The sequence below is a fragment of the Ambystoma mexicanum genome, chromosome 5q, assembly GCF_040938575.1.
Source record: "Ambystoma mexicanum isolate Mex_15411 chromosome 5q, UKY_AmexF1_1, whole genome shotgun sequence".
Taxonomy (NCBI): Eukaryota; Metazoa; Chordata; class Amphibia; order Caudata; family Ambystomatidae; genus Ambystoma; species Ambystoma mexicanum.
Genome location: NC_090933.1, coordinates 851,492,965 through 851,565,053, shown reverse-complemented (window position 1 = coordinate 851,565,053; position 72,089 = coordinate 851,492,965).

The window sequence follows — 72,089 nt, the reverse complement described above, 5'->3', positions numbered from 1 at the left end:
GGAAAAAAACAAGTAGGAATGGAAGTGAAACCGTGGGCTGAGATACAGTTGACTATTGTGCATCATTGCCGATTGTTACAAGAGAAGAATAGAAAGAAAGAGGAAAACAGGAAGGTTGAGGAAGCCAGGTTAGTTCAGAAGAAATTGTCAAGTATTGACATGTGGAGAATGAGGAGGAATGCAAGAAACAACGTGTGCATCGCAGGTGGATCCAAATGGGTATGGGTTTTGGCCACAAGGTAGTGGTGGAGGATTTAGAGGAAGAAGAGGTGGATTTCAGAACACCCAAGGTGGATTTCAAAATGCCCAGGGTGGAAGTCAGAACACTCAGGTAGGATATAATGGTGGCATTGCTAGCGGGCCACCCCCAATATGTTGGAATTTTGGGATGGCAGGGCATTATGCACATGTATGTAGAAGCTGAAGAAGCATGCAACAAAAAGGACAAAATTCAAGAGGGGGAACATGTTATCCACCGCCATACAGCATACAATCACAAGAGGGCTTTGCCCAGGATCACACATCCTGTCAGACACAAGCGCCACAAGTACAACAGACACAACAGCAGGGGCCAGTGCACATGCACCCACCTCAAGGGCAGTCGCAACAAGCACCTATGCAGACACAACGGAATGCAAACACAGGACAAACACTAGCACCTAGGATAAGGGGTATCACTGTGATACGAGGGAACCCTTTTATTGGACAGGGATGCATTTGTACCCTCAATAGGACAGCTCACAGGGTAACTTGATGTGTTCAGTACTTTCAGTAACACCAGACCTCCAAGAGGAACCAAGGGCCGATGTAACAATAAAAGGCACATCTACTTCTTTTCTTGTAGACACTGGGGCGACTCACTCTTGTATAAGGCGGGAAAATACCCATATTGCAATGAATGCTCAAGGGTTCTCTGGAGCTACGAATTTAGTTCCTTTTACTAATAAATTGCCTGTTTCTATAGGGGAATGTGACATGTCCGTCCCCTTGTTATATTTGAGACAAATGCCAGTTAACATTCTGGGTAGAGACCTGATGACGAAACTTAACATGAGGATTTCATTCACGGATCAAGGAATAGTGTGCTGCACTCCAGGAATACACTATTTTACTGTAGGAGAGTTTATTCTGCCATTTACAGGACAAGTGGCTCTACAAGGAGTTCCGGTAGATCCGGAGGTCTTCATGTATGGGGTGGGCATTTTATTAACATGGCTACCTGGATTAGTAAGGAAAATTGTGAGGATGCCCGATGAATTTTTATTTAGAGCATGGAAAAGGAAGAAGGGCAGGTTATTCCTATAGAATTGAAAACAGCTATGGTACGAGGGGAAATAGCAATGCTTGAAGGAGTAGGTGACGAAGGCAGAGCATGGAGAACAGTGATAGCTCTTGAGGAGGGATCAAGATTGACTGATATAACAGATGAAGATGTGTTCAGAGATGAACGTATAGATGATGAGGTAGTGTTTTTTATAAGCATTACATATTGGATAAAGATTGAGAAAAGGCAAGTCCCACAGCGAATGGCACTGATGCGGCAAAGACCAGCGTTCTTTCAGGAAGACATAGAAAAGCTGTCAAGTGTCCTTTGGACTACGGGCTCATATGACGTTGGCCTATTGAAAGGAATAGGGGAGGTTAAAATAATACTCAAGCCAGGAGAAATGTTACCCCGAGTAAAACAGTACACCAGGTCTCGAGAGGCTGATGAAGGCATATTTGAGACTATTTCAGCGTTGATGAAACAAGGAATCCTAGTACCATCGGACACCTCGTGCAATACTGCGGTGTATCCAATGAAAACATCAAAACGGGGGTCATGGAGATTTATCCAGAACTTGCACCCTCTTAATCAGATTGTAGATGCAGAATGTACATTAGTTCCAAATCCTACAACAATATTGTGTAGCAACCCAGTTGAAGCTAAATATTTCATGGTGATCGATTTGAAAAATGGGTTTTTCTCAATCCCGTTGCACAAAGACTCACAAGATCTTACTTCCTTTACATTCAGAGAAAAAGACTAAAACATACTTGTTTACCTCCAGAATACTGTGAACCCCCGTCTATTTTTAACAGGGTCCTACAGATGGATTTAGGTAACATTGAACTCAAGAGTGCAGTGATTCAGTACGTAGATGACATATTCATTTGCAGTAAAACAGAGCATGAATGTTGGCAGGACTCTATTCATTTAATGACTGTATTGGCAGACAAGGGATACATAGTAGATAAAGTAGATGTATTGCCAGGAAGAGGTGTTGTACATAGGCCAGTTAATTTCACATGAAGGAAAGAAAGTGACACCTGAGAGAGCTGAGGCTATCATGAAAACACCAAAGCCAAATACAGTGAGGCAAATGCAACAATGTCTGGGCTTATGCTTTTATTGCAGGGCCTGGGTGTTCAACTACAGTATATATACAAAACCACTTTTGCAAGCACTTAAGAAAGCACAAGTTGGTAAGGAAAAGATAGAATGGACTGAAGAAATTGAGGAAGGATTTGAAGAATTAAAAAGAGCAATTTGTACAGCTTCAGTTTTGGGAATCCCCAATAATAGTGAAGAATCTTATTTGTTCACACACCAATGGATCAGTAATGATAGCAGAACTCACACAAAGAACAACACTACGGTATAAACTGGTGGCGTATTACAGTGGGATTGTAGATCAAGTTATGAGAGGAAATTTTCCATGCAAACAATCTTCGGCTGCTGCTGCATTTGCGATTGAGAAGTCCACAAGTATTACCATAGGCTGTGCAATGGCGCTATATGTGGAGTACAACATATTTGCCATTTTAGAGAAACCCAAAGATACATTGACATCACAAAGAGCTTCTGCATATGAACTAATTATTTCTAATCCAGCAGTTAAAATTGTGAGGTGTAAAACAGTGACTCCAGCCACGTTTGTAGCTATAGAAGAAGGTGAACATGTACACAATTGCAGTAATTATGTTGAATTTTATGATGATATACCCCATGTGAAAGAAAATGCTTTAGCAGGAGGGGAAATTCTCTTTATTGATGGTTCTTCAAAAATTGATCAAACTAGTGGGGAGAGGCATTCAGGATCTGCAGTTGTAAGATACAGATTAAACAGCGAATTTGAGGTTGTGGTGACTGCAAGACTACCATCCCATTTTTCATCGTAGGCAGCAGAATTGGTAGTGCTTATTGTTGCACTCGAGAAACACAAAGATCAGGAAGTGACGGTGTACAGTGACTGCGCCTTTATGACATCAACCTTACACGCAGGGCTTTCACGTTGGAAAAGGAGGAGTAGTGGTCGTAAAATGCGCAGCACATACTAAACAAACAGACTTTATTTTTTGTGGAAATGAAGCTGGAGATTTGGAAGCTAAAATGGGTTGCGTATTCTTCAGACATTTCGAGTTTCGAAACTGAAAATGTCCAAGAAGTATTAACTAGAAGCATGTTAGTACAAGAGGGGTTTAATATGGTGTCAATTACGCAACTAATAGAGATACAGGGTAGAGCCCGACAAGAAGAGCAAGAGCTATGGAGATGTGGGGGGGTGCTCTTTATCCCCAGGGAAGCACTAAGGAGAAAGGAAAGCACTGGAAAGCCAGTGATGCCAGTGGCGTTACTAAAAGTCGCACTTGAGCAGCTACATTACCCTGTGCATATAACCCGAGAAAGTCTTGCTGCCTCTATTGCAGAAGACTGGTGTGTTCCCAATCTATTGGAACGCGTTGCACAGCTTATTGTGAATTGTATTGTGTGCCAGACGTTCACAGGTCGGCATACTCTAAGAACAATCAGAGGAGTAATACCCGTCCAAATGGCCTGTGTCAGCATTTGCATACCGACTATGTCGATATGCTGCAGACATGTAATGGATTTAGGTATCTATTAGTGGTGGTGTGTCCCTTTTCTCGATGGATCGAAGCCAGTCCTTTTACACATCCTGATGCTACCTGCGCAGCGAAGTTCTTAATGCACAAGGTATTTCCGAGATGGGATGTGTGCGAAGTATTAAGGTCCGATAACAGCCCACATTTTGTCAATGAGCTATTTGATCAAATAGGCCTCTTATTGAGCATAAAGCCTACGTTTTCTTCTGCTTATCACCTACAAGAAAACGATATATGTGAGAGGCTCAACAGCCTCCTAAAGGAAAGGATAGCAAAGGTCAGATTAACCTTGAAAAGGGGATGGCTATATTGCCTACCGCTAGCCTTGTATGCCCTTCAAAATCAGCCAGGTTCAGATCATCATTTTACGCCCCATGAATTAGTAACATGGCGCTGTATGGGGATGCCCCTTACGCCCTCATCTAGAGTTAGAAGTGATGGCCAGAGTGTAGCACAGACTCTAGGTGATGAGATGCACGATTATTTGACATTTACGACTGCCAGTGTTTTTTTTAATGTCAGATCAAGTCAATCATCGGTTGGAGGGGTTGAGGAACATGGAAGAGGATGGCCCAGTAACTGACCCAAGCTAATTATTGCCACCACCAAAGTTGTATGTTGGAGATCAAGTGCCTATTAAAAATGTTACTCGTAGATGGCATGAGCCAAGATTTAATGGACCATTTAAAATAGAGGAAGTTTCCCCTACTGCAGTTAAAGTATCTGGAAGAAGAGCTTGGTTACATTTGGGTGACATAAAGATCTACAAAGGCGAGACCCTCCCTCTAGCACCTGCTGACTGGGAAGCAAGATAAGAAGAATTGCTGCGTGTGCAGACTCGATCGATGACCAAGAAAAAGGACGATAAAGCAGCATGTGATTAAAAAAAGTCGTTTGGACTGGAGTTCATTGGACACTCCTTAAAATATTAGGAGGAAGTGCATGGACTTGCAGAGAATTACAGAGATTAAATATACTATTTAGAGATTCTTTGAAAAAAAAAAGTAAAAGCATATCAGCACTGTGCCCAAACACCAATTCCTTATTAAAAACTGGAAGAGAGTTCAATACATTATACACACAATACACTGTTTGATTTGGGGATACAGGGCATATTCCCCCTGCGAAGATGGTTGCCACTGTGGCAACAGCAACATGCAAGAAGCCTCCTAGACCCAACACCAGCTCCCATTGGTCGGATGCAGCTCTAATGGAGAGCATACACCGGAGCCAGAAGGCTGAGCCGACTCACGAAGGCTGCAAACCAAGGCCAATTGAGCTCTCTGCAGCTCTGCTGCATCCCCAGTTTGTTTTGGGGACACATGGCATGCAGGAGCATGAGCCCTCATCTCGCTGTGTAGGCGATATTCCCCTTGCAAAGAAGACCTCCACTGTGGCAACAGCAACAGGCAAGAAGTCTCCTGGACCCAACACCAGCTCCCATTGGCCGGATGCAGCTCTAATGGAGAGCATACACCGGAGTCTAAAGACAGAGCCGACTCACGAAGGCCACAAACCAAGGCCAATTGAGCCCTCTGCAGCTCTGCTGCATCCCCAGTTTGTTTTGGGGACACAGGGCATGCAGGAGCATTAGCCCTCATCTTGCTGTGTAGACGATAGACGATATTCCCCCTGCGAAGAAGGCAGCCACTGTGGCAACAGCAACATGCAAGAAGCCTCTGGGACCCAACACCAGCTCCCATTGGTTGGATTCAGCTCTAATGGAGAGCATACACTGGAGCCGGAAGGCGGAGCCGACTCACGAAGGCCGCAAACCAAGGCCAATTGGACTCTCTGCAGCTCTCTGCTGCTCGTCATTGAAGCCACTGTTCCTGACCAAGCCAGCCAACTTCGAGCACTCCAATCACAAAGGTAAGACCGGTGTGCAACAATGCACAGCAGGCGCTTATGTGGCAGTTTGCAATGGCCTGGTGCTTCTATGCTGCCCTAGCCACTCCCCCTCCCCTGTCCGACCCCCTTTCTCCCACCCAGAGTAACATTTGTCTTGCTTGTGTTGAATCTGCACACTGTTATCGATGCCACAGCCAGAGCAATAAATAACCTGCCAACCGAGCCCTTGCCCCCTTCCAAACCTACGGCACACCCCCCCCCCAGCACAAAGATTAAAGGCCTGTTAAGTTACTCTGCTCGGCCACCGTCACCAGAGCACAGGGACTGTCCCTCCATTAAGCCCAGCACAAACGGCCCTCCCCACAACACCACCTCGTTTGGTAAGGCCCCTGCAAATGCTACAATACCATTTCGCTGTGACGCACCTTGTTTGGGAGGCACTAGAGACCTGTCATGATGCCTACCCCCAGGGACCCAGACCAAGTCCAGCAACCCCGGAAGCAGGCATCAAGTTATCCTAAGCAAGCCCAACAACCCCTGCTAGGGGCTATTTGGGTCCAGTCCTGGCGCCTATGGCACCAGGCTCATATGGAGAGTCAGTCCTGGTGCCATAGGCACCAGGCTCATAGATTAAAACTTACCTGATGCAGACCATGCTGCAAACTTACCTGATGCAGACCATGCTGCAAGAGCTCCAAGCCAAAAGAGGCTTGGAAGGGACTACTTTACTTAGGGACTATTTTTTACTCGGGCGGGGCTGGGGAGGAATACTTACCTGGGACTACTTTGGTGGCTATTTAAACCACGCCCGAAGAGCAGCACACGCTTCGCGTTATTCTGCATCCAGCAGTGTAACACTAACTGTGCCTGCAAGTCTGCATCCAGCCTTCTGCCACGCCCGCCTCGAGTTTGGAGCTCCTAGAAAAAGGGAGAAAGAAGGAGAAAAGGTTAGAACAAGAGCAATACCTTTGATCCTTACCTGAATTCCCGATCCAACGCGCCTTCGAGCTGGAAGAAAGAAGCTATTTATGCGCATCGCCTCGCCTGCTGCAGCGCCGCGCTGAACTCACCGGCCTTCGCAGCATCTTCACATTCCACCGCAACCTCCTGCATGTTCCCGCCGCACTCCGGCACCTAAGGAGAAGACAAGAACAGCAAGGTGAGCCAAGGGAATACACAGAGGAATATTAGTTACCCCCATAGACTTACATGATTTTACCACCGGGGGTACTATTCCTCTACACGGGTCGGCGCAGCTTCCACTGCATCTTCGCCGAACCCCGGCCCCTAAGGGGAAACAAAAGGACAGCAAGGTGAAACAAAGGGACTAACAAGGGGAACCCTCCTCACCACAATAGACTTACCTGATTTTACCGCCGGAGGTATTATTTCCCGAGACTTCATACTTTCTCTCAGCGCCTGAATAAGGGAGAAAGCAACAGGTTACATATTGACATTATTTTATCGAACTGTGTTGGAAAATACAAATCCTTACCAGAATACTAACGGTTGCCACAAGGAACTCTTCATTAGGGTCAAGCTTCAACCTGCAAGGAATCGGACAAGAGTGAAAGTCAGGCATTTGAACTCTTACGAACTTTATACTTACGGCGTCTTGCCGGGAATCTCAGAGTCAATATTGTCCTGGAACTCACCAATTTCTTCGAGCCAGTGAAGCAACTGGTTATCAATGCGCCCCTGCGCTCAATGCAGGATGGAGAGGTCATCTTTTCAAACCATCAGGTGAGACTATAAGAGGGGACATCAAAGGTGATCTGTTGGGAGAACAGCGGGGGTGGGGGGATTTACACTCAACTCCACGGGTGGTTAATTCCCTTTCTCCATTTACAGAAGAATATTCCTACGGGCCAAGCAAACGAAGCTAGGTGGGCCAGTCCAGTCCGTCATTTCGGCCCTACGCGTCACATTGGTGGAGACCGCAGCTGTCCAGTTCCGATCGACGCCTCTGTGGGAGCCAGGTGAGCGTAACACGACCTTACTGACGCCACTGGCACCCTGCCCATCCTACCACCCCCCTCAAGAAACAATTGACCTTTAAGCTTCAAAAAGGTGCCTTCCTCCCCCACGACAGAGTATCCCCACCCGACCACCTCGACTAAGCCCTATCGCGCCTACCACCAAGTCTACCCCCTGCCATATACTGGGAACCATCACAGTTCCTTCCTTGCCCTCGCCACCTACCACTCTCAAGCCGTCACGAACTGAGGACTCCACCCCTGTTGCCGTCATAGCCAGTAATGCCAGATTAGGCATGAGGCCCTTCAGAGTAAACCCTTCACACCTCCCATCATCCACACAAAGAAGGTATAGCCACTTAAGCACTCAAACCTACAACAGGCACCTCCCTTCAGCCACAAATACATGGAATACAAATGGTGACTTGGATATTTCACCTATCCTCCAGCAGAGCAATCTTCAAGCACGCAAGGAACCTGCCACTAATGCCAGCTAGCATATCAAACCACAGCAGAGCCTGATCCCCACCCATCTCTATCTCTCCACCGTTAAGTCCATCTGCCCACAGGATAAATACATTGCAGACCTTAGCTCTGAAGGGACTGCACCCTCAAGCTTTAATCTTATTGAACCCATGATACCCAGCATACCCACACCCTCCAGTACCCCACAAGGATTCCCACAATGCCATATGCTACATGGAGCCCTCATCAATGCATGATCACTGCTAGCATACACCCTAGACATTACCTAATCTCCACCCTAAAACTAGACCTATTAGCTATCACAGAAACGTGGCTCCACCAAGCCTCAGGCCCAGTGTTTTCATCGGCTCTCCCTATACCATATTAAGGTGGGATAGACTGGACTCCAGAGGAGGGGTGGCTCTTATTTATAAAGAATTGCTCCTAATAAGACCTTTCAATCACTCCACAGAAGGGAATTGTGAACGCCTCTCGATTAAACTGCAACCACCCCCTCAGACCCTATCACTATGCACATCATCTACTGTCAGCCAGGCCCCATAGCCGCCTTTGAAGAAGACCTCATCCACATTATAAGGGACAACATAAAGCCAACCCCTAGAGTTATACTTCTGGGGGATCTCAATCTAGGCCTCTATGACCCTGTAGACACAGGAGCCACAGCGGTAGCCAATGCTCTATCTGACATCGGATTTTATCACTGCGTGTCGACCCCCACCCACAACAAAGGCAGAACTTTGGACTGGGTAGCTGACATGAATAGTCATATCTCAATCACGTCTAATACCCCATGGCCATGGTTGGACCATCCCATCCTGGTTTCAGCTTTTCATCACAGAAACGCGTAGTACCCCCACTACCCACGCTACCACCAACCCTGGCCCGCAGCTCATGTAAAATCTCCAGAGAATTCACCCCCCCTTCTTCTTGCCCCTTGGCTTGGCACACCCAGACTCCTCAGACCCACAAATTCTAGTAGGCTCTTCTCCTTCCAAGAAAGGCTAAGCGGACAGGGCACACAACTCCTGGTTCGCCCCTGATCTCCATTCCCTGCGGGCGAATAAGAGACAGGTAGAAGCCATCTGGAAGAAAGACCCCTCTGAACGCCTTAAAAAGGCCTTCAACAGGATTTCAAAAGAATACAAATCAGGCTATCTAGGCAGCAAAAGCGGAAGTCTACAACTCGAGAATTTCCAAAGCAAACTCCAAATCACAAGAAATATTCAAAATGTTAAGAGAATTAGAAACCCTGGAAGCTTCCCCCACCACCATCATCAAAGATGAGACCTGGTGCTCCAGTATGCAGACTGTCATGCGAGCACAAATATTCTCACTACAACTAAAAATAGAAAAGAAACAAGGAGCTGCCTGCCCGCTTGAACTCCCTTCCGTCACTAAAATTCACACCACACCCCCCTTCCAATTTAGAGAAGTCTCAGAAATAGATATGGCTAACATTCTCAATAAGCTCAAACCTTCAAGATGTAAAGGGGATATCTGCCCAGCAACTATCATTAAAGACTGCTCTGCTAGCCTAAAAGGATCTTGGATCCTCCCACTATTGATAAAACCCCTACTAGCCCCATCTGCTCAAAATAATTACTGCCCCATCACTACAGTACCTTTCTTGCTGAAGATCCTGGATAGAGCAGCCTACAACCAGATCCAACAGTACATTAAAACAAATCACATTCTAGGGATAAACCAATCAGGCTTCCGGCCAGGCCATGGCACTGAGTCGGCTCTATTAGACCTAAAGATCCAACTCGATGCCCTCAGAGATGAAGGCAAACCAGCACTTCGCCTCTTGCCTGACCTATCGGCCTCCTTCGACCTTGTAGATCACAAAACCCTGTGCCACCACCTTACCATATCAGCAAACTTCTCCCAGGGAGCGTCCGCTTGGATAGCCTCCTTCCTGGAAGGTAGATCCATGAGAGTTTTCTCAGATACAGCAAGTGCCCACCCCACCTCCATCCTGTGCAGTGTCCTGCAAGGTTCATTTGTTTCCCTCTACCTATACAACATGTTGACCAAATCTTTATTTGACCTTCTGAATAACACCATTGTCAGGAAACAGAGAGTAGGGGGGCACACAAGTGAATCAGAGTGAGAGTGCTGCATGCAAGGCAAAACAGGACACGTGCTAGAAAGCCACCAGCAGGAAAGCACAAACTGTGTCCCACTCATAGTAGGTGCCATATATGTCCCTCATGTAGGTGTTCAGTGCTGGAGCAGGGCAGACAAAAGCACAGTCACCCTCAAAGGAAATGGGAAGTCTCAGCTGTCTTAGCTGCCAGGCGAGAGCACGTTCCTTCAGGAACTACACTTCCCAAGAGCATACGCGAGCTCCATGAACATCGGGAGACTCCCGGGCCATGCCCTCGCCAACGCGCATGCGCACACATCAAAAGCTGTCCGTGCCCAAGCTTCCAGACGGAACATAGATGTTCTGAGAGCTCTTTCCCAGGTGAAATTCCAGCGGGGCAGCACCCTGCCTAATTCCCACCGTTCAGGCCCCGCTCATTAAGAAATAAGTACATCGCTTCATCCACTTGATGCATTAAGAGGGATCTAACCGCATAGGGACATTAACCCACTGAGCGCATGGGGAATACCACAAACTAACCTGAATGCTTATTGACTCTGAATGCTCTTGTGTATAAGAGTGAAGCTAACCCCTGACATAACACATGTGAGAGCTATATAGACTACAGCTCAGAAGAGTGTTTGCACCGCCTAATCCTATTCTTTTCTGCAGTCCTTTAGACACCAGTTTGGAACACGCAGTCCGTACCAGTCTACACTTCGCACGGGACACACACGCAGCATAAAGACAGCCAGCCAAAGCTAAGTGCATCTTCTAAGTCATTTGTTGAAGCATGTTTGTTTCATGCAATTTTGATGCGCGTTAGCATCTAATGGTTAGGTTTTGGTATACGCACACAAACCCAGTTAGGCAACTAGGAGCAAAAGAGTTTGGTGAGGGAACTGGGCTCATGTAATGCCTTGTAAACAACTGGGCCACGCACAGGGCTGCTAATACAGTGTGAGGAGTGTGTGCAGTTGTGCAGGACACTACTGGGGCACAGAATGTATGAATGCATGGCAAGGTATGTATGAGGAGCCTCAGGCCACCGCACACAGCCATAACAAACGGAACCGGAGGAAGAAAAGAGCAGCTTTTCCTTAACACCCCCTTCCTATCCATAACCTCTACCTTACCCTCTATCTGGTTACCCTACAACCCCCTACCCATCCAACCCACAGACCCTAACCCTCTTTCACCACAGGGGTTGCGGCAGCCCTGTATAGCCATTAATGCAGGTGGCAAGAGACCCCCGGGAGGAGGTAGGAGTACATTCTACCTCTGTGTGTGACTGGGACCTGACAGAAGCATGGACCCACATATTTTTTCACGCCCATGTAGCACGGCTCCACTATGGAAGATATATTGAGAGCGCTACAGGAGCTGAAAAGGGAACTGTCCGCCACTCGGCAGAATTATGCCGATCTGGCTGCACATGTACAGGGTCTGGCTGCCCAGGGGATGCCATTACCAGCAAAGCCATCTACACCGACTCCGGTGAACGTGCAAGTGACCACAGAACCCCTGTTATTCCTGGCCCCACCGGAACGCTATACAGGGGATCCACAGAAGTTCTCCACGTTTGTTCTGCAATGTCAACTGCATTACCTAACGAAGCCAGCCGTGTTCTGGACTGCGCAAGCTAGGACCATGTTTGTGATTTCATACCTGGGTGGGGATGCAGCGGAATCGGTGACCCCCTTAGTCCAGAACCAGAAGGACGATGCAATCCTGTATGAGGGGAATGGGTTCCTAGAGAAATTCGGGAAGATCTTCAACCGCAAAGCGGCCTCAGTGATAAAGGATCAGGAGCTACTAACCTTACGACACGGTACCAAGGACTTGGTCATGTACATCACCTTGTACAACCGACTAGTAGTGGAAACAGATTGGCCCCACAAAGGTCTTCACGAGGACCTTAAAGACCTCATAGCACAAGTGGATCTACAACCAAATGCTTGCCCAGCAATGATGGATTTAGCTGAACATTTGGATCATCGCCAGAGCAAACAGACACAAGACAAGAGACGCTAGGAGCCCAGGCCTGCTCCAGCATGGTTACACTATCAGCGGTCAACTAAAGGAACCATGAAGGCAGCAGGAGAAGGCAAGTCAATGCAAATCGGGACAGTTCAGGCCAGTTATCCAAAGAAGAGAAGGAAAAGAGACAGTAAGAAAAGCTGTGTCTATACTGTGGCACGGCCGTACACTTTGTGAGGGACTGCACAGTCTAAGGGAACAGAAAATTCCAACGCTCATCTGTAGCCATGGTGGAACTGCTGAGCCGACAGACTAAGAACACCCTGAAGCATCATTCGGCTAGTACAACACAATCCGTAACCTCACATGTCACTCTCTCCGTGTGGTTTTGTCACCATAACAGAAAGATCCCAATAACACGTATGGTGGATTCAGGGGCCACTGGTAACTTCATTGACTAACAGTATGCTTTAGAGCTGGAACTGCAGCTATGCTGTAAAGAGCACAACGAAGCGGTACAATCCAAAGAGGGGTCACCCCTTGTATCTGGACTTGTCACACAACAGATAGAAGAGGTTGTCTTGGATGCCGAAGGACATAGCAAAACCATTTGTTTTGACGTTATAGCTGCTGCTCAGTTGCGTTTGGTGCTAGGATTGCCCTGGCTACATATACATAATCCTGCAATCGATTGGGCTCGAGGCATCATACATCTATCCACCACGCCTGGCATCAGACCGGAGGGAGAGTCCATTGGGGCCTTACCGAAATGATACGAGTCATTGGTAGTTGCATGACAGGGCTACCGCCTGAATACAAGGAGTTCTAGGATGTCTTTAGTGAGGCGGCTGCTGAGTCCCTGCCACCTCACTGATCTTTCCATTACTGTATCAATTTGGAAACCAGAGCGAATTTGCAGTGCAGTCGGATCTATGCCCTAACGGAGGCAGAGAACAAGTACCTAAATGACTATATAGACACCCATTTGCAGAACGGTTTCATCCGTAACTCGACTTTGCTTGTTTCCTCGCCATTGTTTTCTGTGCCAAAGAAGACCGGTGATCTTCATACTTGCATTGACTACTGTGTCATCAACAAGATCATGATCAAGAACAGGTATCCACTACCATTAATCCCACTGTTGTTGGACCACGTAGGAGGAGCCACAGTGTACATGAAACTGGACCTACGGGGTGCATACTATCTGGTGCGGGTGCGTGAAGGAGACAAATGGAAGACTGCCTTCAGGACAAAAGTTGATTGTACAAATACCAGGTCATGCCATTCGGTCTCTGTAACGCACCTGCCGCCTTCCAGCACTTCCTGGATGACAATCTATGGGGTTATCTGGATCTTTTTTGCCATTGTGTACATAGATGACATCCTGATTTACTCCTCCTAACTAGAACAACATATCCAGCATGTCAAGGTAGTGTTATGCCGTCTGCAGGAGCATCACCTCTACGTGAATTTGGAGAAGTGTGACTTCCTTGCACCACTGTAGAATTCCTGGGATTCATCTTATCACCAGATGGCATCAAAATGGACAGCAAGAAAGTGCAAGCAATCACGGAGTGGCCATCCCCAAAGTCGGCGAAAGAAGTGCCGGCGGTGCTAGGTTTTGTGAATTTATACCACCATTTCATCAGGAACTTTGCAACCACGCTCCTACCTATCACCCAACTGCTGTGTGAAGGAATACCATTCAAGTGGGACACAACAGCCGGTGAGAGTTTCCAGAGCCCGAAAAAAGCCTTCACCACGGCTCCGGTTCTCTAACACCCGGACACCATGCTGCCATTCATTATAGAGACAGATGCGTCCAGCTGCGCTATCAGGACTATATTTTCACAGCACGATCTGATTGGTCAGCTGCACCCAGTAGCATACTATTTGAGGAAATTTAACCCTGCCGAGCAGAATTACATCATAGCCGATAGGAACTGCTGGCATTCAAAACAGCTGTCACATAATGAAGACATTACCTGCTGGGAGCCAGGCACAGCATCACTGTGTTGACAGACCACAGAAATCTGCAGTTCTTGAAGTCCGCCAATGCATTAAATCCACGCCAACTGAGGTGTACCTTATACTTTGCAGATTTCGACTTTGTTGTCACATATTGGCCAGAGCAATAACACAAAAAGGCTGATACATTATCCCAGCCCAGAAAACACTGGTAATGACCAACTTTTTTACCGGGGGCTACGTGGTGAATTAAAAGACGTACTAGCTCAAGTTGTCAATCCGCCCGAATGTTGTGCGGAATATATCAACCTCACTGGGCAATTGGACCACCGATTAGAAGACCAAAAAATGGACCGCACAAGGGCGGAAGGGAGATCAGTTTACATACAACCTCGGGACAATCAGACCAGAGCTCATGAAACCACTGAACTTATGCAAATTGGGGGATTATGATCTCCCATTTCCAAGGCTGAGAGGGAAAAAAGGAGGCAGCAACAACTTTGTTTATATAGCGGAAAGGCTGGACATTTCTTGCGAGATTGCCCTATTAAACCCCCCAAGAAGATGGTAGGTGCCATGGACAATGGCAACGAAGAAAAGGAACAGAAGTCGGAAAACTCAGAAGCCCGGCAAGTGTAGGGGTCCACTTGTCAAGTGGAATCAAGAAAGTTGTACAGACCTCACACCTGGTCATCCCGGTATTAATAACCCATCACCAACAACCGTCAGAGTACATGCTCTAGAAGGCTACATTGATAGTGGTGCAGTGGGAAATTATATCGATCAGGATTTGGCCGCACAGATAGGCCTTCCACTTCAGCAAAAACCACACTCTGAAAACGTTACTGCCGTAGATGGCTCTCAGCTGTCGTCAGGGCCAGTAACTCAACACACTGATAAGGTAACGCTGACATGTCAGGATGGTCATCGGGAAAGCATTTAATTTGATCTTATAGGGGGCCCTCAGTTCCAAATGATCCTAGGAATGCCGTGGCTTGAAACCCATAACCCAAGAATTGACCGGCGCACAAGAAAGCTGACCTTCACTCAAGAATGTGCAAGGAGCTGCTACCATAAGGACGTGAGGAATCTACAACTCAAGGGTAAACCCATCCTAGGAATTTCAGGTTCATTACCTTCCGAATATCAAGATTTTATGGACGTGTTCCAAAAGGAACAAGCTAACACCCTGCCTCCACACAGAACTTATGACTGCCAAATCGATCTGGTCCCTGGAGCGCAAATTCCCTGCAGCAGAATCTACGCTCTGACTGAGCAAGAAAATCAGCACCTAAGATCATATCTAGATCAGTGCCTAGCTAATGGGTTCATCCGCCCGTCCAAGTCTCCAGCCTCCTGAGCTCTCTTCTTCGTGCCAAAGAAGGAAGGGGACCTCAGAACCTGTATAGATTATAGGGCGTTAAACCAGATTACCATAAAAAATAAATACCCTCTGCCACTCAGTCCCGAACTACTTGACCAAGTAAAGAATGCTCAAATCTATACAAAGTTAGACCTACGGGGAACTTACCATTTGGTAAGAGTGAAAAAAGGCAACGAATGGAAGACAGCATTCCGAACCAAATACGGGCTTTTCAAATACCTGGTCATGCCCTTTGGGTTATGCAACGTACCAGCAGCATTCCAGTTCTTTATGAACAATGTACTCCACAAACTGCTGGACGTCTGTGTCCTTGTTTAAATCGACGACATCCTCATCTATTCAGCATCCAAGGAAGATCACGTGGGCCATGTAAGGGCCGTTCTGGAAAAACTCTGTAAGCATCGGCTCTTTGCCAAACTGGAGAAATGTTTTTTCCATGTCACGGAAGTCAAGTTCTTGGGCTTTATGCTTACTCCACGAGGGGTGCACATGGACACTCTTAAAGTGGAAGCTATTCTTCAGTGGCCATCCCCAACATCAACCAAGGGAGGGCAGAGCGTACTCGGGTTTGCCAATTTCTACCGGCGATTCATCCCGGGATTTTCTCAAATCGTTCATCCTATCACTACTTTACTAAGAAAGAATAAAAAGTAAAATGTTTTCTTGGACTCCTGACGCTGAAAAAAGCATTCCAGGAACTGAAATCGGCCTTCACTTCAGCTCTAGTTCTTCGGCATCCTCGACCCGACCTACCCTACGTGGTTGAGACCGATGCCTCCAGTGTGGCCATTAGGGCAGTGTTATCACAAAGGGACCCAGACACCGGGCAGTTACATCCCATAGCATTTTGGTCCCGTAAGTTAACAGCACCAGAAATGAGCTATGCCATAAATGACAAAGAATTATTGGCGATCAAAGGTGCCCTTAAAACCTGAAGACACTACCTCTTGGGGGCTAGACATACTGTCACTGTTATCACGGATCACCGTAATTTGCAATATTTAAAAACAGCCAAGGCCCAATCTTCTCGTCAGCTTCGCTGGGCTCTCTTCTTTGCGGAGTATGATTTTGTGATCAAATACCGACCAGGAGTGCGTAACAGAAAAGCAGACGCTCTGTCACAAATGGGAGAAGACAAAGATGCGTTTATACCATCAGAACCAGTACCCAATATTATGGAGGAGCGAATTCAGAATCAGATCGCAGTAACCGACCTCCAGTCTCAAATGGACCAAACCGCCCAACAAGGATGGTTAAACAAAGGAGACCAGTACTCCATCACAGACGATTTGCCCTATTTCCAGGGGAGACTATACATTAGAGATAAAGAAACTCAAAAGAAGATTATAGCCATTTACTACAAATCATTAGTGGAGGGACATCTCGGAATTACTAAAACATGAGCCAAAATCAGGAAGAATTATTGGTGGCCAACCTGGAGAAAGGACGTGGCCCACTTTATTGCAACCTGCGGAGTTTGCGCACAACAGAAATCCCAAAAGTCCAGTCCCGCAGAATTATTGTGTCCACTAAATATACCACCGGTCCCTTGGCTTCGGTTATCCATGGACTTCATTACAGATTTACCTTCCTTTGACGGCTTCAACACAATTTTAGTGGTGGTAGATTTGTTCTCCAAGGCACACTTTATTCCACTAAAAGGACTTCCTACTGCTGGAACTCTGGCTACTGTATTCCTAGAACAAGTAATCACACTTCATGGTTTCTCTTCAGTACTGATTTCTGATTGAGGATCGCAATTCGTCTCAGCCTTCTGGAGGAGTTGTTGCAAGATAGCGCAGATTAATCTCCGCCTATCCACCAGTCACCACCCCCAAACTGATGGTCAAACTGAGAGGACTAATCAGACATTAGAGCAATATCTGAGGTGCATGCTGCAGCAGACAGAAGGATCCTGAAAGGACGTGCTTTGGTTAACTGAATTTGCATACAATAACTCTATCCACACTAGTACTGGACAAACCCCATTCTATATCATGAATGGTCGGCATCCCCGGACGTCCTCTTTTGACCCGCTTGACGAGCTAGAAATGCCGGCAATCACCTCTCTACATAAGACTATTACTCAGACCCTTAAGGAAGCAACCAAGAATTTAACTAAAGCCAAGGAACAACAAAAGAAGTTTGCTGATAGGCATAGAAGGGAAGCTCCACATTACCAAATTGGGGATAACGTATGGTTGGCTTCCAGAAATATACCATTAAAAGGGCCTTGGGTCTTCTGTCCCAGATATCCTGGACCTTATCCCATCAAGGCCATCATCAACCCAGCCGCAGTAAAACTAGATTCACCCGCCAATATGCAAATTCATCCAGTGTTTCACGTTTCCCTCTTGAAGCCTGTGAAGCCTGAGACTAGGATTAAAAAACCACCGGAACCTCAAATTATCGGAGGAGAACCTGAGTATGAGGTTAAAGACATCCTAGATTCTAAAATAGTACGATCAAAACTATACTACTTAATCGATTGGGAGGGTTATGGACCTCAGGATCGCACTTGGGAACCTGTGGAATTTGTCCATGCACCTCGACTAATCAGACGGTTTCACCATAACAACCCCACCAAACCTGGACCGGGGAGAAGAACGCCTGTGAGAGGGGCCTTGCAGGGGAGTGCTGTCATGGCCACTGGACAAGAGTCCAGTCCTTCCTCACCCACAGGGTCCAAATGGACCCAGTCCTGACGCCTCTGGCGCCAGGCTCCTGAAAAAGTGTGCCTTGCACACTCTGTGCCTAAGGCACGTGCAGCAGGGCTGGGCGTGGCCATAGAACATAATTGGAAGGCACGTGCAGGAGTCCCTGGGAGGGGCAAGGTGGAGCCACTAGGCGGGGCTAAAGGGAGAGGCCAGGGCCAGCCTATATAAGGCCAACCCTTCCACATGCCTCTGCTTCGCGTTATTCTGCTTTCTGCAGCGTAACGCTTACCGCTGTCCTTACCTGTGCATCCACTTGATTCCAGCTGCTCATCTCTGAAGACATCTTACCGGATCCCAGCAAGTCCATCGCTGAAGACGCCTTTTACCTGAACACAGCTACTCCACCGCTGAAGGCGTATCTTACCTGATTCCAGCTACTCCATCTCTGAAGGCGCTTCTTACCTGAATCCAGCTACCCCACCGCTGAAGACACATCTTACCTGATTCCAGCTACTCCATCGCTGTAGGCGTACCTTACCTACTTCCAGCCGCTCCATCGCTGTGCGCGCCTCTTACCTGCATCCCATCACTATCGGAGTCGGAGCCTTCTTCTCACCTTATCCGGGTGCCTAGCTACTCGGAGCTCCACTTCTTTTCTTCTCCTTCGCGGTACCTTCATTCTGCAACCGCGGAGCTGCGCCAAACATCCAGGCTTCGCTCTATGCCACTGGCCTTCTCCTGCAAGGGAAAAAGAACACAACAGGTTAGAAAACATATAATTAACAAACGCTTGGCCGCGCCATACTTGAGACTAGAGTTCCATCATAAAGGCCTACTTACCAGCTACTTTGGGAGCTCCTTCATCCTCAGGGGAATCCCCGGATTCGCTCCACGACTCCGATTTGCACCTTCACACCTACTGGGGAGAGATAAGACATTGCAAGAATTACTATTTATGATCAAGACAAAAGACATTATAATAAACGAACTATAATCATAACCAAAAGACTTACCTTCTAAGTGGGTTGGTCGCAGCCAGTCTGGATCAACACTTCCACGGACCAGTGAAGCAACTTGGTCCACTCTACGCACCCCTGCTATAAGAAGCAGAATGGATAGCTCAACATTACAACACAACAGGTGAGCTTGCATGGGAAAACGCTTGCGCACTTCATTTTGGCACGAGAAGGTTGAGTGGAGTCACGGCACCACCACTCCATTCTCATTGCCTCTCCTCTTCTCTCAGGGGCATTACCAGCATCCAGTACAGCAGGCTCTGCAGCAGCAGGGAGAGAGAAGCGATCCAGGGGAGCCAAGGCAAGGGAGGGCTCCAACCATGCCCCAACGCCCCCACAGAGACCATGTGAGTGTAACACCTACCGAGCCGTTAGCGGCAAACAGGGTCCCTTCTGCCACTGGCTCAACTGCAGCGGATTCCACATGTGTTGTAACTGTTGGTGTAGTGGCTGTCCTTTGACGCCCCTGTTCCCGGCCATCCTGTGTTGCGTTTTTCCTCGGTGGCTGATGTGCCTTGCCTGTGCCCTTGGACGTGGAAGGCCTGTTGGTGTCTACCCTGGACCTGGCCCTCTTTGAAGGAGTGGTGGCCTGTGCTGCAGAGTCCTCTGCATCGCTGTCGGTATCACGGCCTGTGGGGTGGTGTATGCTGTGTGACATGCCTTTGTGTTGTGGACTGCGTGCAGTGTGACACATGCTGTTTCATGCTGTTTCCCTGTTTGTGGTGTGTGTCTCAGGTATGGCATTGGCATGCTGCATGCATGTGAATGTGACAGTGCTGGGGACGGCATCTAGGCAGGGATGTGTATAACGGCCCATGCATTGCCTCATGGCACGGTCACATTGGTGGTCCATCATCATACTTTGCATTACAGTATTTTCTTTGGATACTCACCTCCATCTGCCGATGATGACGCTCCACGTTCTATATCTCCCACTCCTTCCATGGACTCCATTCCGATGGTGCTGGCGCAGGTTTCTTCCCAGTGGGTGAGTTTAATGGGTGAGTTGGACCCACCGCCAGTAGCCAGACCCTGGCTCCGTTAGCATACAAGATATTGCGCACTCGGAGGTGCAGGTCGTACCAGCGTTTTTTAACATCCTTTACAGTGCGGGGTGGTGCCGACCGCACTGACTGTCTGGGCCACAAGCTCCCATATCTCTTTCTTTTTGAGCTGTGCAGCTCTCTTCAGGTCTGAGGCAAAGACCACGTCTGCATTCTCTGCCAGAATGTCAGCCAGCATGTTAAATTCATCCTCAGAGAACTGCTCCTTCCGCTGCCGGGATGCCCCTTCCTTTATGGCCTTTGGCATAGTGCTGGTGGTGTAGATGCTGATCTGACGGTTGGTTTGAGGCTCCAGGTCCTGTATCTCGAGGATGGCAATGGATTGTGTTTTTCAAGATGGCCACCATGGCATTTCCCGTTCCGGCGCAATGACATTACTTCCGGTTCCGGTATTAGCGGGCCCGCTAATGCTGGGCCTGCTAATGCCGGCCTCGTTATTTAGGGGTGGACGGAGGCGGAAGAGGTGTCAGCGCTTTCCATGATGCCGCTAAGGGATGTTTTGGGGTCTTTTGTGGCATGGCGGTACTGTCGATACCGGCATGCTGCTACGCGTGTGCACGCATACTCGTAATCAGCCGCTGTTAGCAGCGTCAGTGCTACCCGGACCCGGTATTGCCTCCATGCCGGTAAAAACTGATTTTTACCGCCAATCTCGTAATGACCCCCTTAGTCTTGACCGCCTGCCAAGCTACCGTAGATTGGTCCGGTTTTTCCAGAAGGTTCCCTTGTTCCACTAAACTAGGGTGGCCTCCTAAACTTCTGCCCACCAGGTCAGAGTTTAGAAATCCATCTTAACAAATTGGTGATCAGCGGTGGGATAAGATTGGAGGTACACAGTGTTGTGCACTGTTGAATTTCCCAGGTTACACAGAAAACACAGTGGCCCTCATTACGACCCTGGCGGAAAGTGACTGACCGGACCGCCACAGCGTAAATAGCGTTTCCGCCATTGCACGATGGAGCAAAGTGCGGCCCATTCCGACCCATCGGGCACGAGCACCACGCCATGGCGGAAGTGCAAAGTCCGCGATGGCGGAAATGACCCCAAAACGGCCCACACCGCCGCCGTACGGCGCCCTAGGTGCAATACCGCCACCCATCTTAGCGGACACCGCAGTGAGCGCCAACCGGAAAGTACGGTGACCGTAAATATACGGAAACGGAAGTAAAAACATGGTCCCGGAACGGGAAACATCACGCCGTACACCTATAAAACCACAAAATCCACACAACCACTAAAAACACTACCCTGAGACACATCCCAACCCGTCATCCACCCTAGTGAAACCAAGAAAAATGGGAAAAGTAGCGAAGAAAGCGTGCGACCGCAAGCGGCAGGTCCACTTCTCCCGTGAGGAACTCACCGTGCTCACAGAGACCATCCAGGAGAATGCTGCCGCCGTCTTCTCCACGCAAATGACCAGGATGGCACTTGCGAACAAGAAGGCCATATGGGCCCTGGTGGCACAGCGGGTAAGTGCGGTGGGGACCGCACCCCGCAACCCACAGCAATGCAGAAAGCGATGGGACGACCTGCGGATACGCGTCCGTAGCATACTTTCTGCCAACCGCAACATTGCCACAGCCACCGGGGGAGGATCGGAATCACCCATCAAGTTGACCCCCTGGGAAGAAATCTGTGCCTCCACCATAGGAATGGAGAGCATAGAGGGAGTCGGAGGGATGGAGAAAGGAGTGCAGACATCCGAAGAATCCGGTAGGTGGCCCAAATAAAACCATGCCAAATCCACAATGTCCAATCATGTGAATCACCATGTGTCCACATAGCGCAACAGTAACACATGTCCAGGAGAACGTCCACACACATTGGCCTGACAGCGCACTTTAAAACTCACAATAAATACATAAATAATTAAAAACCCCAAAAACACCCTCTACACGTGCAGCAGGCACACCCTAACTGCAGGCTGCCAAACAACTGCACCCTCACTCCACACACAAATGAAAGCACCTCCAAGGCCCCGACCCAAATCACCCTCAGGTACCACCCCAATGTATGTGATACATTGCCATTCCAATTCCCACAGACCCATTAATAACGCTCGCCCTCCTTTACTCCACCACAGGGTCCGATCCAAACGACGAGCTTCAGGACACCCCTACCAGCACACCTGCAAAGAGGGCCAAGACCAACGGCCAAAGACCCTCCACCTCAGCTGCACGCATCAAGACACGGCAGCAGCACAAATCAAGTGGCAGCACAGAGGAGGGAACTCCAACAGGCACCCCAGCAGCCAGCATGCCCACAACAGCACCACCACAGGTCCCCCCAATGGATGCCACAGAAGGCACTGCCTCTGGTGGCAGCAGCACCATAGGTGACACTCCATTAATGGCAGCATGCTCCGACACAGAAGACGGGGATGTCGAAGTCAGATCCATCCATGACCTGTCCCAATCCCCCTGTCTGTTCCATCCCGTACACCATGAGGATACCACGCAGGGGCACCCACAAGACGACGACTGGCCATCCCCCACAAGCCCTGTGGCAGGTCAACATGAGGCGAACAGCCACTCTGTGACACCACCGCAAATGGCCATGGCCCAGCAGAGGCAACAGTCCCTCGACCAGTTAATCGTGCAACAGCAGCAACTGGCCACGCTCCTCAAGGACCATGCCGATGAATGTGGGGGCACTAAGGCAGACATAGAAACATCAACTGAGACACTTAGGGCAGAAATGGAGAGAAGTACAGAGACACTAAGGGCACAAATGGAGAGTAGCACCGAGAGCCTGAGAGTCCAAATGGAGAGTAGCACCGAGAGCCTGAGAGTACAAATGGAGAGAAGCACCGAGAGCCTGAGGGGGGAACTGCATGCGACGTCCAAAGACGTATGTGCCGAACTTGCCGCAGTGCGCCGTGTGCTCACTGAGCTCTCACAAACCCTTAGGGACATGCATGGACGTGAGCAGGCAGAGACATCATCCGTTGCAAGTTCCGTCCAGGGCAGCCCCCAACGTAGATCTGGGAGGAACCTGCGCTCCACAGGCAGGGGTGCCCCTGATACCCGCAGAGGGGGCTTGCAATAGCGACTGCCCACTGACAATGAGCATCTTTGGACACTGGTGTTCGGGGGGGAGGTAGGAGGGTGGAGGGGGTGTGTTGGGCTCACTTGGGTGGCGGGTCGATAGGGTGTTCAACATGATATCACATATGCCATAAACAATGCACGATCAACCAATGAGATGTGTGGACATTGATCTTTGTGTACGAGGCCATCATAGGCGTACAGTCCATATTGTGCATGTACCAGACACACACAGTGCCACGAGTCCCGTGTCCATGTATCAGCCACCAGGCGTGAGTGCTAGAAGCATGCATCTATGAGATGCTGACGAATGTCACGGCCCTCCTGTGCCTCGCAGACTCCTTGAGGTGCTGCCACATCCCCACCCTCATCATGACCATCTTCAGGTGCTTGCAGTTCTGCGTCAGGGGGCATGGGCACATTTCTACGTACGCACATGTTGTGTAGCATGACACATGCCATCACCATCTTTGCAACCTTCACATGGCGGTACAGGAGTGCCCCGCCAGACCTGCTGAGGCACCGGAAACGAGTCTTCAGTAGGCCGAATGCCTGTTCAATGACTACACGGGTACGTGAGTGGGCATGGTTGTAGTCCTCCTCATGCTGGTCCCGTGGGTTCCAGACTGGTGTGAGGAGCCATCTCTTCAGTGGATATCCGGCATCACCTGTATGTGGACGATAAACGAATTATGTGGAATGCCATTGCTACGTACGCACCCCCCCCCCTTCCTGCCAGGTCATTGCCGCATCACATGACCCACATCATCATGCATGAAATGAGACTCACCGAGTAGCCAGGATCTGTTCCCTGCGTGTCGCTCCATGTAGCGTGGTATTGTTGAGTTCCTCAAGACCATAGAATCATGGGTTGATCCAGGGAATCGGGCACAACAATGTGTAATGATCCTGTTGGAGTCACACACCATTTGTACATTCAGAGAATGAAATTGTTTTCGGTTGCGGTACTGGGCCTCCATGGCATGTGGGACGACCAATTCCACATGGGTGCAGTCGATGGCACCAATGCAACCCGGTATGCCGGCAAGTGCATGGAATCCCACTTTTGTGTTGGTAATTTCCTGCTCCGAGCGTGGTAGAGAGATGTAGTCGTCTGCGTGCTGCAGGAGGGCATCGAGCACTTGCAATAGTGTCCGTGAGAACAGTGGCTGTGAGATGCCATGCAACTGTCCGACTGTGTGCTGGTAGGTGCCTGTGGCCAGGAAGTGGAGTACAGACACCACCTTCAGTAGGGGTGGGATGGCGGTTGGGCTATCTATCATGCTGACAAGGTCAGCCTGTGTCATGTCCACAATGGCGGCTATGGTGTCCCGGTCCAAACGGTAGAGGGTGTGGATCTGCTCATCAGTGAGGTTGAACGGATGTGCTCGGAGGCGTGGGATTGCGGGCTGCCTGCGTAGTGGTAGTGGCTGTGCTGGCGGCCCTTGCTGGCCCTGCCTTGCCCTCCTCCTCCTCCTGCGTCTCCTCCATGCGGCCGGTTGTAGTTGGTGTTCGTCTTCTTCTTGGAGTTGGAGTACTTGCAGTGCTATCAGGTCCCCCAGGGCCAACATCGCGAGTCCTGCCGGTAGCATTTCGGAGTGGGTGTGGTTGTGGGAGGAGACTGGGTGTGCTATTTATGTGTTTTCAGGCTGTATGGCCTCCACCTGTGGTGATTCATTCCACCTGTGCAAGCTGCTCTCCCCTTTGGGCGAGCACGTCCCGCACACAACGCTGCAATTCGAGGAATGGCATCTTGCTATTACAATCATGTATTTGTACCCGATGGCAGTGTAACATTGGTTGATATGTTCATTCGGCTATGGTCCCATTGTTTCACATACTATCTTAGCAGTCGCGAACAGACTTGTGAAGGGTCAGTGGAACGTAGTACTCGAGTAACGGTGGACCCTCATGCATCAATGTACCGAGTTTCAACGACTTGCGGGGCGTCCCATTTGTGAGTGAAGGCAGTTGCCATTTTCACACACAGCCGCACTAGATGGATTAATTTGTGATTTCAAGCGGCCACAGATGCCTTTTCGACGTGATGTTGCAAATGAGGAATTCGAAGGGCGGCGCTTTCGGTTTTCAGCTAGCGGCGAGGAGATGCCCACAGGTCTGACTGCAAATATAACGTTCTATTGTTCAATGTCCTTGGGACAGGGGCCATGGCGAGGATGCAATTATTGATATGAATAGTTTGGGATGCGCAATAGCGAAGTGGACGATGAGGCCGGACGTTCCCAAATACATGTTACTTCACAACACTGGAATTACGGGCTGGGGCACAGTGGATTTTGCAGGCTGCATAACGCACAGACTCAATGGAATTTTCACATGTTATGTGAGTATGGAAACAGGCGTTATCATTACGGGATGAGGGAATGATGAATGGATGCATGGACAGGTGATTTGATACAGAGTTTGCCATGTACAGGCCTTCTTGGCATCTGTCCGCCTCCCCTGCGCTATGTGATGCAGGGCTGCCATAGTGGGACCATCGTCTATCTGGCCTTGTTGAGCCCTCCCTGTCTCGACGCGCCTTCAGACACTTGTGTCCATGCACGTTACCAATCCCATCTGATGGATTCTGTTTTAACAGACGCATGCACAGGTACACTCGTTTGTGATGGTGTTTTCACCTCGATATAGATAGTTATGAGTCGCAAGTGGTTTTTGGGTGGTGATGATCCTTTGGAGTGGGCTAGCATGCATATGGCTGTGGATTTGGTGTGATCATTGAAGTGAGTTATTCTAATGTAGTTCTGATGGCCATTCTATTCTTTTTCTTTTCATTTGGTTGACAGGTATCTCCTCCCCTTTTGCCACTGCCATCTGTATGCCACTCCTGCAGATGGATTTTACTCCCGACACCTGCTGCTTCGTGTTAATCAGTGGAGCAGCATTACGATCTTATGGGACGATCGCCAATGGGCCACATGCCCTTACGCAGTACTAGTGGCTCGGAGCAACATTTCGGCCTTTCAGCTGGACTAGTGCCTCCCCATTGGGACGGCCCTGCGGTTCTGGGCGCTTCCATGTTGCCTTTTCGTACGAGAATGTGGCCCTGTGTACCATGAAGGAACAGGGCGTCACACAAGAAGTAGCTGGTCATTTATTGCGGATGCAGCCCACAATGGTGAAATGTGTTTTGGAGTTCATGGCCTAATGGCTGTATGGGCTTGGTGAATTTGTTGTGCATTAAATTTCTATTCTGATATGGGCCGTGTAGCATTCTTCTTTGCAAGTGATGTGGCATATTCCTATTTGGGGAGCGATGTATTGTGAGGAGATCTGCATTGGGTTCCAGCTTCGGAGTATAGTTGCGTGGTACTGTGCTGGGCGCGTTTGCCTACGAAGCCCAGTGAGGTCAGGGATGAGGGCTGCCAATATGACTGTTTGAATGATGTCATGCTCAGGGGCGGGGGATTAGGTTTTGTGTAACAGATGCCGGTCAGCCAGGTGGATTGGTGGAATGATGTGATTTTCGGAATATTGCTGGTCACAGGTGCCTGTGTTTGCGTGCGTTTCTTGGTGGGAGACTGAGGTCATGTCCATTGGAATAGCTTCTGTATTCGTGCCATCTGTGCCCTGCAGCTCCCATTGGCCCCTCTTGAGATTCTTTTGTTCGTTGGCATGCATGGGTGACTTGTACATTTCACTGGTTGCATTGTGACTTCATTGAACCTACGGGGAGTTGTACAATGTGGCCAGGGAGCGGTGTACAGGCACTCAGTGGGGCCGTTTACGGTTGGTTCGCGATGCCGTACTTCTCACCATGGCGGAATGGTACTTTCCGCAGTGCTTGATGGCGTTAGGTGCATGTCCGCTAGGGTCAGAATTCGCGTACCGTTGCGCCATGGTGGTATTTACGGTTTGGCATGGCGCGCGCGCGCGTACTTGGTGCAGTTAGCGTTGGTGTTCACTACGGTGTCGCTAATGGCATCGTACTTTGCGGTGACGGGTCATAATCGCACCGAGCGCTATTCGATGGCGGTATTGCATTTCCGCCATCGTTTTTCGATTTCTGCCAGGGTCGTAATGAGGGCCAGTGACCTTAGTTTAAATTTAACTGTAAGACACCTGCCTCACTTATAGCATGGAAGCAATTGTGAACATAACTTTGAGTGCTTCCAAATCAGAAACGCTAAGGAAGATCTGTGCAGAAAGAGGCTTGCCAGCCTCTGGCACAAATGATGAGATGATGCAAAAGATCATGGAATGGCAGGAAAGCCAGATCACAGCTTTTCCCTCATATGATAGTGCAGTAGGTGCTGCTCCCAGTAACAGTGCTGAAAGGACTGTTGCTGCCATCATTGAGGCGATAGATGATGATAGGAATGATGTAGAGTCCCATGCTTTTTTTGCTGTTTAAGCAGAAGGAGATTGAATTCCGCATGGCTGAGCTAGAACTGGAGAAAGCAGAGAGAAATAGAAGGACAGGGATCAGCAGCTGGAGCTTGCCAAGTTACAAGCTGCCAATGGCCCCTCTAGAGGATTTAGTAATGGGCCTGCCTCCTTCTCACATCCAAGAGTTCCAAAAGATCTGCTTAGTATGTATGATGACAAGAATGACATCATGGATTGGTTAACTGCATTTGAGCATGCATGTGAAGTGCACAAAGTTGTGGATGCTGATAAGATTGCATTGTTGCTCAGTCGACTACCCCATTCTGGCTGCAGTACCATTATGGAAATGTCAAAGGCAGACAGAAAAGACTGCACAATTAAAGCAAATTCTGGTCTTGAAGTTTGGGAAGACTCCTGCCCAATACCTGAAAAGATTCAGATTAAAAAAAGAAAGAAGGTAATATTTGGGTCTCATAGGTAACAGATTCCTTGAAAAACGTGACTGGCTGGGTGGAAGTTCACCACCTTTGAATGTATGAACATATTTTTGCTTCTTGTTCCCCTGAGCTTAAGCAGCACTTGGCTGATTCTAAGGAGATGGATGCAAACAAGTTAGCAGCAGATTTATGGGTGTCACACAGAGTGTCCCATAAGGACAAGCCTGCTTCTGGTAAGCAGGAGGAGGGGAAAAAACACAAAAATAAGGAGGGTGGGGATCTGATAAAACCTCCTCCCATAAGGCCCACAAAAGGCATAGTACATGAGAATGTTCAGAATAGTAGGAATCATCCTCCCAAGCATAGCTCTGGTTACAGTAAGCCTCCCTATGTCCCAAGACCCAGTGCATCTTGCGTGGCGTGTGGAGCAAGTGACCACATGAAGGGGGGCCCCAGATTTAAGGTCAAAACCTTGGGGATCCACTCTGTGAGTCTGGCTTTCCCCTCATATGAGGAGGAAGAAATTGTCACAGGGGCATTCTTCTCTTCACACACCTTCCCCAGCGGGATAGAGTCTGAAGTAGTCTTAGTATCCCTGGGTTCCCGGGAGCCTAGAGTTTCAGAGGCCTATGCTAGTATTCTGGATAATATCAAGCACTACCTTAAGGACAGTTTGCTAATCGATGGAGTTGACACTCCTGCCCTTAGGGATTGTGGGACCAGCAGAACTGTGGTGGATTCCACTTTGGTACACCAAGAATAGCTTGCCAGAGCTCTCTTTATGCCCGCCAAGATAGCTGATGCCCCCCCCTCAAGTTCCCAGTAATGCCTATAAATCTAACTATTAATGGTACCTGGATACCTGTGAGTGTTCAGAGGCAAGTCCTTGGAAGGATTCTGCTGGGAAATGACCTGAGAGACTTAGGTCTTGTGGGGGACACACCAGAAGGACCATGCACAAGGTCACAAACAAAGGCTGCCCTGGCCAGGTCCAAGGCTGAGCCAAAGCAAAAGGGGAAACCCAAGGCTTAGGGAGTCAAAAAACTCAGAACAGGGAAAGGGAATATTCCCCCTAACTCACCTGCCACTAAGGTGGAGGGTTGTTAAGGTGTGTGTCCCGGGATCGAGCAGCACCTGTGGAGGCAGGACTCTTGGAAGGCGTCCGTACTGGGGAGGCCAGACTGATGGAATGTCACTGGCTGAAGGTCTTTAGGGTAGCAATACCAATCCTTCTCGGTAGGACAAGGTGATGCTTCAGCCAAGGAGAGAGAAATGCACAGGGTGATACTTGCAGGGTCAGGGTACCACAGCGAGAAGGGCGAAGGGGAAACCAGAAGCTAGGAGATCAGGATGCTGGAGATAGTGATGTACTGGCAACTGGAGAACCAAGGGGAAAAAACGGGGAAGAGAAGCCAAAAGGCAAGGCCAGGGTCAGGGACCAACCAAGAGGGCAAAGGATGGCTGATTCCAAATCAGACTGCACAGGTGGGAACCCCACAGTGCTCCAGGAGGGGCTAGAGCCAGAGATCCGGGTCTGGAAGACAGGAACCAAGCAAGGCAGGCAGGGTAGGAACCCAGTGAACAGGGAATCCGGCAGAAAGGTGGAAACAGGTAGGAAGGCGAAACTGAAGGCGGGCGCTGCTACGGCTGGTCAGGAATGAACCGCGTTAAGACGCGATTCGTTCACTGACTCAGCCGCTATTTACGGCCCTCGGCATGAAGCCGAGGCCTGGAGTGGAGGCTGCACCGTGCATGCACAGCCACTCAACCCAGGAGCGACAACGAGGCTTGAGACGCAAGCCACCGGCCTCCGCGTGTTGCGACGCATGCGCGCGCCGACATCAATCCGGGGTTTCGGACGTCGGGAGACTCCTCTTCCTACTAACCGAAACCTCGGATAGATCCGCCAGGACCGGCAGCGTCTCGCCCCCCCAGGTAAGTGGCCTAACACCATGACCCCCCGCAGAAAGACCAGAAGCACCAGGCTTCCAGGGATGAGGGAGATAGAACTCCCGAACCAGACGAGGTGCATGAACATTGACAATCGGTTCCCAGGTGCGATCACAGGGGGGATAGCCCTTCCAGTCCACTAAATATTGTAATTTACCCCTATAAAAACGGGAATCACAGATCTCCTGGACCTCAAATTCTGGCGTACCCTGAACATCAATGGCTGCAGGTCGAGGATAGGAACGACCAAAGGAGTCGGGACGACAGGGTTTCAGCAGGGAAACATGAAAGACTGGGTGAACATGCCATGAGGTAGGTATAGCCAGTCTAAAGGCTACCGGCGACACCTGCTTAAGTATACAGAAAGGTCCATGGAACCTAGGGGCCAATTTCAGTGGAAGATTTCGGGCTGGAAGATTTCTGGACGATAACCACACCAGGTCTCCTACTTGAAAAACCGGACCAAGACTCTGATGCTTGTCAGCAGCCTTTTTCATACTAGCCTGTGCCATAGTCAAGGAATCTGTCGCCTGGCTATGACAACCTTGTATATTAGCTATCAACTGATCTGCCGAAGGAACCGAACTGGGTTGTATGGGAGAGAGAGGTAGACGTTTGAGTGTAGGCCAGAGGAACAGTAGAAGGGACTAAACCCAGTAGCTGAGTGCACAGAGTTGTTGTAAGCTACTTCAGCCAGGGCTAGATTAGACATCCAATTTGACTGGGAAGCATTAGTGAAACAGCGTAAGTACTGTTCCAGAGTCTGATTGGTCCTCTCCGTCTGCCCGTTAGTCTGTGGGTGATGACCAGAGCTAAGGGCTCTATGTATACTCAAATGTCGGCAGAGTTGACCCCAAAAGGCAGAAACGAATTGAGAGCCCCTATCCGATATAATCTTCTCTGGCAAGCCATGTAGCCGGTCAATGTTCTGTAAAACGGACTGGGCCATCTGAGTAGCTGTGGGTATTTTCGGGAAAGGGATGAAATGGGCCATCTTAGTAAAGCAGTCTACTACTACCATGATGCAAGTCTGGCCCTCGGAACATGGAAGATCCACAATCCAACAGACCAAGGACCTCTACAGGTTCGTTTCTTGCCCACAAAACTTTGATTCTCAAGGCCATGAGTACCACTGGCTGCATTGGCTGTTTCTCCCGGTTATCCTCTGGAAGGACTGAAATTAGGGAAGAGGGGCCTGTCGTTGCCTTCCCTACATACGACAGGCCGTTTAGTTTTCCGACCTATGAAGAGGACGTTGAGGGCACGTAGAGAGGTAATGCCCGGAGGCCCCACAGTACAGGCACAACCTGAGATCTCTCCTTCTTTTCCTTTCGGCGTCAGACAGGGGTCCTCTCAGGGCTCCCAATTGCATGGGTTCAGATGCTGATTCTTGTGAGCTTGAGACTTTAGGAATTTATGGCAGGACTCTCGAAAGTGGCTTTTCAGATCTGCACCTCTCGTCCCGTCTCTCCGTCAATCTATGGTCGATACGTAGGACTTGTTCTTGAAGTGCCTGCAAGGTCTCAGGTTCTGGAATATGTAACAATTCGTCCTTGTATTCTTCCCTTAATCCCCTACGAAAGAGAGTCTTCTGGGTAACTTCCGGCCATTGGGAATCTGTGGCCAACTGGCGGAAACGACTGATATAAGCAATAATATCACTGGAGCCTTGTTTCAAGTCCATTAGTTGGTTCTGAGCTGTTGCTGCTAGGTTTGGTGACTGGAAAACTTCCAAAAAGGCCTTTTCAAAGGCTACAAAATCCTCCAAAATTGGACTCTTGGCTACCACAAGGGGCGTAGCCCAAGCCAACGCATTCCCAACCAAATTGCCCAAAATATATCCAATCTTGGCCTTATCCTGATTGAAATGGGTTGGACGACACAAGAAATGGATTCGGCAATGATTGCAAAATTCTGCCACTCGTCTGGGATCTCCGTCAAATTTCACTGGGCTGGTCTGCGCCATCACTGTCTCTGGCGAAATATTAGCACTGGCCCCTTAAACCACCATCTGTCTTAAAGCCAAATTCTCCTGATGAAGTGCCGTCATCTCGGCACGTAAAGCTATGATCTCACTCCTTAAGTCCTCCATGTCATCCATCCCTGGATCAGTACAGATGGGTAGGCGTCTTAATCTGTTAAGGTGTGTGTCCCGGGATCGGGCAGCACCTGTGGAGGCAGGACTCTTGGAAGGCGTCCGTACTGGGGAGGCCAGACTGATGGAATGTCACTGGCTGAAGGTCTTTAGGGTAGCAATACCAATCCTTCTCGGTAGGACAAGGTGATGCTTCAGCCAAGGAGAGAGAAATGCACAGGGTGGTACTTGCAGGGTCAGGGTACCACAGCGAGAAGGGCGAAGGAGAAACCAGAAGCTAGGAGATCAGGATGCTGGAGATAGTGATGTACTGGCAACTGGAGAACCAAGGGGAAAAAACGGGGAAGAGAAGCCAAAAGGCAAGGCCAGGGTCAGGGACCAACCAAGAGGGCAAAGGATGGCTGATTCCAAATCAGACTGTACAGGTGGGAACCCCACAGTGCTCCAGGAGGGGCTAGAGCCAGAGATCCGGGCCTGGAAGACAGGAACCAAGCAAGGCAGGCAGGGTAGGAACCCAGTGAACAGGGAATCCGGCAGAAAGGTGGAAACAGGTAGGAAGGCGAAACTGAAGGCGGGCGCTGCTACGGCTGGTCAGGAACGAACCGCGTTAAGACGCGATTCGTTCACTGACTCAGCCGCTATTTACGGCCCTCGGCATGAAGCCGAGGCCTGGAGCGCAGGCTGCACCGCGCATGCACAGCCACTCAGCCCAGGAGCGACAACGAGGCTTGAGACGCAAGCCGCCGGCCTCCGCGTGTTGCGACGCATGCGCGCGCCGACATCAATCCGGGGTTTCGGACGTCGGGAGACTCCTCTCCCTACTAACCGAAACCTCGGATAGATCCGCCAGGACCGGCAGCGTCTCGCCCCCCCCAGTTAATTGCCTAACAAGGGTATCAGGTAATATTATCCCCATATATGTGGTCGCCGTACATAATATCGCCAGGAAAAGGTCGTGGCGATATTATATGGGTGACCATATATATGGGGATAGGGGCAGCCAAAAAAAAAAAGAAAGGGTTTGGGGGTTGTGGGGGTGTCCCCCGCACGTTCCATGCAATAATTTCCCCACAAAAAACGGCCATTTTTCGGCAATATTTTTGTGGGGACATTATTACATGGAACCAGGTGGAGGTAGTTGGCCAAGCACCTGAACCTGATGAGGAAGAGGTGCTGTCTGAAATTCTCAACCCACACGACCATCCTGAACTCCAAAGTTTATTGGTGGTAGTCCCGATAGGGAAGAGTTTAGTAAGGGCAAAGGTGAGTGCCCATCTTTGGAAGGCCTAAGAGACAGGCCTGTTCCCAGCTTGAGGGTGAACCTCCTGGGAAACATCGGATTTATTGGGAAGGTGGGCTCCTGTACAGTGAGGCACAGAGTCTACTGAAGGTGACCATAGGAGGTTGGTGGTCCCCCTTCAAGTAAGACCCTTCCTCCTTTAACTGATGCATGAAGGTCCTCTAGCTGGTCACCTTGGGATCAAGAGAACCAAGCAGAGGCTATCCATGCACTTCTACTAGCCCAAGATGGGGGTCTAGGTAGAAGGCCATTGTAGGAGTTGTGCCACTTGTCAGATTTTTGGTAAGAGTGGCTCAGCAATCCAGGCTCCATTGGTGCCACTCCCTGCAGTGGGTGTGCCATTTGAAAGGGTAGGGATTGACATTGTTGGGCCTCTTGACCCTCAGACATCCTCTGGCAATAGGTTCATCTTGGTGCTGGTTGACCATGCCACCGGATATCCTGAAGCCATCCCATTGAGGACTGTGACTGTCAAGTCAGTTGCAAAAGCATTACTTGGCATTTTTACTAGGGTTGGCCTCCCTAAAGAAGTTGTGTCAGACATAGGCAGCGGATCTATGTGATCACTGCGCCCCCGTAACTGCGACGGCTGAAAATGCCGACACCAGTTACGGTGCGGCGCAGTAATCACATGGATCACTGTGCCTGCTTCCCCGGCCTACATTACCCCTCCCAACCCCCCCACTCCACTCACCTTTAGGGCGGCACACGCAGAAGTGTGCCGCCCGCCCCCTGCGATCCCTGCAGAGTCAGCTCTTCCCACTAACGTGGGTTATAACTGACGCTGCCGGGTGTTTTGTTTCTTTTTTCTTTCTTACATGTCCCCCGCTTTCTGAAATGGTAAGCGGGGGACACCCCCGCAACCCCTGACCCCCGTTACTGACCCCTGTTACTGCGCCCAGGTAGAGTGGGGGACACCCCTGCAACCCCCACTCTCCTTAGGTGCAGTAAATGTCACCCTCATTTTGTGCGCCTCCAAAGTCGCAGTGACTGTGGGGGCGCACAAATGAGGCTGACATTTTTGTACAATACCTAGGCAGCAACTTCATGTCTACGTACATGCAAGACGTGTGGAGTCACTTATAAGTTTTCATTGGCTTAGCATCTGCATACTAATGGCTTAGTTGAGAGGTGTAATAGAACTCTCAAGAGCATGATTGGGGCTCTGGAAGAACCTCAAAGGAGAAAGTGGGATCTCCTGCTGCCATGCATACTCTTTGCCTATAGAGAGGTACCTCAAGAAGGTGTTGGTTTCAGCCCCTTTGAACTTCTCTTTGGTCACCCTGTTAGGGGACCACTGGCCATAGTCAAGGAAGGGTGGGAGCTACCGACTCCTTCCATCACAACCAATGTAGTAGACTATGTGCAGGGGTCAAGTAAGAGAATGGTCCTCTGATGGCTCAGGCCAGTGATACATTGAAGGCAGGTCAGGCTCTGGGGAATATTGGTATGACCAGAAGGCTTCACTTATTCACTTCACCCCAGGCCGAGAAGTCCTGATTATGAAGCCTATAAGGCCTAGAGCCCTAGAGGATAAATGGTCAGGCCCTTACACAGTTGTGGAGCAGCTGGGTGAGGTAAGAGCCAGCCGCCTAACTGTGTTCACAAGCCAAAGTGTGTTCATCCATCAAGTGTTTTGTCTAACCACGTGCTACACAACGTGGGGATGAGAATTAATACTTATTTATATTGCCATTCTGACATTTCATTTCACCACTGATTTTTCCTTTTTTTGATACATATCCCTATGTCACATTAGTTTGTATTAGAGTGAAGGGCAGGCATTAGGTTTTTGTTAGTATAAACCGTTATTGTTTGACTAAGACTGATTAGGACTGTTTCTTTATTATTTGATGGTTGAGATTACTCCCATGTTAGTTATAGGGCCAGACAGGAGTTTTTCCAACCTCCTTGAATGTAACAATAAAGGTATTGAAACGTGCAACTCTTGTATCAGTGTCTACTTGTGATACCATGCCTCCCACACACCAGGAAGATGGTATATCCAACGCGGGTGATGTTCACTGTCACGAAAAGAAAAAAGACGGTTTGAAGACTGTATCCTATGATGCTTTCCCAGACCAGCCTAAACATTGTCCGGTCAGATGCCTGATGGCTTATGAGAACATGACCGAGAGCCTGAGACCTGCAGTAGTGGCACTGTTACTCATAGCATTGCATAAGCCCTTTGGGGCGGTAACCCTGATGACCCTGGCGAGATGGGTGAGATGAGTGATGCAACAGGCAGGTATTGATGTGAAACACTATGGTGCCCACTCAGTGAGGGGGGCAATGGCTTCTAAAGCATACAATATAGGGGCACGACTGGAAAATATTCTGAAGGCAGCTGATAGGTGGAATGAGTCGACTTTCCATTTTTTTTTTATTTCAAACCGATTGAGCGGAATTCGACCTTGGTGGTAGGTGAGCTTTGAACAAGCACAATCCGAGCCTCTGGTCTTGACATAGAATTCAGATTTTTAACACTAGCATTATAGAAAGTAATAATTCTGTTAAAGACACGAAGGTGGAGGATTATTCCACCCTAACAATCGTGAATGTATTGATTATTATATGTTATGATGGTTTATTATGAATACTGTAATTTATAATGATGTGACACAAGTGCCCACCCAGAGTAGATCCGTTTTTAAGACATGGTTTATTTTGTAGGTAACAATGCAGAGAACAAGCCAGCGCCTTGATTCCTTCGGACCATTGTTTGCGCTTTATACATTGTAAATAAATAAATATAAATAAATGTAGAAGATAACTTTCAATTGGTGTCTGCTGGAGAAGTACAGTTTGGAGAAAGCATAATCTTTCGCCTCCGTGACTTTAATAGAATTATGACTTCTATAACGTTAGTATTGAAAATCTGAATTTGCCCAAACTAAGCCACCTACAGAAAACCATAAGGAACATAAGGAAAAAAAGACAGTCGATTGTTAGACTAAGCATCCCACCTGTTCCAATGAGATCAGACTGCTCCCTCACTCCTTTTGCATATTTGATTTGAGTTTATTTTATTTGTTACGTGCACACCTGACCCTGAGGCTGAAGGGCGCCGACAAACACAAATTTACAATAATAAATAGCCCAGATACTGAGCACAAAATCTAAGATACATGGGCAAATTAAAAAGAATTCAAAGAAAAAAGTAAAAACAAGATATATTACACAAAAACATACATGGTGAATAAAGCAAGTCAGTTAAAAATAATTCTTAACTTAGTAGAAGAGAGCGTATTCTGCAGGTTTGTGATTTTGTTAAAAAACAAAGGTAAACCACTTAAACCACATCCAATAACAATACAGTCAGTGTTATCAGTGGAACACCAGTTGTTAATCTGTATCCTATGAAGGACTTTCAAGTCTTGGGTTCTGACACCTTTTATAGCCCACTTTTTGGTTGAGCCAGGCTAGGATTTTGTTCTTAAGTGCCTCCCTTAAATCAAATTCCCTCGGCTTGTCAACATTTGTAATGATGATGTTTCTGGAGTGCAAAACAAATACATAAAAATCATATACTAGTCACTGCATGCCCACTGATTATTTTTTTGGGAAATACATAGGGTCAATAGGGTACACAGTCCTTAAATGAACCTGTAGCTTGTTGCCATTGCTGTGTTGTATTTCATTTTTAAAATCTCATTTCCTTTCTTTTCTTGATCCCATCATTCTATGAAAGCCCTATTCTCACTCTGGAATGTATTTCTATTTAGAAGGTAGAAATTTTAAAATAATAATTACAGTTTTTGCACCCTGATTTGATGGTGAACTACTAGTACGCTATGGTACCCACAGTAGTGCTGCATAGCTCGCAAATCAGCTCAACATATTTTCATAACTTGGATACGCCAGGAGAAGTCTCCCTCCTTCAGTGTATTTACTCTTTCCTCTCCGTGAACAATCTCTTCCTTGGGGGTATGGTGTATAACTGATTTAGGCTTTTGATATATCAAAATATGGTCTGTGTCTGGTGAAGGAACCGGCCCAACTCACCGCAGCCATTTTCCCTGCATTTTTCACTGCCTTTTTATGGTGGTATGGGGTTAAGGACCTTTAATAAATATACATTGAACGGTGGGGGGCATAGAAATGGGACATGGGGGCTTGACACCCATTAAAGTGTGACAATAAATGTGGGGAAATGGCCACGGTGAGTTGGCCCCATGATGAGATGTACCAGATCTCTGGGGAAACAAACATACTGACCAGTGGTCTACAGGTTTAGTCCTCCAGTGAGCACAGTCCACAAGAGGACATGAAAAAGAGGGTGGTTGAGCACCCCAAGCAACATCAGGTGTGTGCGTGGTACTGGATAAAAGTGAGGGATAGAGCCCTCCCAAGCGAGCCAGAGAAATGTCTCTCTGACAGGATCAGTTGCCACTCCAGTTTGCTACAGATAGACGCTCGGATACACAGTTAATAACTCTGCTATTCCAAACGGCAGTGGTGGCTGGTGAATTTTCTAATTGAAGGAGCATACATCTTTGAGCATAGGGAGGGTACCAGAACCAAAGAAGGGTGTTTTGGGGGGAGGAAGGGGAGAGTACAGCTAAAAAGAAAGTTTAAACAAAATTGTACATTTGACAACATACTTTGTAAAAAAAGTGGGTGAAAAGCCACATAGTTTACATTTGGTTTTGAAAAAATCCAATAGATGCAAATTATGAACAGCGCACAGAGTATTTTCCAACTCATTATCATGATGGCTTTGCCCAGCATATATGCCAATATAAAAAATGGTTAATGCTAGGTGAGCCCATAAATGTCCATGCAGATTGCGCCAGATCATGCCAGATTTACCATATAAGAACATGCTCTGTTGGCTTTGCCAGTAAAAAATGCCATGCCACAGTTTGAAAATATATCCCGACTAGCTGCACTGACTAAGGTCAGTTTATCCATGTAATAACACTCATCATGTTTGCTTTAACCATGATTCCCAGTAAAAATAAAATGTCATGCCAGAGGCAGCAAATGTAGCCAGACTGGTTGATGCAGTCCAGTCTACCCACGTAACTACCCTTATCATGTTTTCTTCAACATTGATGGGCAGTCGAAAATACCATGCCAGAGTCAGAAACTATAACCAGATTGGCTGCAACAATGTAAGCCAGTTTAGCCCCAGAATAACAGAAATCATATTTGCTTTGACTTTGATGTCCAGTAAAAAAATGCCATGCCAGAAGCATAAAACGTGGACCCCTAGACTACAGGTCTTGCAAAGCCAAATTGCAGAACGAAGGTAAGAACTAGTTATCTTGAATGAGACTTTGTTAGACGGGGTCAGAAGTCCCCACATGTGGAGGAATGCAAGGGACTTGAATTTTGAACTGAACATGTAGGCCGCTGTTCAGACGCCCCAAAGAGGAACCCAGGAACATTTTTGGACTTTATGAGCAGGCAAAGTCCAGAGAGAGAGACTTTGTGGGAGGGGGTTAAGCACCAACCAGCACAAGCCAACGAAGGAGGAGGAAAATAGTTCTCCTGGCCAACTGTTGTTTTTTCTTTTAGTAGTAGGTTTAGTTAGTATTATTTTTTTTTTTAAACGTATTTTATTGGCATTTGTATTGGATGCATACAAATACAAGAAAATTAACTAAAACAATAAACATAAACAACAACAGTCTTCATGGGAAACAGTTCCTCTTACTTAGGTGGGCATGGGTGCAACTGGGGGTTCCGACGTCTCGGGAAGTGGGAGGGATCTCGGTCAGGAGGATCACCATATCCAGGGCAGTGCGAGGGATCAGTTATGGCAAAGTGGTGGGGTTTCTCAGGGGGGTTTGTGGTCTTCACTGAAGGGTATATCTCTCAGGAGGGCCTTCCAAGAGTCCAGAGTGCCACTCGCAATGTCTCCGTTAGAGGTGATTCCATCTTGCCAGGCTCTGGTTTCGGCTGCAGTCCATCTCTCTAATTCTTTCATCCAGCGTTCATGTCTAGGGCCACCTGGTGTCTTCCATGCCATGGCTATAGTTCTTTTCGCAAGGATACATGAAATGTCCATCAATTTAACAGCATGTTTGTATTTGCTTGGTCTGGGGTAGACCCCTAATAAACATTCTCCGGGTGTCCATTCATATCTGCTTATCCCGGCGTCATTGCAGGTTTGTTTGACTTTGGACCACAGCGCCATTGTCTTGGTGCAAGTCCAGAACATGTGGATCAGATCAGCTTTGTCGTTCCCACACCATGGGCAAGCCGGGGAGGCCTGTTTGTTGAAGGAGGCCACCCTGTGTGGGGTCATATACGTCTGATACAGGACGTTTAGTTGTATCTGACTGAGTCTGGAGTTTCTCGACACTTTCTTGGGGTATAGTAGCGTTCTTTCCCATTCCTTGTCCGTAAGCGTAGTTTCAAGATCGGTCTCCCATTTCGCCTTCAGTGTCTCGCTTTTGGGGTTGGGTTTGTCGATGAGCCTCTTGTAGAGTCGAGATACCGGTTTCCAGCCATCCGCGAGGTTGTGCATCTCTTGTATCAGTGGGTCTGGGGTGGGTTCCTCCGGCCAGGTGCACCAGATCTTCTTGGCGGTTTGTTTGAGCCGATGATACCAGAGGAATTGGCTGCTTGATAGCCCTTCGTTAGCCTGCAGCGATTCAAAATCCCTGAATTCGCCCTCCTCAAACATATCGCCCCATGTGTAAATTCCGGAGTCCTCCCATCTCCTAGCTGTGGAGAGATCCGATTCTGTTCTGCACACGTCAACCAGGATGGGGTTGTCTGGAGAGTAAGGTTGTTTCACCTGCCTGACGTAGCAGGTTCTGGTCCAAATCTGTCTGCCAAGTTTGATGATCAGGGGGTTATCTGGGGATTGTCGTAGGGGGTTCCAAAGAGTTTCCCTAGGGAATATTCTGGAGGCAGATTGTCTCAATAGCCCCAGCTCAGCAGACGGTTCGTCCGAGAGCCACTTCGTCACGTGGCTAAGCTGTGCCGCAAGATAATACAACTGGACGTCTGGGAGTTGTATTCCCCCTTCCTTGTATGGGAGGGATAGAGTGGCCAAGGTCAATTTATGCCTGGTAGGTCCCCATAGGAAGTCCTTCATAAGTGCCTCTAATTTCTTTAAAAAGGGCGGTCTGACGTAGTGGCATATGTTGACGAAGAAATAAAGAAATTGGGGGAGGACTATCATCTTAACGATTGCGCTCTGCCCACCATTGCGAGTGGGAGTCTAGACCAAAATTTCATGGATCTGCGAAGGCTGGTTATTGCTACTTCCGTGTTGTGCTCGCGTGTGAGCATCGGGGTGTGGCTCACATTAATCCCTATGTACCGGAACGTGTCAAGTTGCCACTTTATCCCAATGTTTGGGAGGTCGGTTTCTTCTAAGCCTCTCAGGCTAGCCAAGGGAAAGGCAGAGGATTTCAGTCTACTGAATTTGATCCCAGAGTATTTCGCATAGTTATCTAGCACATCCAATGTGATTGGTGCGTTGACCTGGGGATCTTTCAAGTATAAAAGGACATCATCCGCATATAGGGATATTATGTTATGTTTGTTACCCACTTTGATGCCAGCGTCAAAGAACTGATTCCTAAACTATATGGCAATCGGCTCCAGGCCCAGTATGTATAGCATGGGTGACAGTGGGCACCCTTGTCTGGTGCCCCTTTGTATTTTCTAGGAATCAGACACTGTTCTGCCGGTTTTTACTCTTGCCGTAGGCGAATTATAGAGTACTGTGATCCATCTGACAAAGCCCTCGCCAAACCCGAACCCCCTCAGTACCTCGACGAGCCATTCCCAGAAGATAGAATCAAAGGCCTTGATGGCATCGAGTGATAGTACTGCTAGGTCTTCTTCATTCTCATAGGTTTCGGCCATAATGTGTTGGAGCCTTCTCAGGTTAGCCGTGGTGTTGCGTCCTGGGACAAAGCCATTCTGGTCTTCGTAGATTAGGGACCCTACCACCCTTGCGAGTCTGCTGGCCAGTATAGTGGTGAGAATCTTACTGTCATAATTCAACATGGCCAGAGGGTGATAAGAGTCACAGTCGGTGGGTGGTTTGTTTGGTTTGAGCATGGGAATAATTATTGTCTCTTTCATAGTGTTAGGTAAGACCCCGTTTTCGTAGGCCTCTAGGTAGACCTCGTGGAGGATTGGGGTGAGGATGGGTTTGTATGTTTTGTAAAATTCAGGCGGGAGGCCGTCACTTCCGGGAGCCTTACAGGTGGCCAGCGATCTGATTGCATCTGTCAAGTCTTCTGCTGTGATTTCCATTTCCAGTGCCTCTTTCTGTTCGCTGGACATTTTGGGGAGGCCTATCTCATCTAGTGTTTCTTTGATTTCGTCTCTGTCTACTTGTGTTTCGTAGGAGTACAATCTGGAGTAGAATTTGGCAAACGCTTCATTGATTCCTAGTTGTGTCTTGTGGCGTGTCCCGTTTTCGTCCAGTATCTCTGTTGGGAGGTGCCTGGGGCGTTCACGCTTACATAGCCAGGCCAGCAATCTGCCGGGTTTGTCAGATTCCTTATGAGACCTTGTAGTGTATGTCGCGAAGTCAAACTTCTCCAATCTGTCCCAGGAAGATTGGCATTTCTCGCGGGCTTCCTTCAACTTCGTTTCAACCTCTGGAGTAATGTTTGAGGTGGATTCTAGGCGGGAGATCACTTTTTCTTGTGCTTCGAGTTCAGACCTCAATTGCTTACGAGTGCCTCCAGCTTTTGATATTATTTCTCCTCTAGCCACCACCTTCATGGCTTCCCACAATGTGCTCCAGGTAGATACTGAGCCTTTATTAATGTCGATGTATTCTTCTAGTTTTTCAGCGAGGTCCTCCCTGAACTCCGGGTCGGCGAGGGCCGCTGTGGGCATCCTCCACATGGGGATTGGTGGTCTAGGCCACGTTAATCGCCATTGCATGATCAGTGGGGAGTGGTCTGAGATTGATCTTCCTAAGATTTCTGCCAATGGTACTTGTTCTCTGTCGATGAACAGATAGTCGATCCTCGTGTGGATCTTATGCGGGGCTGAATAATAGGAATAGATCTTTTCAACAGGATGTTGTTCCCTCCAAATATCCACCAAATCAAGTTGTTGCAGTGTTTCGGTCAGGGCACATGATGCGGGGTTGCTTGGATGGGGGGGGTGGTGTTGACCTGTCCATAGAGCCATCAATGACGCAGTTGAAGTCCCCCCCCATATAAAGGTCCTATTTCGGTGGCATGCTATCCTTGAGCTTATTGCTCTGAGGCGTGATATTCCGTGTTGCGGGAAGTACGAGTTGACTAGGCAATTTGGAGTCTGTTCGATAGTGCCCCACATTATCACATACCTTCCCTCTTTATCAGACTCAAATCCTTGCAATTGGAAGGGCACATTCGGGTTCACCCATGTGAACACCCCCCTTGAGTATTTGGAGTAGGGGGATCCTCTCCCGGTCCCAGCCCATCGATCTATTAATTTGGACATGGCGTCTTCTGTAAGATGCGTCTCTTGCAACATTGCAATCGAGACCTTTTTCCTGTGGAGATACGATTTTATTCGATTTCGTCTCAAGTATGAGCTCATCCCCCTCACATTCCACGTCATGACCTTGAGTTGTGACGCCATCGGGTCGATGTTTTGAGGCCGGCTGGCAGCTCCTCTTCTGGAGCCTTTAGTAATGCCAATCTGAGGTTATGAGACCGTAGACGGGAGTAATCAAGTTCTTCGCCCCCCAAGTTGTAGCATGCACCCATCCTGTGCTTCTTCAGCGGTAGTGGTGTGAAGACTTTATAACTAACAAAACTATTAACAAAACTCAAACTGGTGCGCCCAGCGACTGCACCTTCGTTGTGGTGTTCGGGCACTCTCGAGCCGTCCTGACCCATCCGGGTATCGGGCACGAGCTCGGTCGGGCAGGTGGCTGTCCCGACCCGGATTGTCTGCGGGGGATAGGGCTGGTGTCTGGCGGAGAGGCCGAACGAGGGCTGTTTCTATGTAGCTAACTGTTAGTTGGATTACCTTCTGAGGTCCGGTTGATTGTGCTTGTTGTGGCCATTTATGGCAGCGTGTGTCATGTGCCGACGGTCTAAGAGACTCAAGCTTCCATCTGGGGAGCATCTTTGCCATCTGCGAGGTTGTTGTCTTCTAGCCACATGTTGGTGGCCATTGGGTTTTCTAGGAATATGGCACGCCCGTTGAAGATGACTTTCAAGCGTGATGGGTAGAGCAGCCTGTATTTCAGGTTTAGTTGTCGAAGTCTTGCTTTTACTGGGACAAAAGAGTTCCTCTCCCTCTGCACTTTCTGAGTGTAATCGGGATAAATGGTTATTTTAGAGTCACCACATTCGATGGGGCCTTCTTCTCTGGAGTGTCGTAGGATAATTTCCCTATCCTGAAAGTTTCGAATTTTAGCAATTATTGGTCGTGGAAATGATCCAGGTGGGGGCCGCTTCTGGAGTGACCTGTGGGCCCTTTCGACCGTGAATCCTTGCGACAGTTTCCCGGCCCCGATCTCTTGCTGCAGTAAGGATTCTATGTAGGCTGTAGTGTTTGGGCCTTCGTCTCCTTCTGGTACTCCTAGTATCCTAATGTTGCCCCGTCTAGCCCGCCCTTCGGCCTCCTCGGACTTCTCCTCTAGGATAGCCACTTTCTTCTCCAGGTCTGCAACCTTGGACTTCAAGACTGTTGTGGCTCCAGCCGTTTCTTCTATTGAAGCCTCGGTGTTTGTCACCCTCTCGGTTAATTTGCGGGCGTCCTGACGCATGAGTTGAATGTCCATTTTAAATTCGTCAATCTTAGAGTCTGAGGGCCTCATTACATGGTAGGCGGTAAACCATGGCGCTATTAGCGCCATGGTTCATGCCGGTAATTTACCGGTACCGCCTTGGTGGAAAGGGGAATTACCGCCCTATTCCAAGGTTGGTGGGGCGGTAATTCCCCCTTCCACCATTGCCCTTTCCCATTCCCATTTTTGCCCCATAGGGCTCTATGGGAATGGGGAAGGCGCTAATTACGGAACCGCAAATTGCGGTACCGTAATTAGCTCCACTGGTCCCTTTGCGGGTTGGTTTTAAACGCCTGCAAAAAGCAGGCGTTAAATTCCCCAACCCGCAAAGGGACCTCGTAGTAAGGCAGTAAGGGTTTACCGGTACCGGTAAACCCTTACCGCCTACCGTGTAATGAGGCCCTATGTGTGTCCTCAGTGAAGCAATAGCCTCCAATATTTGGGAGTGGTTATCCGTGGATTCCCCCTCTTTCGTGTGGGTAATCTCTGGGGCACAAGAGCAAGCCTGTATGGGGGTTTTTGGCTTGGCGGATACAAATTAGTCCATGGTGGCTGCTTTCGCTTTGTTCCTGGCGGCCATTTTGGAGTCTCGGTGATGCTGCCCCTGGGACACTCTAGATGAGTTACCGGTGGGGATGTCAGCCGTCTCCCCGTAAAGTAAGGTGTCAAGAGTCATGAATCTGAATCTGCGTGGGAGTAGAGGTGCCGCCACTATATCTGTGAAGTTGCCGTCGGTGCCCTTACCTCTGAGCGTCCGACTCGCCGGGGTAGGGAGATCTGGGGGCGCCGTAGTCACGCTCTGCAGCTGGTTCTCGCTGTCCTGTGCCTCGGGGCGTCGCTGGGGAGGAACCTCTGGTGGTGGTGTGCGCCCTCAGCGGGCCGTCCACGGCTACGGCTGAGCCTGCCTAGTGTACCTCGGGTGTGCAGGTGCCGCTGTGGCGGGCCTCGCCCAGTGGTGAGAAGCAGGGTGAGGGCTCTCCCTTTCGATGTTCCGCATGCGATCGTGCTCCGTCGTGCTGTCTCTGCTCGATCTGGCCACCTTATTCCCCGGATGTCGTTTGATGGCGGCTTCCTTCTCGGAGTTCCCGCTAAGTGGCGCGGGGCGCCATCTTGGATGCGTATGAAAGCGGGGGAGGGAGGATGAATCGAGTACAATTTCGCCAACCAGCGGGTCCGATTTTCCCAGTTGGTCAAGCAGGTTGTGTCGGGTCAGCTTCTCCCACCTCTGCATCAGATTTTCACGGTCGTGGGCACTTCTTGTACCGGCAAAAAGGATCAAGAAACGGCATCCCGGCCAGAGCTCGGCTATTCAGCCTCTGTACACCATCGGCTCCAGGCCATGCCCCCTAGTTAGTATTATAGCATAGGTTTTGACAGAGGACGAGGTTCTACTTTTGTGAGTCATTCTGGCAGGCAAACTTTTATCATTTTTTGGAACATGGAGCCTTCATAATAGCAGTAAGGTGAGGCAAGGGATTTCTTCTTTAATTTAATAAAAGTGAATCAGTTTGAACCATGTTTAGTTGTCTGTCTCCTCTATCTGAGCTACCACATGTGGTTTCATAAGTAGGATACAACCAATCCATTATAGTGTTGGGACTGTGATGAATCTGATGATGTCATCACTCCTTTCCCAGGGGTAGCCTCTTCCCATGTGGCCAGGGGATGGCAGCTTCTACCTGATCATGACCCAGGGGGCGGCTTTATGAGGGGGGACCACATGGGGGAGGCCACCCTCATGGGGGAGACAGGCATCGTCAATGAGACATGGGGCCTTATTACACGGTAGGCGGTAAGGGTTAACGGTCACCGGTAAGGGTACCGGTGACCGTTAACCCTTACCGCCTGATTACGAGGTCCCTTTGCGGTTTGGTACTTTAACGCCTGCTTTTTAGCAGGCGTTAAAAACCAACCCGCAAAGGGACCACCGTAATTAGCACCTTCTCCATTCCCATTATGCCCTATGGGGCAAAAATGGGAATGGGGAAGGGCAATGGGGGAAGGGGGAATTACCGCCCCGCCAACCTTGGAATAGGGCGGTAATTCCCCTTTCCTCCAAGGTGGTGCCGGTAAATAGCACCTTGGTCCACCGCCTACCGTGTAATGAGGCCCAAGGTATCCATCTTTGCCTTTTAGGGATATTCCCTTCATTTCCCCATGACTTAATGGCATATTGTGGTAAACGCATTTAACAACATACAAGACTTGATGATGGCATCCCACAATATCCTCTAAATAGAATGGCAAGGACTAACTGCCAATCCCATGTATATGAGTACTTTAAAAATACTGGGACAAGAAAGAGGATGGAAGCCCACACCGCGCTCTAGTTGTTGGAAGGAGGCACACAATGCCGGGAGGTTTAAATCCCTGACATCTAATCCAAACCAGAGAGAGGTACATGCCCTTGGGATTGTGAATTGAGTAAAGTGTCTAAGAAAGCCCAGGCAGGAGAGTATGCCAGGCAAAGCCAAATGTGTAAAGAAAATCCTAAGGAAGACCAATGCCCTTGGGATTGTGAATTGAGTGACGTGTTTAAGAAAGCCCTGGCAACAGAGCATACCAGGCAAAGCCAAGTGTGTAAAATTAATTCTAAGGAAGACCCATACCCTTGGGATTGTGAATTGAGTGTCTATCTATGAAGGCACTGGCAGGAGAACATAGCAGGCAAGGCCAAGTCTGTGAAGTAAATTGCAAATACCAAGGGGAGGACATTGTCCTCTTGGGCTATAAAGAACTTGGTTATTCTTTTCGAACTGTCGTTTATGGTGGAGAGAAACCTGGGAAAGGGAGTCATCAACTGGAACTTTTTACATTATCTATCTGGATCCTTTTCATTGAAGCTATACTTTTCCTTTGAACATTTGTGCACTTTCAAGGCTGGAAACTTTTATTTGGAATTATACTTTTCCTTTGAACATTTGTGCACTTTCAAGCAGAGCTGCGGGGACACACTGCAAGTGTGGGTTTGTTATGTTTACCTTTTATTCTTTTCATCCTTTCTGATTTAAGTAGTATATTTGTTTTCCTTTTAAGCGCTACTGCTATGGCAGGTGACTGGATGCCTGAGAAAGCACGTAAACTATTGCTAATACTTTTAAAATCTACTTTCTAAATGTGTTTTAAAAACTTCACATTTGCTTTTTATTTTCTTGTACACCGCGCATTGCGGTAGCTAGCATGCCTGGGCTTGGGGAGTCCGGTACTCGTGTCGCACTTCAACTCCCAGCTTTCTTTTATTACTGACTCGCATTCCTTCCTCGCTGTCTACATCTAAACCTACCTCTGTGTGGATTGGTCTCCACAATTACTATGGCAACAGTATTTAGGCAGAAGCGCCGGGAGCGCAACGACCGAGCGCAGCCGAAAGTCAGGCCAAAGTCCGTTCCGTCTGCGCTTGTCCGCGCAGAGTCCATGCGCTGGGCAGCAGAGGTTAGTAGTAAGTTTGATGAATGTTGCAAAATACTTGCCCTAGTGCCACTCCAGACCATTTTTCCAATTGGTTGGCAGGAAATGAAAGTGAAGAAGTCTCCTGCGCATGGTCCTTGTAATCATTTGTATGCTTGCCTAATAAATGCATGCACACTTGTGGCGCACAGATCTGAGAGGCATTCTGTTTTGGAATCTCACTGTCCTGACTTGGTGTTCATCACGGAAACGTGGCTGATCGAGTCTTCGGGTCCGGACATGATTCAAATGCTGCCACCTGGCTATGCCATTCTTCATGTGGATAATCGTGGGGCTAAATCACCAGGGGGGTTGCATTGATTTACAATGTGCACTATGAGGACTCGCTGCTCCCAAATATTCTGGAGACAGAAATGGAACATCTGCTGGTTAGAGTTGTTGTTAATGCCTCCTGGGTATGTCATTGTATGTTGGGCTATCGCCCTCCGTCCACTAATCTTATGGCTTTTTCTAGGACCTTTGTGGCTGATGCCTTAAACTTATCATTGCATTTTAAAAACCTAATTATTTTGGGTGAATTTAACCTATGGGCAGAAGAGGTAACAGCCCAAGATAATAAGTGCCTCTTAAAGACTATGGGCCTCATTACAACCCGGGCGTTAAACCATGGTGCTATTTGCACCATGGATGACGCCGGAATCCGCCATGTTGAATGGAGGAATTACTGCCCCATTCCAAGGTTGGCGGGGCGGTAATTCCCCATTCACCATTGGCCCTTCCCCATTCCCATTTTTGCCCCATAGGGCTCAATGGGAATGGGGAAGGTGGTAATTACGGTACCGCAAATTGCGGTACCGTAATTACCACCAAGGTCCCTTTGCGGGTCCATTCCTTAACGGCTGGTATGGTAGGGAACCCGCAAAGGGACATCGTAATTGGGCGGTAAGGGGTTAATGGCGCCGCACCTTTTACGGCGCCATTAACCCCTTACCGCCTGGGTTGTGATGAGGCCATGAGTTTGGCACAACTAGAGCAACAAGTTAACGGCCCTACACCCATTAAAGGCCACACTTTGGACCTAATATTTGCTGCACCTGCACTTGTGAATGTTTTCTCAAGTCATCCTCTCACGTGTTCAGACCATCGAGTGATTCCTTTTAAGATTCAGAAAGTAGGAAAGTATTAAACAGTTTTGAATACTAATCCCCGCTCTAAAGCAAAACTGGGCGAGAATTGACCCCGCTTCTATCTTTTCTAATGTGGCTCACTACTACACCAAGGCCTCTTTTGATTTGTCCCCCCTACCGTTATATATATTTAGATTGGTCAGTGTAATGGAGGCAGTGGCAGATGAGCTAGCGCCTTATCAACTGATGACAAAAACAGCCCCTCAGGGCGCACCTTTGTGCACGCCTAGATTACGTGCACTACTCCATGAGACTCGACAGACAGAAAGTAAATGGAGAAAGCATTATGATACTCAAATGGGCAAAATCTTAAACAACAACGATTAGCGTATCATAAGGCTTTGAAAGATGCTAAATCTTTGTATTTTGCTGATACCATTCAATCAGCAGTGAATGCCCCGAAGAAACTCTTTAAGATAAGAAAAAACGTAACCATACCTGATGTCAATACTGATAGGGTTAGCTCGCAAATTATGTGCGACAACCTTTCTATTTTTTTTATCAACAAAATTGAAACAATCATAAAGGACATTATGAACAGTCTGGGAACGGATCAAAGTAAGAACTTGGATAGTTAGGTCTCAATATCCCCCACTGTAAAGGATACGGCTGTTTGTTTTTCCGTTTTTAGTCAGACAACCAAAGAAGAGGTAAGCAAGATAGTGGTGTATCTTAAATCCGCTTCTCCCCTTGATGCTATTCCTTTACACTTATTAAAACTGGCACCTTAGGATTTATTTGAGATTTTAGCCGAGGCGGTTAATTCGTCGTTAGTGTGGGGTCAAATCCCTAGGAAATTAAAGGAGGCGCTGGTAATTCATCTACTAAAAAAAACATCTCTGGATACTTAGACGCTGACAAATTATCATCCTATATCGCTGCTCCCCTTCCTTAGGAAGGTCTTGGAGGCAGTAGTCACTCCTCAACTCAGGGACTTTTTGGAAGAACAAACGATACTGGATAGTTGCCAGATGGGTTTTCGGCCTATGAAGGGCACGGAATCGGTTCTCGTGTCAGTGCTCGATGACCTTACAATGATCGATACTATTGATCATGTGATTATGGTATCTAGATTGAAGGAAGGAGGGTTCTCTGGGGTGGTTTTGGATTGGTTCCAGGAGTTTTTGGTTTTCCGTTCCCAAATAGTTTCACTTCCCCCCTATCGTTCGTCCTCAGTGGCAGTTAGTTGTGGAGTGCCTCAGGGGTCCACATTGTCTCCTTTGCTTTTAAATCTTTATATTCGCCCCATATTGGCATTCATCCACCTATTTGGTTTTAGGGTGTTTTCCTAGGCGGATGATACCCACATTTTGTTCAGGTTGCAGCCAGACCAGCCATAAATTGCTGAAAGCCTTAGAAATTCCCTGGAAGCACTTCGAGGCTGGATGGAGGCAATCTGGCTTAAACTAAATGATGGGAAGACTGAGGTTTTGAATATCGGTCCATCAGAGGCAGCTGGTGATTGGACCTCAGCGTTTTGGCCAGATTCATTGGGATCACTTCCTGAGCCAGTTAAAATGGTCCGAAATGTAGATATCAAAATATCACAATCTTTGACTATGGAGGCTCAAGTGAATGCAGTATGTGGCAAGGGATTCTTCAAACTTAAGCAATTGAAGAAAGTTCTTCTTTTCGTGCCTGAAAAATGTCATGCTCAGATTTTGGCAGCAGGTATCAATGGCAGCGTTGTCTACTGCAACGCAATCTACGTAGCACAGCCATTCTATCTTACCCAAAATGCAGCAGTGCGCATGGTGAAACATGTCCCCCCCTGGATGTGGCGTAAACAGGGCACAGCAATCTCTACACTGGCTGCCCATCGAAGAGAGGGTCAAGTTTAAATCATTATATTTGATTCATCGTGCCCGAAATGGCTAAGGATGTCTAGCCATTCAAGAGCAACTCCATAGCTATAACCCAAGCCGAACTCTGAGATCTACCAACACTGCACTCTTGTGTGTGCCTAGATACAGAAGGGAACGGCTGGGTGGAGAGCCTTCTCTGCGGCCGGGCCTAAGCTGTGGGACTCTAACATTGATTTTGCATCATTCAGGAAGCAACGTAAGACCTTCCTTTTCATAAAGGTGGCTTCTCTCCCAGTCTCTCTGTTTTTCTCGGTATCTCCTGTCAGCGCCATGATGCCTTCGGTGATAGTGCGCTCTAGAAGAAACGATTTGATTGATGGTTTGATTGAAGGCCAAAAGACAATACCCTTAACACCTAAGAGTTACTTTTAGATTGTGAGGGCTAGGATAGGATTCCAGAGATAGGAATTTCTTTGTTTTGGACATCTTGACACAAAGCAGACCCTTAATGTTGGCTGAATGAGGGAAAAACCACCTAAAGCAGGGATAGTGAGGCACTTTCCAACCCCTTTTATTTTGAATAAAAGTTTATAGCAATCATTATAAGTCCTCTGTGTCCACGTCTCATTCCTGGTTTATCACAGACCCCAAGTTAGTTCAGTGCCTATACTCCACCGCCAGACCCCCTACAAAAGGCACTTCTGAATCCACTCCTCAGCTTTGAAATCTTTAGCAGTAAAGAGGTTGAGATCCCCAGTCAGGAACGACAGAAGATTCCTACAGGGATTAGCATTTCTCCTCCTTGGGGATGTTATCTCTGCCTAGTGGCTAAGTGGGGAATAGCCTGGCAATATAGCATAAATGTAGCCACCGGAGTAATAGATCTAGGGTACTGAGGAGAGATCCAAGTGGTTTTGCATAACTCCAGTAGTCAGAAAGGCAGGTGAACCCATTGCTCAGGGAATTGTGGAAAAAGTCCAGGCTACGAAGAAGTAGAGGCCTTTTCAGAAACCATTCAGAGATCCCTAAGGGTTGCATTGGCCAATCACAACCCACCCACACCCACTGCAACTGAAAATGATGATAACCCCACACTACCCAATTTAGCCTTCACCCAACACAATGGCCAACACAATGGCCCAATCATTACAGAAGCCTTTAGTAGGACTATTTCGGAGGAACAGGTGCAAGACCAAAACAGGTCTTTTGTGTTTAAGAAGAAGGGGTTATCATATTGAGGGTGCAATGAGAGGGACGAACGGCAGAAGATATAACTGGTAATACCCAGAAGTCATCGACAGGTAGTTCTGTAATTGGCCCACTCACACCTGACAGTTAGCCACCAATGGGTAAGCAAGACCCAGGTCATGGTTCTTCACATTTATTTTTGGCCTGGGTTAATCGCTGATGTAAAAACTATATGGCTGCCTGTGAGATATGCCAGAAGACCTTGCTGCCCCTGTGCTCCTTTACAACCTTTGCCCACCATTGACGTGCCCTTTTCATGCATAGCGATGGACATTGTGGGTCCACTGGAACCCTCCAAATTTGGTAACAAATATATCTTAGTTAACGTCGACTATGCTACTTGATACCCAAGGCCTTTCCACTGAGGAACAATACTAGTCAACAAATATTGAAATGACTTATTCTTTTCCTCTGCCTGGTGGGATTCCCTAAAGAAATCCTTACTGATCAAGGCACTCATTTAATGTCCCGACTCATGCACAAGATTAAAGAAATATTCAAGAAGCTAAGAACATCTGTCTACCATCCCCAGACTTACAGTCTGGTAGTGCGCTTTAATTCGACCCGAAAGCGAATACTACATAAATTGGTAAAAGCAGATGGGCATAATTAAAACCCGATGACCTGTGGGTCGTTTTTGCTGCCGGTAAAACCCTTTATACTCTCTGGGGTATTTGCCCTTCAAGTTCCTATACGGAACCCTGGGATGTATTACAAATACTCAGAGAGACCTGGAAGGAAAGGGAAGAGGCTGCCTTACTGACATACCAAACTGTCCAAAGGCTTAAATCTCACATGCATGCAGTAAAAGAAATTGCTAACCAATATCTTTCAATGGGTCAAGAACATCCAAAAACCTTAAATGACCGTCAGGCAGTAGCATGATCCTTTTGGGTAGGGGATTCAGTCTTGGCTCTCTTATCAACATCTGTGAACAAGATGATATCAAAATGGTATAGCCCATATAAAATCTTGGAGAAGAAACAACCCTTAAACTATCTGGTTTTCTACAGAGGCGACAGTAGACCCAGGTTTATCATGCTAACCTCCTGAAGGCATGGAAGGTGTTGGGAAATTGGAAAAATCTGAACTTCGCGCGCCATACCACTGACTGGAGGGTGGACACGTCATCATCGTCATTTCTGTCATTTTCACAAATTGCTACAAATGTTACAATATTTATGGTAAATTGTGTTATTTTATGTAGAGGTGATACATTTGTAGATTTGCATGCGCGCAGACACATAACAATGAAACATTGTCACACGAAGGGCCTCTTCACTCAGGACTCAGGTAAAGCAGGCGATTAATATGTGCACAGGGAGTTTAGCTGTATGAATGGCAGTCATGACAGGAAGATCATAATAGGTTTAAAATGCACACATAATGGTACAACTGTATGGGAAGTGTTCTTCGAATATAGTAAAAAAAATATGAAATATATGAGGTGGGATTGCTCTGTGTATCATGTGTCTCTGCATTCTTGATTAATCAGAAGGGTGATTTTGCCATCAGAACAAAGGTTTGAAAGGACCGTCAGCAGTCAGGGAACAGGTTTCGTAAGCTGCTCAACGGGGTGGTTGCGGTCAGTTTGCAGATGGCTGAAGTGCTGGAGGGCAAGGGGAGATATGATCTCTGGTGAACTCGAGAGCTCACTGTTGTAAGAGATAGGCCTCTTGGGAAATCATGGGGTTGTTTGAAGCAGGTGGCTCTCCTGGGACACTTGCAGAGACCAGTAGTAATACATTTTAGGAGAATGATTGTGTTATCACAGAGTGGGTGGAACTCATGCGAATAGGAAAAGGTCAGCCACGTAAAAGTTATAAAAATCGGACACCGGACAGGTCTGGGCATTGCGGTTAGTGAACACAAGTAGGTCAAAGGGAATCTGCATGTCTTTCTCTCGTCTTCATGTGCTTAGGTATTTTTGGGGTAGGTCTGTGTGCGTCATCAATAGGAATTCAGTTATTTTGTAACTAAGAGGCAAGGCGGCCACCAAATATGGAGAGGCTTTTGGGAAGGGTTGTGTTGAAAATGTAAACCTTGTAATTATAAGTTTTAGAGGATTGTGTTATAATGTCTGTGTCCAATGAACTGAGTGGGTTTTAGATTTCTCTGTACAGGGCAACCAATCATGTTTGGAGGGAAGATTTTGTAACGCTATCTATGGGAGTGTATTAACTGTTGTTAATTGTATATAACATGTGCTCTTTGTGTGGTTCAGAGAGACCAGGATTAGTTTGGCTTTTAGATGTCATCTAAGCCCTCTCCCGGCCATTGTACAATAAACTTGCTTTATGGACAAAAGGCGCACTTATTAATTTTAGAGGTGGACCTAATTTGGGTTAAGGGGCGGGGCTCGAGGTCCACGCCTACAAAGGTTGATGCAGTGGAATAAAGTACTGTCACTATGGCCACCATATTTGGTAGAAGAACAACATGACCTTGGTTTAATTCTTGAGAACCTGGATGCCACGGAAAAATGAGCCCTCCATGATCTGTTAATCAATTGCCTGAGGTCTTTTTTTGAAACACCTGGGAGGGTAAAAATCTTCTTTCACTATGTAAGGACACCTCAGGGACAAAACCTAAACATACAACATCCCAAAGGCAAGTAGAAAAACCATTGAGATATAGGTTAGTAATATGTTAAAATTAAGCTTAAAAGACCACTCCGATAGCCCTTGGTGCTCCCCAATATTACTTGTCACCAAACTTGATGGGTCTTGGCGATTTCCTATTGACTTCAGAAAGCTCAACTCAATCTCAGTCTTTGACAACTACCCCATGCCAAGCATTAATGAGTTGATTAAAAAACAGTAGAATGCCCAATATATTTCTACGCTAGACCTTACGAAGGGTTATTGGCAGGTTCCCCTCAGTCCCTCTAATAAAGCAAAGACCGCCTTTTCCACCCCTCAGGGGTTGTTTCAATTCACTGTCCTTCCTTTTGGGCTTCATGGTACTCCAGCCACATTTCAGAGGCTTATGGATAAAACACTCCAACCTAATTCTGCTTTTGCAGGCGCCTATCTCGATGACATTGTCATTTATAATGACAGCTTGGAACAACATGTATTCCACCTTAAGTGGAACAGGTCTCTGAGCCAATCCCAAAAAATGGCATCTCACTCAAAAGGCCGTCAAATATCTGGGCTATTTTGTTGGTAATTATGTTGTTCAACCTTAGACAGAAAACGTAAAAGCAGTGGCAGCGGGAAGCAGAGTGGCCAGTTCCTGCTATCAGAGTTGGAGAGGTGGCGGAGGAGCTGCTATACCACGCACGGCGATGATGCTGAAATACCCATGCTTTCTTGAACGCCAGCAGAGCAGCAGCGGGAAACGGCGCGGGCAGTTCCAGCTGTCATAGCAGGAGAGGTAGAGGAAAGGCCACTATACCTCACACTGCGCTGATGCTGAAAAACGCAAGCTCTCTTTCGAGCATCAGCAGCAAGCAGAGTGGGCAACGGGGCAGTGCTTGGTTTGGCTCTGGATTTTGTTGTGTTCATTTTTGGAGCGTGTGTTCTGGGCTCTGAGGACCCTGTGTATCCTTGATTTTTCCAGGATCAGCTGATTGAGCTGCGTGGTATGATTCCTTGAAGTTGGTCTGCTTATAGATGCCCGGCTCGTAAGTCGCTGGACTGGATTGACAGCAGTCTAAGGTGAAGTGCTGCAAGGAGTTGTGAGGTGGGCTCTTTGGTTGCTCAGGTTGGGGACACCTGTTCTAGGCTGCTAGCCCCCTCTCTCCCGTCATTCCTTGTACTCACTTACATTTGGCTTAAGACACTTCCAGTGTTATAACTAGCTTAAACTGACTTTTAAGAACTATTTGATGAGTTTGATCCAAGGGAGGGAAGACCAACTATGCCAGCCACTTAAGCCATGCAGGGGTGCCACGGATGACTTGGAGGAGTTCCTTTTTGTTTTGCTGGTTTACCTGCTCGCGTGGCCCATGGATTAGTATTTATTTTTTGGACTGTTCAAATTGTAATGTCATTCTTCCTTTTTACAGTGGACATTGGGCCTCATTACGACCCTGGCGGTCTGGGTACTACGGTACCTGTAAGCAGGCCGGTACCGCAGTTCCCGGACCGCCATACTATGTGTTGTGGTTGCGGGTGCCTGTCTGCCGCCAGGTTTGACCTAGCGAGCAGACAGGCACCCACGAGCACAGCACGTCGGATGCACCGGCGCCGGTGCATCCGACCTCCCGTCCCCATCCATCCCTATGGGGCCGAATGGGGATGGGGAGGCCCTTGTTGCCGGCACCCGCAAATGGCCAATTGCCGGGTCCGCCGTACTTGGCATGACCCGGTTCTTGCCCATTCGCGGGTGCTGGCAAAAATGCAACTCCGGCGCCAGCCGTGCGGGATTTACCGGCACGACTACCGCCAGATTTGTAATGAGGCCCATTGTATTCTTATTGTTTGAGATAGAGACTACTTACGCGTTGTTTTATCGTCTTTATCTTTTTTAATTGCTTTGCACCTGCAGTTTATTGGCACTTAACTGGCATTTCCTGGCACTGTTACTCCTCAACAAAGTTTTTGCCATGTCAAAAAGGAAGGCCACTACTGGATATTGCCAGATGGGGAGGCCAGAAAGGCAACACACGATGTAGGTGTGCACTACAAAGTAAGCAATTATTATTTTCTACTGCAGTAAATCACATTAAATATTACTTGAGGTGCAACTACGCAATTTCCTTGGCCAACAGCAACAAATCTAAATACATCACCAAAGACTCATTCATATAATGAGTAACCCAAATGCACACTGAATGGGGAAAATCCCTGTTTATTTCATCTCATATGAAACTTTTCAAAACAGTTGAATCAGAATATAACCAACATTCACATGGATTTTCAAAAACTGTTATATCAATAAACTCATGCTCAAAGCAAAATTCAGATTTGACACTTATCAAATAAATGAAAAAAAAATCTTTCAAAAAGTCATACAGCAGCATGATATTTTCTCAATAGAAGAAATATTTACAGACTTCTTCATTTGTCCCGATGCATTTGGATATTCACATGTATCCTTTTTCAAGGGGAATCATGCCGTATTCCTACAATATAATGAATACTGTGATTAACCTTTTTCACACGTAATGAACAATAACCACCTTAATGGTATGTATAACAAACCTTCAGAATTAAATAATCTCTCACTTCAGTGTATAAATAGCTACAAACAAAATATAGATAATATCAGAGTTCTGTTAAAAAAAACCCCTTAAGATACACATATAAATGTACTTTAAAAAGGAGGGAGGAAAATGCTCACCACTTAAATTTGCAGTTGTAGCTGCACCAATCTAAATCCCATGAATGCGTCACCTGCAAAATGTATGTGTCCAACTTAGGACATGAACGCCAAAGATATCCCTCTGTGATGAGTGACCACTACTGTGAGAAACCTAAGGGTATTCTCACTCCTACTCCCCCTGGATCCTCTTCTCAGGTGGCCAGGGAAAGGCCATTGCTTTTGGAACCTGACCATGGTGGCGGAGAAGCGAGGGAGGATCAGCTGGTTGGAGGGCCCTTGGGGATTGGGAGCGGGGTGCCTTCAGGCGAGACATGTTATCCCCCTTTCCCTGTTGAGGAGCAACCTAGCTCTCCCCCGGCCTTTATGAGCTGTTTTACGCCAGTTCCCCTCAATTACCCACATTTTCCATCTGACAGTACTGAGATAAGGAAGAAGCAATTAGGAGTATTAAACACTAGTAGCCTAGTTTACCACTCTAGTACTGGGACATTGAAGATGCCTTCAGAGTACTGTGAGGGTCAGGCATGTCCCTTTAATTGTAGTCAGGCATGCTCGTTTGAGGATGCACACTTGCAACGTGTCAATTGGTTGCGGGTGTAGAAATGGAGAACCAGAGAAGAGTGTAGGGAGAAACAGGGAGGCATGTGTAGGGAGCAGGGGGCTGTTTCTGACAGGAGGCAGCCATGGTGGGACAAGAGAAGGATCCAGGATGCCGGCCGTGATCCCGCCGGACCTGGGGAACCCAAGGTGAGCGAGGCCATGGAGCTGTTTCAGGTGTGGGAGCCTCCCTTTATTGGAACAAGCAGCTGGTGCTGAGCTGAAAAGGAAAACACCAGGTTAGCCGAGCAGACCACGTTAAAGACATTGCAACACTGCACAACGCTAATACTTACCAGAAGGCTGCTCACCCTTGTGGTCCATCGAAGCACCATCACTCGATCGCCGCTCCAGAGCTGCTGCACCTGTCGAACACAAAAGAAGGCATCAGGTTAGCTGCGCAATGGGGAAGGGCCTCATTAAAGACATTTAAATCTTACGCAGCGCTACTACTCACCTGAAGGCTGCATTTCCTTGCAGTCCTTCAAGACATCATCACGCGATCTCTGCCCCGGAGGTACCGCACCTGCAGAACAGAAAAATAACAACAGATTAGTTGCGCAGAAGTACAATACCGTGTGTTAAGACATTATCGCATAACGCTGGTGTGGAAACTTACCTTGGAATTCAGTTCAACATTTCTGGGGAGGAGTCCGGTTCATTTAATGCACCAAGGGGAAACCTGCAAAGAAGAGGCACAGGAGTGAACTTTTGGCAACTTGAACTCTAAAGCAATCCATACCATTGATATAAAGACTTAACCCATTGAGTCATAGGTGTCTGGAACTCTTCAGGATCAGTGAAGTAACTAGATCATTGAACTGCTACGCACCCCTGCATACAGTCGCAGGATGGAGAGTCTGCCATTCATAACACTAAGGTGAGACATAGCAGAGGGGTGCACAAGGAGGCCACAAGAGGTGGGAGTCGGTCCTCCTCCTTACGGTTAGGTAACTTTTTGTTTTAACATTTTAGGCAAAACTGCTTTCGTGACGGAAGGGGCAAACAGAGGGGGCACGTGGAGCCATTCAACATCGGACCGTCCAGTTCCGTTCGGCGCCCCTGTGGAGACCAGGTGAGCGTAACAGTTAGGCCTTCTACCATCCTGACATTTAAGTTAATAAATATATTTTGTTTGAACTTTAATTCTTTTGTCTGTGTCTTGCTTCATGATGCCCTCACAAATGGTTTCAAGGGTGGGATGCGGCTCAACCGGTGCAAGTTGCAGAGCCCTTGAAAGTGACAAATTGACTAGGGCCTTCGATCCACTACACTTTAAAAATATCTGGGAGGAATTAACACCACCAGGAGAGTTAGTCAACCATGAGAATAATTTTGACAGAGTTGAGGTGGCCAAACCTGATTTTGTTGCCAGCCAGTCTATTTCACAAAGGTTTGAGGCTGAGTGGTTCCACTCCATTGAGTCAAAACCACCAGACCCGAGAGGGTTGGAAAAGTGTGTGACCCAAACCCTTATAAGTCCAGGGATGAGAATAACTGTTCATCCTTTGGTAGCCCAGGCCATTCTTTCTATACGGAAAACAGTGGAGGGGAACAATTACCATCTAGTCTGTCCCTGTAACTCTCACCTGATTCCCACGGAGGCGCTGGTCCCGGCTGAACTGTTATAGTCTCTTCAATTGAGAAGCGTAGAGCTCGGATGACTCTCTGGACTGGGCTTCCTCTTATTGACCGTCTGGCTTGCAGGGTAAGGTTTCTGCAGGCGGAAGAAAAAAGGGTTAATGACCGTTTGGCTGGACTTCCTCCTCACTAATCGCCAACTCTCCGAAGTCCAACGTCCTGGTGAGCTCTCACCTTAGGCGTATAAATGCTGGGCTCTCCATCCTGCGACTGATGCAGGGGTGCGTGGGTTCCAGTTACGTCACTGGAGGTCCTCAAAGTCTTTTGTGGCCTTAGAAGTGGCACAGGTGCTGAGATGCCAAAAGGTGATGCCGCCGTTACTGCACGAGCGGATGCCAGTAGGTATAAAGAGTTTATAGTCTTGAAGAGATGGGCACCTTTAATGAAGTCTTTGCATTGTCTTTTTCAGGTGCCTGGATGCTGAGGGCGTGGTCACTGAGAGCGCGACACGTGCGGTTGTACGTAGGTATGGGAATTTCAATGACACCTCAATAATGTCCCTTGTTTTCTGTTTTCAGGTCTTGAGATGTTGCGGGCGTTGTTCGTCCGTTGCCGCTGCACGTGCGAAGTACGTGAGTATAATGATCTGTGACCTTATTATAGCACCTCTAACAATGTTCTTTTCTTATTTGCAGGTGTCGGGACCTTGCGGGCGTTTTCCCAGTCGCGGATGCACGTGGGGAAACATGTAAGTGTTAGGCTTTCTTGCAGTCTTTAATGGCACTTAAATAATGTCTTTTCTTGTTTTCAGGTGCCGGGCTGCTGCGGTTGAAGAGATCGTAATACGCGCACAAAAGCAGGTAAGAAAAGTAAATGCGGCCGCCTTCACCTGATTCCTACTTAACAATGTTCTTTGTCTTTACAGGTGCCGTTAGGCTGCTGAAGAGAAGGCCGCGAAGAATCCGTGAAAGCACAGATGGATCAGGTAAGCGAGGGCGGCTGCGAACGTGTTGCAACTTGCTAACCTTATGTTTCTTTTGCTTGCAGGTTCTGCCGGTGTCTGGATTCCTGGATGGTAAGTATAGTTCTCGTGTCTTTCTTCCACAGGTTGCTGAGCTGAAGCTGGAGATGTCACTGGAATGCTGGAGCTGACTCGGTGAGCGTCCTGCTGCAGATGCAGAATAACGCGAAGCACGTTTTCCCAATCGGGTGTGGTTTAAATAGTGTTGGAGTGATTCGGTGTCTTCTTCCTCAGCCTCGCCCAGGTAAAAGAGTTCCTGTGTTCCAGAGCTAAGGAGTGGCACCAGCCCCACCCAGGTAAGAAAGTAGTCCCAGTTCAGGGAATAGTTCCTCCCAGCAGAAGGCTAGGGACTTCATCCTGCCAGCATTTGCAAAGGTGAGTATGCAGCATGGTCTGCTACAGGTAGGTCCACCCAAGCACCTTTGCAAGAATTATGAGCCCGGCGCCCCTGGCGCCGGGACTGAGGTTCCTTATGAGCCTGGCGCCAGAGGCGCCAGGACATGGTCCAAAGGGCCCCAATAGGGGTTTGCTGGAGCCGGGGACGAGGGTCGTGAGCCTGCTTCCGGGGATGCTGGGCTTGACTTGGCTTCTCGGGAGCAGTGCTCATGACAGCACCCCCCCCTCAAGGCCCCTCCCAAACTTGTCTTCCCCGGAGGTTTTGGCCTATTGGGAAAAGTTCGGTGGAATTTTCTGACTAGATGAGGAGCATGGACGTGGTCAGAGGGTTCCCATGATCGTTCTTGAGGTCCGTAACCCTTCCAGTCGATCAGATAGTATAATTTTGACTTGGTGATCTTGGAGTCCAGGATGTTTTTAACCTCAAATTCAGGTTCTCCATTTACTTGAATAGGCTCTGGAGGTTTATTCAGTCTGGTTCCAGGTTGCATATGTTTTAGTAGAGATACGTGAAACACCGGATGTATTTTCATGTGGGATGGCAAACCCAATTTGACAGTCACTGGGTTTATTATGGCTGTAATTGGATATGGTCCCAGATATTTTGGGTTGAAGGTGTGAGGTCCTTTAAGTGATAAATGTTTGGTGGATAACCAAACTTGATCTCCAACCTGGTATTGAGGGGCGTCTCTTCGGTGTTGGTCTGCTCCCCTTTTGTACCGTTCTTTAGCCTGTTGTAGGTGGATTGTCGCTTCTTTGAAAGCTTGAGTGATAGCATTGTGAAGTTGATCCACGCCAGGCATTCCAAGATCTTGGGGCGGGTCGAGATTGGAGGTTCGAGGATGAATCCTATATAAAATGTAAAAGGGACTTTTTCCGGTTCCTGAATGGATCGAGTTGTTGTAAGCATATTCGGCTATCCAAAGGATATCTTTCCAATTACTTTCCGACTGCTGTAGCATACAACGTAAATATTGTTCCAGAGTTTGGTTTGTCCTCTCAGTTTGTCCGTCGGTCTGGGGATGATGGCTGGTTGAAAGTCTCACATCGATTTGAGCTAAACGACAGCAACTTCGCCAAAAGTGAGAGATAAACTGGCTCTCCCTATCTGAGATCAAAACCGAAGGGAAGCCGTGCAATCTTACAATATTTTCAAGGAATTCCCGTGCTAGAACTGAAGCTGAAGGTAAGCCCTTTAGTGGAACGAAGTGGGCCATTTTAGAAAACAAATCTACAATTACTAGAATAGTGTTGTATCCGGAACAGGAGGGTAAATCGGTGATGAAGTCCATGGAGAGGGTATGCCAGGGATGTGGTGGGATGTCTAGCGGATGCAGGAGACCCCCTGGTCTTTCCTTCTGACCTTTGTTTTGGGCACACACACCACAGGACATCACAAACTCCTTTATGCCTTTTCTCCATGACGGCCACCAGAAGTGTCTCTTGACTTTTTCCGAGGTTTTGGCAATGCCTGGGTGGCCCTCCATCAAGGAATCATGGTAGCAAGAGATTACCTGTTTTTGTAAATCAGGTAATGTGGCATGTGGTAGGAATAGTCGTCCTTGAAAATAAGGCAGGTCTTTTTTATGATGAAGTCCTTTCCCTTCAGTTGCCAGTTTTGTAAGTCCGAAGGGGTCACAAGTTGTTTAACTTTTGCTTCGATATCTTCGATGGATTGTGAAGAAATCAGGCCCAGGATTCTCTGTTCTGGAATTATTGGCACAAGTTCAGGATTGACAATATTATCTCCCATTCCAATCCGGGAAAGGGCATCCGCTTTGCCATTTTTGTTGCCGGGGCGATAAGTAATTACAAAGTCAAATTCGGCCGGCAAAGAAAAGTGCCCAGCGAAGCTGTCTGGAGGACTGAGCTTTGGCGGTTTTCATGTATTGTAGGTTTCGATGATCGGTGATTACCGTGACAGTGTGTTTGGCTCCAAGGAGATAGTGTCGCCAGGCCTTGAAAGCGGACTTAATTGCTAAAAGCTCTTTATCTGTGATGGTGTAGTTAATTTCAGGCGCCGAGAACTTGTGAGACCAGAATGCCACGGGGTGCAATTGGTTAGTTTCCGGATCTCTCTGTGATAGAACCGCCCCCATTGCTAAGCTGGAGGCGTCGGTCTCAACGATGTAAGGGAGGTCTGGGCGTGGGTGTTTCAGTATGGGTGCTGAGGTGAACTTGGCTTTTAGCTCTTGAAAGGCCTGTTCTGCTTCTGTTGACCACTCAAAATGTTGGTTTTTTCTTAAGAGGGCGGTGATGGGCTGCACCACTCGTGAAAACTCTGGAATAAACCTGCGGTAAATGTTGGCGAAACCTAACATGCTTTGGACACCTTTCACGGAAGTAGGTGATGGCCACTTGATGATAGCGTCCACCTTTCTCGAGTCCATGTGGACTCCTTTGGGTGTCAGAATAAAGCCTAGAAATTCGACCTCCATGACGTGAAAAACACATTTTTCGAGCTTAGCAAAAAGCTTATGTTGGCAGAGTTTTTCAAGGACGGCTCTAACATGTTTCCGATGATCTGCTTCTGAAGATGAGTACACAAGGATGTCATCTATGTAGACGACTACGCAAACATCTATGAGTTCTCTGAGGACATCATTCATAAAATACTGAAAAGCGGCTGGTGCATTGCATAGTCCGAAGGGCATCACTTGGTATTCAAATAGTCCATACTTGGTGCGAAATGCCGTCTTCCATTCATCGCCTTCTTTAATCCGTACCAAGTGGTAGGCTCCCCGGAGATCTAGCTTTGTATAAATGCAGGCGTTCTTAACTTGGTCAAGGAGTTCCGGAATCAGAGGTAGGGGGTATCTGTTCTTTACCGTTATCTGGTTCAGTGCACGATAATCAATACAGGTTCTAAGGTCACCTTCTTTTTTAGGTACGAAGAACAGAGCCGAGGATGCAGGAGACTTTGATGGGCGGATAAATCCATTGGCCAGGCACTGGTCCAGATACTGTCGCAAATGAAGATTTTCAGGCTCGGTAAGGGCGTAAATTCTACTACAAAGGGGAGTGGCTCCGGGTATTTGGTCTATTTGACAGTTGTAAGATCTGTGGGGAGGCACGGTATTAGCCTGTTCCTTCTGAAAGACATCTTGGAATTCTTGATACTCTGGAGGCAATTGTGGTCCTTCGGATGTTGCTACCGCTAGGCCAATACTGGGTCGAGGATAACAAGTAGGTGCACACTCTGGGAACTGTATCGTCTTTGCTTGCCAATCAATTTGAGGATTCTGTTTCTCCAACCAAGGGATCCCCAGAATTATTTGGAACTGAGGGGCCTTGATCACATCGAACACGATTACCTCCCGATGTCCATCTTGGCCTAATAACGTCACTTCTGTGGTGGTATGGGTTACCGGTCCGGAGGCTATTTCCGTACCATCCACTGTGATAATGACGTCTTTAATTACCTTAGGACAAAGGGGTAGGTTCATCCTGGAAGCCATCTCGCGGTCTACATAATTTCCAATCGCTCCGCTATCAATGTATGCTTTAATGGCATGCAAACGATCCGGTCGTTCTGGATTTATGAGGACCATTGACATTATGAGGTCAAAAAACTGTTTTTTACGCTCGGCAAGCGGACCTCTACACTTGTCGGGCGAGGTTGTTTCCCGGCTCGGGCTTTTCGGAATTCTTATCAGAAGCTCCCACTGTCTTCTTCGGAGGTTTCACCGGGCAATCTCGGAGGAAATGTCCTGGATTTCCAAAATAGAGACATAGCTGCAATTGTCGTCTCCTGTCGCGTTCTTTCTGGGTTAGGGGACCCTTTATGACCCCTATTTGCATAGGTTCTACAGCTTCAACTCCTTTGGTGTGAGTTAGTGGCTTAGAGAATACTCGAGTTTCGAACCTGGAGCGGTCTGCCTTTCTGTTTTGTAGTCTGTGATCCAATTGGACCACTAAATCAATGTACTCTGAACAATCTTGAGGGGGATTCACGACCTGGGCTAGGACGTCTTTGAGTTCGCCACGCAAACCCCTGTGGAAAAGCGTGATCCTCTTTTCCTCCGGCCATCTGGTTTCTACGATTAGTCTGTTAAATGACACAATATAAGCCAGAAGATCCTGATTGCCCTGCCGTAGGGAAAGGAGTTCGTTGTCCAGGGCCTGCCCCTGGGAATGTCTTGCGAAAAGTCTTTCCATATTGGCCTGGAAGGCCTGGAAATTGCGAAGAATCGGGTCATCCTGTGTAACCAGAGGGATAGTCCAATCAGCGGCGCTGCCGCTAAGATACGAAAGCACAAAGGCTACTTTAGTCTGATCAGTCAGCTGGTCTATAAAGAAAGTGCAAACGGCACTGATTTATGAACACCGCAAACCTCTTAGGGTCACTAGAGAAGCGTTCGGGCGGAGCCAAAGGCACATTTCCGGGCAGATTGATTTGAACAGGATTGGCTGAAGCCGCCGGGGTATAGGTCCCTCCTGAATTAGGTAGAGGGGTTTGCCCCGCTTGTGTTTGTAATAACTGTCTGGCGAGGTCATCAGTTCGTTCTTTGGACATAATCAATTCCCTCCTCAGGGCATTCGTTTCCTGGCGGGCAGCATGTACTTCAGCTCTTAATTCCCCTAGTAACTGGGCCAGTTGATCAGTGTCGGAAGTTTCCATAGCGCCTGAGTAGGAGGATATTGGAGGGCTTCGCGTTCTGTAACGCTCACCTGATTCCCACGGAGGCGCTGGTCCCGGCTGAACTGTTATAGTCTCTTCAATTGAGAAGCGTAGAGCTTGGATGACTCTCTGGACTGGGCTTCCTCTTATTGACCATCTGGCTTGCAGGGTAAGGTTTCTGCAGGCGGAAGAAAAAAGGGTTAATGACCGTTTGGCTGGACTTCCTCCTCACTAATCGCCAACTCTCCGAAAGTCCAATGTCCTGGTGAGTTCTCACCTTAGGCGTATAAATGCTGGGCTCTCCATCCTGCGACTTATGCAGGGGTGCGTGGGTTCCAGTTACGTCACTGGAGGTCCTCAAAGTCTTTTGTGGCCTTAGAAGTGGCACAGGTGCTGAGATGCCAAAAGGTGATGCCGCCGTTACTGCACGAGCGGATGCCAGCAGGTATAAAGAGTTTATAGTCTTGAAGAGATGGGTACCTTTAATGAAGTCTTTGCATTGTCTTTTTCAGGTGCCTGGATGCTGAGGGCGTGGTCACTGAGAGCGCGACACGTGCGGTTGTACGTAGGTATGGGAATTTCAATGACACCTCAATAATGTCCCTTGTTTTCTGTTTTCAGGTCTTGAGATGTTGCGGGCGTTGTTCGTCCGTTGCCGTTGCACGTGCGAAGTACGTGAGTATAATGATCTGTGACCTTATTATAGCACCTCTAACAATGTTCTTTTCTTATTTGCAGGTGTCGGGACCTTACGGGCGTTTTCCCAGTCGCGGATGCACGTGGGGAAACACATAAGTGTTAGGCTTTCTTGCAGTCTTTAATGGCACTTAAATAATGTCTTTTCTTGTTTTCAGGTGCCGGGATGCTGCGGTTGAAGAGATCGTAATATGCGCACAAAAGCAGGTAAGAAAAGTAAATGCGTTCGCCTTCACCCGATTCCTACTTAACAATGTTCTTTGTCTTTACAGGTGCCGTTAGGCTGCTGAAGAGAAGGCCGCGAAGAATCCGTGAAAGCACAGATGGATCAGGTAAGCGAGCGCGGCTGCGAACGTGTTGCAACTTGCTAACCTTATGTTTCTTTTGCTTGCAGGTTCTGCCGGTGTCTGGATTCCTGGATGGTAAGTATAGTTCTCGTGTCTTTCTTCCACAGGTTGCTAAGCTGAAGCTGGAGATGTCACTGGAATGCTGGAGCTGCTCGGTGAGCGTCCTGCTGCAGATGCAGAATAACGCGAAGCACGTTTTCCCAATCGGGTGTGGTTTAAATAGTGTTGGAGTGATTGGGTGTCTTCTTCCTCAGCCTCGCCCAGGTAAAAGAGTTCCTGTGTTCCAGAGCTAAGGAGTGGCACCAGCCCCACCCAGGTAAGAAAGTAGTCCCAGTTCAGGGAATAGTTCCTCCCATCAGAAGGCTGGGGACTTCATCCTGCCAGCATTTGCAAAGGTGAGTATGCAGCATGGTCTGCTACAGGTAGGTCCACCCAAGCACCTTTGCAGGAATTATGAGCCCGGCGCCCCTGGCGCCGGGACTGAGGTTCCTTATGAGCCTGGCGCCAGAGGCACCAGGACATGATCCAAAGGTTCCCTAATAGTGGTTTGCTTGTGCCGCGGACGAGGGTCGTGAGCCTGATTCCGAGGATGCTGGGCTTGACTTGGCTTCTCGGGAGCAGTGCTCATGACAGTCCCCAAGAGGGGGTATTCCCAGCTAGAGAGAAGATCATCCTGTCTGTAAACCTCTAGGTAGACCTCCTCTCTAACTTGGTTATGTATGTTGTGCCAGGCAGAGGAAATGATTTTAAGATATTTCCTCACCTCTCATGTGAAAATAGACTAGACTTTATACTATTACATTTTTCTTCTAACCCAAGGGTGACTTGATGGAATGCTTGGCCTACGAAGCTATAGGGGAAAAACATTCACCCAGCAAACCCAGAAACTTTTTGTAAAATCCTGAAAGTAGAAAGAAGGAGGGATCCAGATAAGAATGGCACGTTCAGGGAGACCAACAGCTGTCCTTTTTTTATTAACACTGAGGGTTAAGGCTACTCACCTTAAAGTAGGAGATTAATATATCAGCGCCTTTCCTGCAGACTTTGATGTGGGTGAGTCAAAAGGAGAAGTTCAACCCACTTCTCATCACCTGGCTGTGAAACCTATGAGCGAGGGACTTCCAATCCCAATACCATCTACCCCAAAAATACCCTTCAATAATCTGTTACAACTAGAGTCAATTGATGGTTCTGATGATAGTGAGCCCGAGGTAAACATTATGAGGAGAGGGAGTGAGAGTGTCTCTTCTTCTCCAGCATCACTAGATGTTGAGAGCTCCTGTAATTCATGCAGAGAAGCTAACCACCTAAATGACCATGTCCTTTGGACCGCCAAATGTCTTCTAGTTATCAAGAGTTGGCGACCTTAGGAAGTTCAGGTTCAGACTATCTCATGCTAGGCGATGGGAATGGAAACTTTCCATCCTCTCTACCCCTGTTCCCTACCCAAAACCAAAGATGCTTCTCTTGTGAAGGGTCTGGGCATATTGCAAGATATTGTGTGATAAGCATAATTGATCTCCCCACCACACCATCATTAAGAAAATTGGATCCTCTAACAAAACGGGAGACCTCTTTTCCCTTGAGGAAAGTTGAGTATGAAATACCTCAAACCCAAACTGTTTCCATTTCCACTTTGGATAATATTTCCATTATGCCTGAGAGAGATAGCTTCATTTGTGAGGATATACTATCCCCCATACCATTAAGACCCAGAGGCATTGTCCTTTAGAACAGAAAGACCAAGAGCCATCCGGCCCAGAGGTCCCATTGAATAATGTGCTAGATTTGAATGTTGATCTTAGAGAAGAGAACTCAGTCAAGGTGAGAATCCCTGGTGGGACCCTAGAAATCCCCAATGAGACCTCATCTAACATCCTATAATTCTCACCAGATCGGTTGCTATTCTTCTTACCCAAATAGCGCCAACAGTAGAGCAGGACTGCTCAGAATCTGAGTTTCTACTGGAGCAGGAAAAGAGAGGAGATCATCCTCCTTTTATAACCACACCTCTTAACTACCACCAAGAGTCCTACTTCTGTAGAGGTTATGGATACCACACAAAATGTTGTCCCTTAAACCAGATCTATTTCCCCACCATTTCCTCAGTTTAATTTCTCAATAAGGATAAAAAGAATAAAGAAGAAAGGATTGAGTCATCATACAATAATATCCTATGCACCCAATCTCACAGTATAATGCTAGAAGGAGAGAAGGACCAAAAGAGGTCTGGAAGAAAGGGCAGGAACTGTAATAACTAGAGGAAAGCCCATGTCTTTTTATATACTGGAGATAAAACCACATATAAAATCCCTGTTTGTCTCATGGCGCAGGATCCGATGTGGCTGCTAGAGCAAATGGTCCCAATGACGGGTCTACTACAGAAGCTGGGGTTTCTCATCAATTGGTAGAAATCCGAGACCAAGCCACAGCAGAGAATGGAGTTCCTGCGGTTTATCACAGACTCAAAGCTGGAGCACTGTCTCTGCCCCTGTAGAAAATGAAAGGCCCTTTGAAACATCACAGTATTGACTTTCCATTAAAGACTAAACTTTACTTGACAGTCTTATGTTTGCTCAATCACCTCTTCTGTGTAAAAGTTCTTTTAACTAACTGATCAATTTTCCATCAATCATATGTCATAACAAGTTGCATTCGTCAGTAATTTTACAGTCACTTATCTAAGAAGGAATCTGCTGAACCTCCAAGGGAACCTGACAGCAGGTGCAGACACTAAACAGGCAGACAACACAGGGCGGATCCCTGCCGGATTTGGAGGTGGTTCATTACAGGTTTTGTTCTTCGCTATACCCTGTTCGAGATGGAGTCATTCCTTAGGAAGCTACAGCGAGACAGTGAAAGAAAGAGGAATTGGGGATAAGGAATTGTGAGGTGATAGGACCATAACGTTGGGATTAATGGACTAGGACAAGTGTCATGCCTGAGGGCAATAGAGTTTCAAACTGCAAAGACTACATTGACACCGAAAATATTATTTTCTTTGATTTTTGTTTAATGTTTTTTTCTTTTTTAAGATTGCTGCTTCAGTTTTAATAAAGAATAGTATGCATAATATGAGCCTCTGTGTCTTTAATAGAATCATGACTTTCCTGACAGAAAGTATGGACAATCTGGACTCTACCACAGTACTAACTGCCTCAATGGAGTTTACCATCAGACAGCATTTCTGGCTACTCCCTTTTTTCTGGCAATGTATTCCATATCGTGTCATGGAGTGCCCCCTACATTTCTCTGTCAACAGAGCTGCTGAGTCTCCCTAAAATCGTGGGAGTCTCTAGCAAAAGGAGACAAACACCTGCACTCTCGTATTTGGGCAGGATTTTCTTTCTACATCTGCAAAGATCTTCAGCTGTGCCTCAGACAGTCCCTTTGTTTGTGGCAACACTGGGATGAAGTAAGTAACACACTGCTGAACACAGCACTCAAAAGCACATGCTGGTCTGATTGGGGCTAAGCTGTGTCCTGTACACCTCGACTGCTGAATTTCCAGCTGATCTCAGTGGCAACTTTGGCTAAAGAAGGATAGATGGGATAGATAAGATTATCATGTGTGTAATTTCAGCACAGGTGGTGTGCGAGAGGCTACACAGCCCATACATGCATATTCTGGCGCACAAACATGAGTGTAGTGTCTGACAGGACATATTCTTGCTTTGCTTCTAAATTTGATTAGAAACCGCATCCTGCAGTCTCATATGAAGCACAGTTTAGGGTTTCTAAGCCAGACCTTTCGTTTTTTAACGTTACATCAAGAAAGGAGAGGACCTTGCAATTCTCTTATTGATTTCATGTGCAAGTTCATCACTACCAGGTCGGTGCTGCGGTACCCCAGTGAACGTCAAGGGTTAGGCTTCACGGAGGGACTACTTCACCTTAATGTCTACTTTCCTTAAGCCTTAGCCCGAGGAAAATCCAGACACTTCCCAACAGACTGGTCCTTCTGAATGTCGCTGTGGCTCATATGTCTCACACTCTGCCCAACCTCTATTGTCCTTCAAAGGCATGCATGAAATGGACAACTGCCCTCAGGGCCACAGCTTTATGGAAGAAATGGCAGCAATTATATGGCTTTTCCCCTAGTCCATGTTGGCAAGAGAGTAACAATATTCTTATACTGCAGGCCCATGTGAAATATAGCTTTGCCTTAAAATCTATGTATCATATGTTTGTCCTTCTGTAGGCTGTTGATTTCTTGGAGTCATAGATGTGTGTGATGTGTTGCATTTTGATAAGTCGTTCATTTTGTGAGGCCCATTGCTTCCGAGTCACATTTTACATGTTACTGTGTGGGATCTCAGCAGTGGGTCAAAGAATAGAAGAAAAGCATGACAGGGTTTTATTTAAAAACAATATTTCCAGAGACACATGGGCTAAATGGAGCCTGGGGTCCCCTGGTATATTAAACAGGCCAGGCATTTCAGGAGCTACATAAGGAAAGAAGGAAGGCCCTTTACCCTGGAATAGGGGGTGCAGAGATTGGGGGCTCCCAAAGCATTGATACGAACAGAAATGCGACATTCACATATACAGTGAGAAGCATTCCTTGGTCTGTTGTGGTGTTGTCATGTCCACCTTTACATTTTTCATAATCCTATCATGATCGTGATGGACCCAAAACCCCTACTGCCAATTTTCCAAGGGTCATTTCTTCGCACACCACTCCCATTAGAGCACTTGATTGCAACTGTCAGATTACATGGTCACTGTCCATTTCGATGCAGTGGCTGGCAACCCCATGGACTACCTGCTGGGTTATCCAGGTCTTCGGGCGTCGACATCGGAGGCAGTGGAAGGTGAGGCGAAAGCTCTGGTTAGCATGGTCAAATCGATGACTTTTCCTGCTGCTATTTAAATTCGTTTTCAGCTGTGTGCCCATCTTCATTGTCCTGCTCCTGTTTACATTTGTTTTTAGCTGTGTGCATAACCTGCTTTTTATGATAATGTGTTAACAAGTCCACCCATCTGTACTTTGTCTAGTCTGCTACCGGTTCCCTCACCCTTCCTCAGTCCCATTGTCCCTCTGTGCTGTTATTCCCCTCAGCCCTACACCCCCTACCCCCCCTTCCTCTGCGTGTTCACTGTTTTTCTGTGCATATTACCTCCCCCAGCTCCTATTGTTTTTCTCCCAGTCTTGTTCCCTGTCTCCCCCCTTCTACCTTCTGCTCTCGCTGCGCCTCTGTGGCCTCAGCCTGGTTAAGTGTACCTCACTCATTACAGTTTGCTATGGTGCTATCTATCTCGCCTATCTTCTCAAACTGCTTCTCTATCTCTTATCCATCACCCCTTACTAAATCTGTCAGGAAGAACCTCAAGAAAGACATACTGAGCTCTAACCCAGGCCTTCCAATTGCAGGCACCTACGTCATTGCCTCTGCCAGAGAGACTCTCACAGACATACTCTTTGTCGTTCCCTCATGGACTCTCCATTTGATTGCTCTTCTCTCTCCTTTCTCTTCTTCGCCCATCAATGGTGGCACCCTCTGGGAGGTCTTTCTATCCCTCTACACCTCCAGGGTAATCATCAATGTCTACTGCAATGGTACTATCATGATCCAGGGTCCTCAACCCAACCTTCTACTCTTTGATAGGCTCCTCCCCCACCTTATCAACCTCCCTCCACCTTCTGCACCA